This window comes from Lotus japonicus, chromosome 1, assembly GCF_012489685.1.
Source record: "Lotus japonicus ecotype B-129 chromosome 1, LjGifu_v1.2".
Classification (NCBI taxonomy): Eukaryota; Viridiplantae; Streptophyta; class Magnoliopsida; order Fabales; family Fabaceae; genus Lotus; species Lotus japonicus.
The window spans coordinates 1,442,554-1,514,642 of NC_080041.1; the positions used below are offsets into that span (position 1 = coordinate 1,442,554).

Genomic DNA, 72,089 nt, shown 5'->3' on the forward strand with positions numbered 1-72,089 from the left:
TACCAGTAAGAATGATGTCATCCACATACACAAGAAGATAAAACGTAGTATGGCCTTTGTAGAAAAAGAACAAGGATGGATCAGCCCGACTACACGAAAAACCATTACGCAGCAGAAAAGAGCTTAAGCGCTGAAACCAAGCACGAGGCGCCTGTTTGAGGCCGTAGAGAGCCTTGTTCAACCGACACACATGAGTCGGGAAACGAGGATCAACAAAGCCAGGAGGCTGTTCCATATAAACAGTTTCAGTAAGATGACCATGAAGGAAAGCATTTTTGACATCCAACTGATGAAGTTGCCAATCATTAAGCACGACAAGAGATAAAATGAGGCGTACAGTAGTAGCTTTGACAACAGGACTGAAAGTAAGAGAGTAATCAAACCCTGGAATCTGCGTGAAACCCTGAGCCACCAAACGCGCTTTTAAGCGCTCAACAGTGCCGTCACTGTGGAATTTAGTGCGAAAGACCCATTTACTCCCAACAACATTTGTAGTGGAAGGGCGAGGAACCAAAGTCCAAGTACAATTGTTATGAAGGGCAGAAAGTTCATCCTCCATGGCTGCCAACCACTGAGGATGCTTCATGGCTGATTTGAATCCCTTAGGCTCAGTAACAGCATGCAAAGCAGTGAGAAGACCAGTAGGCTGAGCATGAACCAAGGCATATCGCGGATTCGGCTTAAAAATACCATTTTGAGAACGAGTCCGCGGACGAGCAGCAAGAGAAGCAAGTGGAACCTGAGCCACAACAGGGGAAGTAGCCGGCGGTGAAGCAGGCGAAGCCGGAGGCCCAACAGGAGGGGTGTTCGGCTGTACTGGGGAAGTAGGAGCCGGCGAAGGTGGTTCATCATCAAGAGGAACCGGCAGAGCAGGTAGGGCATCTGAGTCATCACAAGATGGACAAGACAGAGAACCAGCAGGCGGTGAACTCTCCGAAACGACAGGAGGAACAAGTGGTGAAGATGGAGGAGAACCTGCAGTCGGTTCATAAAACGTAGAGACCACCAAATCATGAGGTGAAGAGTGAGAACCTGCAAAAGGGAAGCAAAATTCATCAAATTGAGCATGACGAGACACATAAGTCCGAGAAATGGCCGGATCGAAGCATTTAAATCCCTTGTGGTGACTGCTATATCCCAAAAATATGCAAGGAGTACTCCGAGGGCTAAATTTATTTTTCATGTATGGACGCAAGCACGGGAACACCCGACATCCAAAAGGATGAAAATTAGCATACGTAGGCGCAACATGAAACAGAAGCTGAAATGGAATCTGATTAGCGAGCACCTTAGAAGGGACACGGTTAATAATATATACCGCAGTACTGAAAGCATCAACCCAATAGATAGTAGGGACATGAGAGTGATACAACATAGCAAGACCAAGCTCAAGAACATGTCTGTGTTTACGTTCGACCCGCCCATTCTGTGCCTGAGTATGAGGACATGAAAACCGATGAAGCACACCTGAGGAAACAAATAAAGTCTGAACTTTGTTATTAGTGAACTCGGTGCCATTATCACTTTGAAAAACTTTGATCGATCGGGAGAATTGATTTTCCACAAACGCTTTGAAGCGAACAAGAACGTCATAAAAATCAGACTTGCGCTTCAATGGATAAAACCAAGTAAACCGGGAAAAATCATCCACAAAAATAACAAAGTACAAAAAATCATCAGCAGAAGCAACAGGAGATGGTCCCCACAAATCACAATGGATAAGGTCTAAAACTGCAGAAGCTCTTTTATTATTATCATGAAAGACGAGACGTTTACTTTTAGCCATCTGACAAGAAGTACAACAAATAGGCTTAGGCAAAATGGAGGAAACATTGAAACAACCAAGTTTATGCAAATGTTGAATAATATCAAAATTAACATGTCCTAATCGTGAGTGCCACAATTCAAAAGAGGCACGAGGTAATGGAGAACTGGTAGTAAGCAGCGCCTGTGATCCTTGGTCAAGCACATAAAGTCCTTTATCACATCGGCCCTTTCCCAGAACGGCGCCTGTCTGTCGGTTCTGAATAACAAAAGAATCATCCAGAAAAATAGCTTTAGCATTATGGTGACGAGTCAATTTGCTAACAGAGACAAGGTTTTTAGTTAACTGGGGCACAACCAAAACATTAGATAAAGGAACAGAGTGTGAAACATAACGAGAACCAATATGAGTAATATGTAAACCAGCACCATTACCAACAAGAACACGATCATTACCAGAGTAGTCCTGGGAGTCCGTCAGCTGAGATAGAGAAGGAGTCATATGAGAAGTGGCACCTGTATCCATGTACCAGTCGGAACGGTTGGAGTTGTCCAATGAACAACCCGCAGCAAATGATTGTGCCAAATGAGCAGACTCAGAAGAACGATCCCAACGAACCGGACACTTATCAACATAGTGACCCTGCTCACGACAAATTTGACATCGAGGAGTGTAAGAGCCACGGCGACCAGAGCCACCATTATTGCGACGCTGCCGAGATCCACCATTATAATTTCCACGATTTCCACCACGAGAACCGCCACCGGAATTTCCACGGTTGCCACTAGTGGAAGACTGAGTACCAGAAGAGCGGGGCTGAGTGCTCGCATGGAAAACAGCAGGCGGAGGGGTCACTGATTCTTCAAGAGAAGCCTGAAAAATAGCATGGCTCTCGACCTTACAAAGAATGTCAGTAAAGAGAGGTAGGGGTACCTGATCAAGCTGATCCGTGGAAAAATTTGCATATGAGGAGCCAAGATCACGAAGGAACCAATGAACTTTATCATCATTAGGCACAGGTGCACCAATAGCAGCCAGCTGATCACAGATAGTGCGAAATTTGCGGCCGTACTCAGAAACAGATAGAGAACCACGACGCATGAGTTGAAGTTCATCACGGAGACGTAGTTCACGTGCCTTGCTGCGTGAGGCATAAGCAGAGTGTAAAGCAACCCAAACATCACGAGCAGTGGTTGCACTTAGAGTCTCAGATAAGGCCTCCTCAGTGAGGGAGGAAAGAAGCAAGCTGTTGACATTTCGATCTCTAACCTGCCACTGAGCATAAAGGGGGTTTGGAGAAAGAGCACCGTTACGTAACGGTTGAGTGACAGTTTGTGCAAAGGTCTGTTGAATAAATTCGGCAGGAGGATCAACCGTAGGGTCAACAATATCATACAGGTTCTGATTCTGGAGAAGAGCAGTAACCTGTTTACGCCATAGTAGAAAATTGTCTGGTTTAAGTTTCACTGTAAGCATATGCACCAAAGTATTCATGGAAAAAGTCGAAGGAGTAGCATCGGAAGCCATTTGGAAATTCTGAAAAAAGAACAAAGCAACCGCAGAAGCTGACGGCGGCTGGACAGGAATGATTGTTGCTGTCGGTGCGGGGCACAAGACTGGCGCGTGGAAGAATGAGCTGGCTCCTCGGCGGCGCGAAGCACAAGACGTGTGCACGTGGAAAAGCAGCTGACTAGAACAGAAGATGCTGTCGGCTGCAGCAAGGGGAACAACACGGAGCACAAGGTATCTGGCACGTGGAATCCCAAGGCAGGTGCGGCTGGACAAGACGCGGCACGTGGATGACGTCAGCGGCGCGGAAAGCTGCGAAGAGGATGACGTCAGCGGCGCGGAAAGCTGTGCAGAGACGACGTCAGCGGCGTAAAAAGGATGGTAGGGAAAAAGAAAAGGAAAAAGAAAGGAGACTATGGTAGGTGGCGGCACAGGGAGAGTTTGGAGGCTAGGGTTTCAACCTAAACCTGATACCATGTAAGATTGGATACTCTCACCACAAATTGTGTGTGAGGTAGACAATGTTATTTATAATAGAAAATTACAGAATATGCTAAGGAATATTCTGAGGCATATTACAAAATAGAACAAATAATAACAGAGGAATATCCTGTAGGATATTATGGCTATTTATCGCTAACAAATACATTATGAGCTTATCCATTGTTTGGTGCTCACATTGTATTGTATAAGCTTATACATCAATCTCCTCTTATACATCAAAATGATGGATTATTTAATCCACCCTATAGATGATGGATAAGGCATGATAAGAGTGCAATGTATAAACTACTTCAATAAATTTAATCAACTGCCACCACAATCACCATCCACCACCACCGCCTCCACCCACCACCATCGCCACCACCACCACCGCCACCATCGTCGCCGCCACCACAACCACCCTCCACCATCATCGTTATCGCTACTGCCACCACCCTCCACCATCACCGCGGCCACTACTGCCACCACTACCACCACCACTGCCGCCGCTGCCACCACCATGCTTCACCACTGCCACCATCGTTTATACCTTCATACCACCACTGTCCCCGCCCCCACCCTCCACCGCCACCAACACCACCATCCACCACCACTGTCACTGCCACTACCGGCGCCCCACCACCATCCACCACCACTACCCCATCATCACCTTCTAATACCACCACTACCACACCACCCGTGTTACCATCAAATTATATTGTGTATGACCAAACGCTGTATAGTATTAACATTTTATCAGGCCTCATCCTATCAGACCTAATACAATCAGCCCTTATACTATCAGGCCTTATACTATACATCGTACCAAACGGGCCCTTAGGCAATTAGTTGATGGTTCAATCTTTTGGAAGTATATATGAAGAATGATTTGTAATTAGAAGAGTCTTATAAATTTAATGTGATCTCTAAGTTTCAAGAAAATTTGATCTGATCATGATTGTCGGTCATAGAATACTTTGACAATAAAATAATATATATTTTTGAAATATTCCATTCAAGTTCTTAAATAAAAATTATTAAGTGAGCTTCATTTTTTTCATGAGTTAAACTGCTAAAAATAAAACATGATTAAGAAGAGATTTAGATCCCGTTTGGAAGAGCTTATTTTAGCTTATCTGATAGCATAAACACTTATGCCAGTGTTTGGGAGAGCTTATGCAAACAGTTTATGGTCTGTCATAAGCAGTTTAGAGCTTATTTTCATAAGCTATTAATGATAACTTATGAAAATGAGCTTATGCTTATATATAGCTTATTTTCAATTTATTTCAATAAAAACTTTAAAATAACTTATGTATAAGCGCTTGTGTCATAAGCGCTTATGATCATAAGCGCTTAGTTAAGTTGTGTTTCCAAACGGGGCCTTAATAAGTTGATGATGACAATTCCATACACATTTAAATGATATGAACATTACAACTATCAGTATTGTATATTATTTAACATTCAATATAAGTATTATAAAATAAAGATCTTAAGAGAAGATCATCTTCACATACTATATCCTAGAGTTGATTAGAGTTAGAGTTAATTAGTTGTCCAACTCAATCTCCCTATCAATCATCTTCACATACTATAACATGTGAATTATGATATAATTTTTTTAAAGGTAGAATTTTAGAAAACGAATACTATTTTTCAAGCATATTTTCATGTAGTACATTAGTTACGGGCGGAGCCAGGAATTTGACACTGGGGTGGCTAAATATCAAACAAAAAATTAATTTTACTTTCTTTTATCTAAGCAATGTTTATTTCTTAAACTTATTTTTACGTATAATTTATATACACATTAAACTTTTCTCTTTTATTTTATCAAACTTCATTATATCAAACATAATTTTATCAACCACTAATCCTAATGATTCGATATGTAAATCCTTTAAAAATAAAATGTGTGAATCAATTGATATAATTGATACCAATTATGATATTAGGTTATTATAAATATATAAAATTGTCAAAACTGTTAATAAAGTTCTTCTAGTATAGTGGTAAACATATGAATTCGTTTTTATCCTAGAAGGAGGAGGTTAGATTCCTATTCTCAGCAATTATCCGTTTTTATAGTCTTTTTTGTCTAAAAATGAAAATAAATGGGGCCAAATGAATTCGTTTTTATCCTAGGAGGAGGTTAGATTCATATTCTCAGCAATTATCCGTTTTTATAGTCTTTTTTGTCTAAAAATGAAAATAAATGGGGCTAAAAGGATTTGAACCCAAGACCAGGAGAGATTAGATTCATGAGCAGACCACTGAGCTACTGATTGTTATATGATCTGTGTTCCTTTGTAATATATATATTAATTATCACGGGTGCTAGAAAAGTAATATACCTAGTATTACTATGAATATTGAAAATATTCGGGGGCGCGGAGCACCGGTAAGCCACCCCGGTGGCTCCGCCCCAATAATAATAAATCATGGAACAATAATTTGATTCATATGTTGTCGGTTTTTTATATAAGTAGCGCATTGAAAAAGTTGACAAAAAAAGAAAAATTGCTTTCTTATCCTCTTTTTCATAAAAAGGTATCTTAAAATCTTTGCATTAATGGCGTTCCTTATAAGCAAAACAAAACAAACGTTACAATCACCCTTTCCTTCTCTGCTTCTTCTTTTCCAATTCTACACTTCTCTCTCTCTTTTAAATTCTGCATTATCTTCCCAATTTTCCACCACCCTGAAAAATCACTGCAGAAAGATTGAAACATCACCGATCATTGGTGAGAGATGTGTTGTGGGGGCAGAGTGTGCATGTTCTGCACGTGCCTGATTCTGGTGGTGATCGCGATCGGGTTGGTGTTCGGGTTCGGAGTGTTCAAGCATGGGTTTCACAAGCTGAAAGACGCCGTTGATCTCTGCGATTCATGCGGCGGTGCCGGTGGAAGAAGGCCATTCTTGGGGTATGCTCCGCCGCCATTGTATTAGTTCTTCATGGTACTCTGTTCTTGGGATTAGTTTGTTTTTGTAAATTAACAGCTTCTTGGGATTCATGTTTATTTTCTAATCAAATGTCTTTTCTAGTAATTTATTGTTTATATTTTTATTATACCTCCATCATCTTCTGTTGATTATCGTTTTGTTTTTCCACCTTTTTCGAGGATCATCCTTATCTTAATCCAACTTCATTTTGGCAAATAAATTTATAGAATATAGATGTCCGATTGAATTCCAGAGAATAAATTTGTTTAGGGGTAGTTTAATAATATAAGTTTTATATAATATATTATTAGTGGTGCCCACTAGGGTGGGTAACCTTTTTTTTTGGTCCACCGGTGCTCCATCATTAATCACCGTTAGATCTTAGCATCTTAGAATATTCTGTAATTGAATGGTCAAGATTTAATGAATGACAAAAGGGTAAAAATGTAAATGACCCAAACTCATCTTTCCCAACCAATCTTACTCTGTCCCTGAATCACCAAGAAGGCAAGAACCCAGAAACCACAGGTATTGAATTCTAAGGAACCAGAAACCACCACAGCACCACCCTCCAGCCACCGTGACCCTGACCGCAGCACCACCCTCCAGCCACCGTGACCCTGACCGCAGCAGTACCTGAACCATGGCCCAAACCCCACCAACCACCAAACCAGGTTCCCATATACCCCACCATAACCTCACTTCCCAACCTCTGTACCAAAGCCATGTGAATCAGACACTAGAAATCCACATCTCAGCCTCCAACACAACCCACAAGAAACAAGAAACACGGAAGAAGATCGAGACGACGGCGGGTTGAAGTGTGGTGATGGAAAAGAGAAAAGGGGTTGAAGCAAGATATGTGTTAGATCTGGGTTGAAGCAAGACCATGAGAGTATGTTTCCTCTCCTACCGTTGCCGCCGCCGTCGCCCTCCGCCTTCAGCGTTGACAAGATCGCGACCTAACACAATTTACAGACAAACAAAGCAATCTCTCTCTTTCTCTTCTTGCTCTGAAAAATTAAACAAAAGAAAGGAAAAATTCAACATTGCTATTTTAATATTGTAATCTCATGGTCTGAATTTGGTTCACGGGATGGTAGATTCGAGGTGAAGAGGTGTGTTCTGAGTCTACTAATTCACCATGTGGTCACATGGATATTCACGAGACGCATTGGATATTAATTTCATTACTAGACTCTGTTCAATTGGCTGGTTTCAATTGCCACCGGCGAAGAGATGGGAGACAGGGATGGAGGGGCAGAGCTGCAGAGGAGAGTGGGAGAGAGAAGAAGAGGACGGACTAAAGTCTGAAATACCCCTGGTGCAAAGTCAAGAATACCCCTGGTGCACCGGTGGACCAAAAAAAAAGGTTACCCACCCTAGTGGGCACCATTATTAGTCACAATGGCGAGAGTTTGAGATTCCATGTGGAGTCAGATTCACATTAGAGACATATAGACATAGACATGGGATTAGGGTAATGATAATGTGGGTTGACTTGCTAAGAGGGTCTAATTTTAATTTTATGATTTTTGATACGTCATTTGAGCTTGAGACCTTTTTGTTGAATGATTCTTTTGCGGTTCGTTAGTTTTCTTTTGTCATGTTGTTAGTTTAATTTTCGAAGTATAAAAAAAGATTGTGATATATAAAATACTTGAGTTTATTTAATTCACTATCTCAACCACCACCGCCGCCATTGCCACCACTACCACAACCTCCGTTGTCGCCATTGCTACTATGACCAATTGTCGCCATCATCATCACCACCCTACAACACTGTCTCCACCACCACCCTCCACTATCATTATCACCCCTGCCACCACCCACCACCACCATTACCACTACAACAACAACTACCACCTTTGCCATCACCGTTGTCAAACAAGCCCTATTTGTCATCCTATTTTGACTCCTTGCATTTGGGATGGTTAGGTGCTCATTTGGAAACTTAAAAGAGTTTAATGGATATGCGTCGTTGGTCTAAAACAGTTTTAAATTGACAACCAATCACAACATGCCTCGCATGATGAACAACAACTTTCATTTTAAATTTTAATTAAAACAAAATATGTTTTCTGATGTATCGGAATTTAATTAGATGACTATGGTTTACATTGACGTTGCACTCACATTTAATCCAAATTAAAAAAAAGTAAAATGACATTGAATACCAGGGTGACCTGCATTTGTAGAGCATGAAAAATTTATTTTTCAAGTGAATATAATTGATTTTTGGTGTAGGATTTAAAAAAAAATCTTCATATTCACAAGTCACCACCATTTAATTGAAATCAATTAGAAATAAATAGTTTTAACTTTTAACCCGTTCTTTTTAAATCAATTTTATCGAAGGCTAAAAAGTTCTCCAACAAAATGACCACAACACCAAAGCCACATAAATTAAGAGGTTATTCTCTTTCTATACTCTCTGTGGTAAAATGAGTTTGGCTTAAGATGGTTTCCTCATATAATTTCTTAATGCCACATTTACATGTTTTTCTATAAGCAAATGATTTATTATTATGAAAAATATCATATTTATAACCTGCAGAGATGTATATATAATACATTAATCACTTATTTAACTTGATGGCTCTCCTGCTCCAGCCGCTAGGACATGAAATCAGTTATTATTCAAAATCACTTATTTACTTGAGCTTCACCACAATAGCACTTCTAACTTTGTGCTTTGCATCTGACCACCACAACTCCCCAAACACATAATCTGTTTTTGCAGCTTCTTCCTCAATAACACCCATCATGGCTTTCAAAACAACCTTGAATGTCTTCTTCTCACCAACTTCCTTAAAGGTCAATGAACTTGGCTCAACCATAACTGAAACCCCTCTAGGTGCCTTGGCTTGCACCTTATATGTACTTGGAGGCCCAACATTTGTTACAGTTCTGCTAACATTCACAATGTGGTGCTCCCCAAGATCAAGAAGCACTGTGATTGCAGGGTAGTTGAAATCCACCACATTGTAGGACTCTGGACAAATGAAAGGCTTGTTATGAATTGCCTCAACTTGTTCATGGCTTTGATTGTAAGCACATATTAGGTTCAAGTAATCAATGAGGTTGAGATCATAAATTAGTCCAGGGTCTATCGCAAGATCAGGTTGAATGTGACCAGAGCCATATGCAAATGGAGTTGCTTCTGCATGGAAACGATCCTTGATTGGTCTTTTGCTGTTATCCATTGTGCTTGCTGTGATAGTTTTGAGAAACAAAAAGAAAGCTTATAATGAGATATTAATTGTTCAGATTTTGTGACAAATTACTAACATACTGGTGAAGATATTGATGAGAATTTGTGACATATTACTGAGATATTGTTGCATCTGTGATCTTATCGGATATTATGGCCCCGTTTGGAAGAGATATTATAGCATTACCTATAAGTTGTTTTGAACTTGTTTTCATAAGTTGTTCAAATTAACTCATGAATAAGCACTTATGCCTACCTATAACAAATTTTCAGTTTATTTCAATTAGCTTCTCAAATAATCTTATGAATAACACTTAATTAAGCTATCTACCTAAGGGCATCTTATATGTTATGCTGAATCTAATAATGTCGCATCAATATCTTCGCCAGTGTCTCAGTAATTTATCACATAATCTCATTAGCTTAGCAAAAAGGATGTAGCAAATTGTCAAGAAAACTAATTTTGAAACATGTTGGGAGATTCTTTGATTGTACCGGTGGTCATAATTGCTGACTTGATAGCTGCTGGACTCCATTCTGGATGAAGTGTTTTGAGAAGGCCTACAATGCCAGATACATGGGGGCATGCCATGGAAGTTCCAGTCAATGAATTGAAAGGAACCCTTCTATCATCTGATAGTAATCCAGATACACTTGTGGCTTCTGAGTAAGCAGCAATTATGTTCACCCCAGGTGCAGTTATGTCAGGCTGAAAAACAAAACCAATTGTAACAAAATTATCTACACATGATATGAAAGGAACAAATGAGGTGCTTATGTTTGCATATCCGTTGGGACCGGTGCAAACAATTGTTAGCATGCACTTTAAGATAAAAAGTGAACCGAGCATTTCTTATGTATTAAGATGAAAGTTTATTTCACATTGCACTTAAGTAGTATCCAAACAGAGTTATTGGAATTAAATGTGAGCATAGTAAAGTTAAAAGTGAAACTTAAAGGTAAACCTTTAGAATTGATGGTTGGATGGTGTTAGGTCCTCTAGATGAGAATGAAGCAACCACTGGAGCTGGAATTGTTGGAAATTTTGTCTTTGGTTTAGTCATGTAAGCCACAGGGTTCCTGCAATATATATGTATATATAGAGCCATTGATTGCTATAAGTGAGTCCATTTTAAGAGCTTGACATAAGAAAACAAAAGATTGATTACATGAAAGAAAATTACTTTTTATGTTTGATGTAGGAATAAATGTATTCACCATCCGTGTAGTTGACATGTGAAGCTGGTAAAACATGAGGGTCTGCCATGAAATCATATAAGTTTTGGCCATCATTGGCCAAAATCATTCCAACGGCGCCTGCAGAAGCAGCTTCTGAGCCTTGTAGAACTGCAGAAAACTTATCTTCAAGACAGACCACGATTTTTCCCTTCACCTTTTCAGCATCAAGAGTTCCCTCACGGCAGAGTTTGCTGCAAGAGTTCATGATTTACGTCATGAAAACAATCTTTCTAACATAAAAAAAAATCATAGCAACTGCTCTTAGAGCATTTAAACTCACGCTTCTTGAGGCAGTGCATTTGCTTTATTCGCGTTCTCAGCACTAATCAAAGGATAGAACTTCTTTGATGGCAAGCCCATAGAAGAAAGACTAGGACCCTGACAATGCAAAATGAACCAAATTCAAGCCCATCCAACAAATTAACATTTTGGGGTAGTTTGTTCTTGAGTGTAATGCATTGACTTGAAATAGAAAAAAGGCAATACCTTAAGCTTCTTCTTGTCACCAAGCTTAACATAACTGGTGAAGTCTCTATCTGTTGTGCTAGCAGCAACAGTGAACAACCAGGGTGCCACATTAGAAATAGTCCCAGGATAAGGTCCCCTATTCCCAGCAGAGCTAACAACAACTATACCATTTGAAACTGCATGGAAGGAACCTATAGATATTGGGTCAGAAAACAGCTCTTCGGGCTGCCTCCCACCAAGAGAAACTGAAATCACATCTACACCATCGCTTATGGCGGCCTCAAAACCGGCTAAGATATCTGCAAAGTAGCAGCTACCTGTGTTCATTATCGGCCAACACACCTTGTATGCTGCAACATGTGCCTTTGGAGATCCTCCTTTGGCAGTGCCATTACCATTACCAAATACATTTACTCCTTCAACAAAGTTACCCCCAGCAGTTGACAGAGTATGTGAACCATGGCCAGAAGTGTCACGTGCAGAAGAAAATAATAATGCATTAGAACCTTGGGAGAAAAATCTTACTCCAACTAGCTTCCTGCATGTGGAACAATAATAGCATGTTTGGATCAGAATCAATGCTGAAACACAAAAACTACTCAGAGAAGCTTCTTCCCCATATTTAATTCTGGATTTAGAATCAATTGTAGAAGGGTTTTGAAAAATGCACTTAAGTGTTACATTGTTCATAAGAAAAAAAAAGTAATGATAGAGAAGAATGTTATGAACTAAGAGGATGGACCTGTTGCATAATTTGTTATCTGGGCTATCAAAGTTGACCATTTGACAGATCCCCTTCCACTTGGATGGAATTGGCCCCATTCCTTGGTCGCTAAAACTCTTGGATTCTGGCCATACACCTATTCAAGAAGAGGAATTTGTCAACAATTGTGTTTGAAAATCATAGGAACTGAGTTGAAGGATGAAAATCTTTTGTCGCCAAATATTGTTTTATTTCTGTCTCACTCATGAAATTTTGTCATGTCTAATGTACAAATGTAATTTGTAATCGCCTCACCCATGTACACTGGGTGTTATTTTTTATTTGACATGGTAAAATTTCATTAGTGAGATAGGAAAATGTGACGCAAAACGAGACATATGATTTGTATCCTTAATGAACATATTTTTAGTTTTGACTATAAGAGTATGAAACTTACCTGAATCAAGGTTACCAATGATTGTGCCTTCACCATATCTTGCCCTCTCCCAAGTAGAGTCCTTAGGAACTGTTCCATTTCTTTCGAGTCCAAGAAATTCCCATGACCGGGTAGTGTGCAGTTGATACATTTTGTTCAAGAATACAGACACTACATTTGGATTTTCTGCACACACCAATTTGCAGGTTGAACATGATGTGACTTACTTTCGATTACTCACATTATATTGAAACAGATTTTGAAAACACTATATGGAAGGAGTTCAATACACTAGTAGCACTTGCTAGTAATTTTCTTACTCTTTAGTGCTTCTGCTTCTTCCTCTTCTAGCAGTGCAGCAAAACCGTTGATGTGCCTATTATAGGAGTAGAATATTGCATCCTTGGCTTTCTCATGGCTGTGAATATTTATATATATGTGGAGTTATCATTTTCTTCTATTCAATGTCAGAAATTAATAGGAGTTTATGAAAAATTGTGTACCTCCCCAGGACAGAGCCTAGTAAACTATAATGGGACTTTGTTGCAGAGTCAAGATCAGCAAATGAAGGATTTGGGCCATGAGAGTGTGCTCCTAAGTATACAACATAGGACTGCAAAAGAAAATGCAATTAAAAGACACAAACAGTTTTAGTAGAGTTTAAAGAAGAATAACAATAAGTAATACTCCCTCCGTCCCTAATTATAAGCTAACATTGAGACTTTTTTTGTGTCACTAAATATAAGCTAACCTTGCAAAAGTTAATATTTCTTTCCATATTCACCCTTGCATTTATTGGTAGTGGAGCACCACCATTAGTAGTACAATGATGAAAAAGTGTTATCATAAATAGGGGTAAACATAGAAAGTTGTACATTTTTTTTGAAAACCAATGCATCAATTAAGGCTTTCTTAATAAGTGTGATTTTTACAACTTTAGCTTATAATTAGGGACGGAGGGAGTAACATTAATCAGGAAGTCAAGAATATTACTACTAGCATGTTTGGTTCCATAGTGAAATGCTCTAGAATCATGTCCGGTTAGAAGCTATAAGTCTAACTTTTGATTAAATTTGTTTTGAATTTTGTGCAAATAATGAAAACAAACATGCCATCATTTTCTCATTTTTCAGTTTGAAACAGGTGCACTAGCAATCAAATGAAAAAGAGAAGCAAAATATGCTTGCCTTTTCGATGGAATAGGATGGTTGCACTTGCATAAAGAAAAAGAAAACAAAAAATGCTGAAACAAGAAGCTGAAAAGTGGAAGAAGACATCATTTTTCTTTTGATTGGTGTGATAAGGTGGTGAGTTTTTCCGCTTATATATATAGCTAAGTTAGGCCTTCTTTTGGATTTTATTCTTATGACTCATTCCATGCCTAATTCCAAAACAAACATTTTCAACAAGTTTGCCTTATATAAGTCACTTGGCTTAACATGAGTTATTAGTTACATGTTATGTTGTTACTTTTTTATCATTCACTCTTTTCCTCCACTCATTTTCTTGCTAATTCTCTTAAGCACAATGGTTCAAGGAGCAATTTAAAAATCACCAAACTAAAGCCACATGTTGGTATATAAAATTGTTTCAATCACATTGACAATTCCACATGCACTGTGTGTAATTTGCCACTTTGATCATGAAAAGTATTGAATAGATTTGGCATAGAGTCATTCTGAATGGCGCCCTTTGATCAAAATGGAATAAATTTACTGTAAGGCTGGAATAGTACAAGAGACTTTTATCCTCCAAAACATGTCACGAGGAGATCATTTATGTTTTCTGTACTAACTTCATGTAGAATTCATGCAATTTTTTTTTTTTTTAACTTAAACTCCACAATCTCAAAATTAAGCTTAAACTCCACAATCTCAAAATTAAACTTAAACTCCATATAAAAGAACAAACCCTATATAATAGGTGCAAAATCAAATACAAGTAAAAAAAACCTTATTAAAATCAAAATCAAATACAAATACTTTTTATTTTATTTTAACTCTTACAATCTAATTCTAAAAATAATTAAAACCAAAAGGTCTTTAAAAAAAAATTCAAAAAAAAAGGTGTTCTTTATATTTTTAAAATTTTAATATCTAATCTTTTAATTAAAATTTTGATAAGATAAATATTATAATTTTTAACTTGATATTCTCAGCATAAAAATGTAATATTTTCAATTTTAAATCAAGAAAGAATCAATTTTAATTATTTTCTTTTGCGATCTAATTCCAAAAATTAAATTTTGAAATTCACATAAAAAATGACTTATTTTTTATATTTATGGTATTATCATAAAATTACAAAATTAAATTAGTTGTCCTTAAAACAAATGACTTCCCGAGATAAAGAACTTGCGCTCTTGCCCAGTTCAAACCTTAAACCTATAGCTAAGACCAGCTATTATTTGGTTGTGAATTGTGATGCTTTAAACCCTGAATATAAGCGCTATCATTTGTTGATGGGAGGCATTGCAGTTGTTTTGCTGAATATATGTTACAGTGAAGCCCTTTTAGTTTAGTGCCTGAACTTTTCCTGAATACTTCAATGCAGAAAAGTACCAACGGTATTACAACTCACTTGCTTAGAGGTTTATGTTGTTAAGAAGATTGTAAAATTCAGAGTTTAATTCCTATGATGGTAGATTTCTTTTAGTACTTTTAGGCCATTTTATGGTTTAGTTTTTATTGATAACAGTTGAAACTAATAGAATTTAAATAGATGATGAGGAGAAGAGTGTACAAACTTGAATAAAATTTAGTATTTATATATGATGTGTAACCATATATATGTGCATTGAAATCAAGAAAAAAATTGTAAGAAGAAAAATAGCCTGAAATCAAGAGTGCCGCATATATATGTACACTGAAATCAAGAAAAATTCCTTCTAAGAAATAAACAAAAATTTAAATTCATCAAAATAAATCCTGCACAACTTTGAAACTAAACAACCTACTTTGAGCATATGTTCAAATAATATCTTGCCTTCCTGTCCTAATTTGAAACTGGAAGATATTCACAATCCTTTCAACTCATTCAAAACTTCAGAAATCAGATCTTTATCTGCACCTTTGCATGAAGGCTTTGAAATCATCATGAATGTCAAATATTATACCAAACTTGACAAGATATTTTATGCAGCTCCTTTTCAGATTTGGAAGTTGATGTAGAGATGCACATTGGAGTATCTCAAGCACATTAGTAGTATCAATATCTTCCATAAGACTCTCATGACATGCCTTTCTGAAGTCACTAATGTCATAAAAATCAGCTGCACGAAGTAGTGCAAGCCTATGAGTCAGAAACTCATCATCTTTGATGATTCCATAAAGATAGTTTACAAGTGCCTGACAAGCTTCAAATGACATGTCTGTGATGTTTATGATGGAAAAATCATTCTCCTTGAGATTGTGTGAGAACATGGCACGGAAGACGGGTGATCTGGCGTGGAAGACTTGGAAAAGACAAGCAAACAGTTTTAATTGTAACCTTATGAGCCAAAATTTAGAGCTTAATTCCTGTGATGGTATATTTATTTTAGTGCTTTTAGGACATTTTATGGTTTAAATTTTTGTTGATAACAATTGAAACTATCAGAACTTAAATAAATGATGAGGAGAATAGTGAACAAACTTTGAATAGAATTTAGTATTTATATATGATGTGTATGTTCATTGAAATCAAGAAATAAGAATTAGAATAGCCTGAAATCAATAGTGCTACATACATATGTACATTGAAATCAAGAAAAAATCCATCTAAGAAATAAATAGAAAATTCATCAAAACAAATCCTGCATAACCCTGAAACTAAACAGCTTACTTTTGAGCATATGTTCAAATACTATCTTTCCTTCCTGTCCTAATTTGAAATTAGAAGATTTTCACAATCCTTTCAACTCATTCAGAACTTCATGGAAGACTTCAGAAATCAGATCTCTGTCTGCACTTTGCAAGAAGGCTTTGAAATCATCATGAATGTCAAATATTTTACCAAATTTCACAAGGTATTGCATGCAGCTATTCTTCAGATTTTGCAATTGATATAGAGATGCAAATTGGAGCCTTTCAAGCACATTGGAAGCATCAATATCTTCCATAAGACTCTCATGACATGCCTCTCTCAAGTCACTTATGTCATACTTGTCCGCTGCGCGGAGTAGTGCAAGCCTGTGAGTCAGAAACTCACAATCTTTGATGGTTCCATAAAGATAATTTACAAGTGCATTGCAATCTGCAAATGACATGTCTGATATGTTTATGATGGAAAGATCACTCTCCTTAAGGTTGTGTGAGAACATGCCATGGAAGACAGGTGACCTTGCAGCAAGGACAGCTCTGTGGGCTCTTATTCTTTCTTGAAATGAATTGGCATAGATTGTGATGTCTGTGTGGATGTTTTCTGTTAGCATTCGACCGAGACACTCGTTGGCTGTTGTGTTCGATCTTTGCTGCAAGAATCTAGGCCAGATCGAGCAAAGTGCTCCATCCTGTATTCAAATGAAAGTATATATATATCAATACTATGATTGTGCTTAAAGATATCAGTGATTTTCCTTCAAGTTTTAATAAAATGATTAATAGTGATGGTGACTATGATTACATATATCATTAAGTACCCTCATGTAGCAAATGCCAAAAAGGCAGCAAAACTAAAATGGTACCTTTGGGCATGTAGTCTTCAAATCCTGGAACTCAATGTCAATAATGAATTTTTTTGGCAGTGGAACCTCAATCATCCAAACATAGCCTTCGCTATTGCTAAGAAGCTTGTCTTTTATTTCTGCATTGATCATATTGAAGAAAATACAAGGAAATCAGATAATTGAATGATTAAAATTTCAAAATACTGAACTTTATAAACAGCAGATTAAGGAGGAATTCTGATGATGCAAGAAAGAATTCCATAAACACTTTAGCTATCTTCTGTTTTCCATTGTTAAAAACTTCATACTAAGTGGAAATTAATCAAATTAGAATCATATTCAATCAAATCTTCTATTTAATTATATGGTATCAACAAGTTAAATGCACAAAACTTTAATCACCTGAATGTACCAAGGCCTTGCTATTTCCAACAGAGCTAAGAACCCGAACGATGAAAGATGCAACCAGAGGATTATCTTTGGACAATTCCGGGTACAATTTAACATAGGAAACCCGGTTATTCTCCACTGATAAATGCCTTCATTTCAGAACAAAAATATAAACTTAGTAACAACAACTACAAAATAAAATGTCTTCAAACTAGAGAAAAACAATCTGAAGTTCTAAATTTTCTTTGCCCCCATTAAATTATCAAACATTTCTCAATGATTAAGGGATACCCCACTTCTTTTTGTGATTTTTAACAAGATTTTTCAGTGAAAGCTCACCCTCCCTCCCCTGCATCATGTGTTTGTGTTTTAGGAAAAAGCATGAACTGTTATTTGGTTTTGGTGGAAGAGATAGAAAGAGATCGAGTTACTTACCAGTTCCACATGGCTATCTTGAAAGGATCGGATTTGCGGTAAGTATTGGAGGCAAAGTTGTGGACTCTCCATTGTGCTAGACGACATGTTGTTTCCACCTTATATGCAGAAGAAGAAGAAGAAGAAGAAGAAGAAGAATCGTTGTTCATCATCCTCTCAGCAAAAGTTTAAGTGTTGCAGAGTGGTTTCAATTTCATGGATGCAATCCAACAAGAACAAATTCTCTGAGCTTTCTCACCTTTCAGTTCTTCTTGGTATATGGTTTTTGCTCTTCACATGAACATGCTCTCTGTTCTTGACTCTGTTTTTTTCTCTCTCTCTCTCTTAGTCTCACCTACCCTTTAATTCAAGTGACTCAACTAGATCTATTAAATAATCATCAAATATGCAAGGATATTACCAAAGTAAATTTAAGTCATTTGCAAGCTTTAAAGCTAAGATACGGATATATATGCACACTTAAGCTTTTCATATGCATCTTTTGATGATGCACCAATTTTAATCCCAATTAATGTTTGCAGGAGTTAAAAACCGTCTGAAATATGTATGTAGTTAGATGTATGCTAAAAACTATATATTCACATATTATTACTTATATAGTAATATAGTGTTAAAATTACTATAAAATACATTAAAAGATTTATGTGCGAAACACACCACTCATCACTCTGTTATGTATATATACACATCATTTTATTTAGGGATGGTGTCATGGTGATGATATGTGTATTGGCTGTTTTTAACGGTCTTAGGGTAACTGCCCATATAACTGGTGGATGTGGGAGATATATATACATGTTGACATGTTGTGTTGACACAATGACACTAAAGAAGGGAAGAGGATAGAAGGTACAGTTTTCTGTTGAGTCTGGTTTAAAGTTTGTAGTTTAAGGTTGTGGCACAAACGGTAAGAAATCAATTATTGATAGTATAATTTGACTAGATTGCCCTTATTTAATTTTACTAGTATGATGTGCAACTATTAAATTATACTTAGATAGAGAAAAATGTAATTAATAGATAAGAGTTATGGTTGGTTAATATGAAATGTGATAAGTGAGAGAAAATGTATTAAATGAGGGTATAGGTGGAAAAAAATGGGGAAAAATACATTAACATCCTAAAACAACAAATTATTTAGGATATTGAAATCATACTCAAAACTGCAAACTTTCTGGAAGAGAGGGAGTATAATATTTTACAGTCAAAAGTGTGCTTGGTCCTGACTTTTCTGTTGATCAGGTTGCTTGCTGGCATGAAAATGATAGAAAAAGAAAATTTGATAGTTTGTGGTTTGAAGCAAAGTATCAACATTCAACACACACAAGACTTGCCAAATCTGATTCATCTCCCTCTTATTTCATTTCTTGATTGAATGTCGACATCCTCTAGTGGGTCTTAAATTGCAATGGATTTAAACAGTCACAAATTGAAGAATGTATTAAAAAAAAAAATCTGCAGTGTGTACCGATTTAAACAGTCACAAATTGTCGCATATGTTTTGATGCCTATGAATCAGTGCTCAGGTCTTATACATTGAACATGACATGATCAGTATCCTAAGTTTTTTAAAAAACAAGAAAAAGGAAGAAACTACGTTGTTGTAGCAGTGATTCATTGAAATACGGAAAACGGGACAAGGCAAAGTGAATGGATTATGTGGCTGGGAAGGAAGGAATCAATAATCAAATTCCATCATTTCTTTTACTAATAAGGGACATTTATTTCGTTGACGGCCATGTGACAAGTTGCAAAAAGGGTTTTGCAAGTAGCATGAACAAGATAATGTTGTGAGTTTTTCCTTATATATATAATAAAAATGGATTAATATTTGATAGGTCAATTTATATTAGAATCAGAATGAGACTGAATTTTTTTATTTTTGTTCCAAAGAGAGACAATTCAATCAAGTTCAACAAATCAATCTGATCCTATGAATGTCTCTACCCTGATCAGTCATGAAAGGAAAATATATATATAATAACTGCTAGCTGATCCCCACTACACAGATTGATACAACAATAGAATTAAGTTGTAGTAGTATGATCTAGTGAGCAAATGATAATGTCGCTGAAGACCATTGGTGGATGCACGCCTCTAGTATATAGTAACATCTCATGCAATCACGCCTCTAGTTGGTGTTGGTAGGGCTAATAAAAAAATATACTCCAATGGAAATTAATCATACCAAAATTGTATATTTGGTTGGAGTATTAATACTACTTTATGACAATCAGGAAATACTTGATTCGTATCATTCACCGAAATTTGAATTCCTTCGTTCCTTCTCCAACTACAAGAGTTATAAATTACAATAATCTAAATATGGGAATTGAAGAGCTCGTTAGAAGTTATGATTCAAAATTCAATTCAAAGCAAATGAATGCTTAGAAAAAGAGAGTAAAATATGTGATGAAAGAAATGGGTTTTTACCAAACTCCCATATCAACTTGGAGGACAAAAAGAAAAGCATATATTGCAAATGTTAGATTTGAATTTGGGAGGCATAATTTAACCTAAAAGCTAACTGAAGAGTTGAAGGTTCCTCTACCATTTATAAATACTATTTATGTCATATCTCCAACCAATGTGAAACTTCTAATACATCCCTCTCATACGTTTTCTAAAATGTGAACAATGTCTTTCGGGAACCATAGCCTACTGCTCTTCCCTGACTCTGTCGGTAATTTTGACTGAACAATTTCTTTACCCATATCTTCCACCAAGTCATGTAATGTTATCTTGCTACCATTAATCCATAATCATTCATCTTTATAAGAGATTTTTCAACCAAAACTCCAATGTGATTTTTCATGCACGCACCATGAGCATGGAGTATATCCTCAACCTCCAGCAATGGATACGATTTGAAGCAACAAGAAATGTCAAGAAAAACACGCTTCTCTTCTCCTCTAAAGAATCAAAGCTTACTTTCAGTATTTTTCTGTCACGTGCCTGAGTATGATAATATGGATTCATGTATTACATATGTTATTTATTTGATGACTTCCGTTATGAGCTAAATATTAAGGATTTACTATGGTATTATATAAGTAAATAACTTTGAGAGCATGATTAATAGATTAGGTATGCATATGAGTTGCTGAAAAATCATTTCCGAAAAAGAGACTACGACATGTTTGGCATTGATGAAGAGCTTATGAGTACTTTCTGTTGCATTTTTTAAACCTCGTGTCTATTTTTGATGATCTGTTCCATGGTCTCATCCTTATTTACTGTCATCTTCAATGTTCTTTTTATGATAACTTATTTTATGTTAGCATGTTATTGAGATTGCTAGCAAGCATTATGCAAGGAAAAGTATCTCACAACTGGACTTTCCTTTACTACATCCCCTTCTAGTGAGTCAAGACATACATCATAAATTATTAGAATTTTATGTCAGAGTTTCTCAAAGGATATGTTACATGAAACTTTTTATAGTGATAAATGCATCATTTTTCTACCTTAGGATTTATTGATCATTCTTCTGAAGTCATCACGGTAAGTGACTTCTGTATATTTCCAGATGCAAAGCCATGGATAATTCAAGTACATGCAGTGTAAAGAATGAAAATATTATATAACTAATAATCTCTATAACTAATGAGTAATAAGTATTCCTTTACTTATTACCCATTAGTTATGAAGACTATGAATTACATAATATTTGTATTCTTTACCTTGCATGTACTTGAATTATCCTTGTATCTCGAAATATAGATCAGATTACAGTGATGACTTTAGATAAATGATCAATAAACCCTAAAGTAGAAAAATGATGCAACTAAAAAAAATTCCATGTAACATATGAAAAACTCGGACATGAAATTCCTATCATTTATAGTGTATTTCTTGACTCCCTAGAAGAGGATGTAGTAAAGGAAAATCCAACTGTCAAATATTTTTCCCTACATAACGCTTGCTAGCATTCTCTATAACATGCTACCATAAAAGAAAATATCAAAAAAAAACATTGAAGATGACAGTAAATCAGGGATGAGACACATGGAACAGATCATAAAAAACAAACATGAGGTTTAAAGAATGGAAAAGAAAGTACCCACAAGTTCTTCATTAATGCTAAATATGTCATACTCTCTTTTCCACAAAGGATTTGTCAGCAACTCATAGCGTATCTAATATGTTAATCATGCTCTCAAAGTTTTTTATTTATACAATACCATAGTAAATCCTTAATATTTAGGTCATAATGGAAGTCACCAAATTAAGTAAATAACATATGTTATACACTAGGCATGTGACAGGGGAAAATACTAAATTAATTAAAATAAGAATACTACTATCCCATTCCTTAGATACATTTTTCTCCTTAATTTGCATTTTGCAACATGTTTGTGAGTTTTAGTATCCAAAAACATTTTAAGATATTATTTTTAAAGGAGTCATATTTCTTGCAATGGTTCAACCTACATGGGTGGAAGGAAACTGCATGGTTTTTAAATATTTACAAACAAGTTGAAGTTAATTAAGATATCGAATTCTGACATTTCATTGACCTGAACTCTCACCAGCCACCACACAACATTATTTTCCAACAAGGACCAAATTTAGGATGCAGATAGAATTCAACGCCTACCAATCAGTAGTCACATCTAACTAGCTAAAATTAATTGGTTAACATAATGATAGGATTAACATGCATGTAATTGAAAAGATCATTTTGTAGACATTACAAAGTTCAAATCAATTCAACATTCTCTGGGTTTAAGCAATGAAGTGTAATTCATTTACAGTAACAGAATGCACTGGTTACCAGTTGATTATCATTCATCATGGTCTTTCCACATAAATCAAATGTTAAAATATTTGTACCTGTTGCGGTTGTTGTTTGGTCGTGATCCACTCTGCTGTAGGCGTGTTTTCTCTCTGTATTGAGATTAATAGCATCCCTTAATGCTATTATATTTAGTTCATTCATTTGGCTGTCCAAAAAAAAAGAAGAAAAAAAAAGTAATTAATTCACCAAAATTAAAAAAAAAATAGAAAGAAAGAAGATGGGAAGGAATAAGAGTCACCGTACGTGGTAATGGCACCGTGGAAGAGAATAAGAGGAAGAGCCATGGTTTTTTTATAGGCGAGGAAGAGCCATGGTGATGGAGTGAGTGAGTGAGTGAAGTGTAAGTGTGTAATTTATAGCTGCTACACGTAACTTCTTCCCATTTTTCAGTCGAAAAAATGGTGCTCCCTCTGAAGTATCCTCCAAATCTTTTGACTCTTTCTCACTGTTTGTTGATGCAGAGTAGCTAAAAGCGTGGAACTGGGTTCGGAAAAAATGCAAGAATTTTCGCTGCTCAACTTATGAATGGTTCAGCGTGGAATTTGATCTGTTGCATGACTGCGTGGAGTAGGAGTGTTTTTAGGATTGTTGTTAGGAACTTGGTTTTGCACTCTGCGTTTTCCTCTCTTCTGTTACAGCTTCGATCTTTCTTTTTTCTTTGTGTTGAGATACCATAGTATCTCACCTTTAATATATACATACATTATTTCCCTTAAAAAAAAAGATCGTAACTGACTAACCATACATCTGGTATAATGACATTTTTTTTGAAATTTGTATAATGACATTATACTAAGGTGACTTATGAAATACTAAAACACAAGAATACAAGGTATCTATCAACCATGCAATGAAACTCATGTGCATAAACAATTAACTATTTTTGCTTCTCCTATGAAAAATTAGGGTCCACCTAATATGCACCACTTTTTAGTGGTGTAATCTTGCACCACTATGTTAATTGTCTATTTTATCCTTGTTCAAAAAATTAATCCCATCAAAATCCACCCGGTAATACCAATATTTTTTTCTTTTTATAAAATAATTTTTTTTAACAGGAGTAAAATGGACAATTGGTATAGTGGTGCAAGGTTGCACCACTAAAAAGTGGTGCATATTAGGTGACACCGAAAAATTAACTATAAGAACTTTGACACCTTTTACAGGGAGTTTGGTAGAATGTATCTAAAATCATTTTAGAGAAAGTATGTGTGAGAAACTGATAATGTTGTATTTCCGTTTTTTTTATAAGCCAAGTAATTATATTAATATGGCACAAAGGGTGTCTCCCCTAGTATTACCGTATTTGGTATAGGTTTTGTAAAAATATTCTCAAGCATAATTTATTTCTAGGAAAGATCATTTCATTATACACATTTTATCACATTTAATTTCTATTCCCAAAATAAAAGATGAGAATGAAAGTTACATTTGAAAATAACTTCCAATTTCTACAATTTCATCACATATTTTTCTATTTTTTTTATTTTTAATATTTTGAATTAAACAAAATTTGAAAATATTTTAGGGAATGTAAAAAACCTACCAATTTAACTAAGAGTACATTATACTTAGGAATATAGCACTCCCGGAAATATAATTTCATACTTCTACTAAACGGCCCTTAAAGTTTACACTCACAACTATGAAGAGCAAGTTCAATCTCTTCAAAAGAAACAAGAGATTCGTCGTCTCCATGTGAATCTAACCATCAATAATTGTTAATAAAGAGATTAGATAAAATCATTGTAAACCTTAAGATTTTAGAGAAACCCAAGAAAATAAGTAACTTTGAAATCCTAAATATGGGCTCAAATCCCTCAAAATAATTCTACTCAAGTATAAATTGTGAGCTGAGCATACCTCAATGAAATAAAAAAGAAACTTTAAAAGAGTGCTAATTTCCCCATTCATGGCACTAATCCTAACGCAAAAAATTATAAAATATATCTTTTTTATTGAAATTCTACTCAATTTGATAGTGCGCTAACCAACACAATGGACAAAATGCAAATCGAATTTAAAGATATTTTAATGTTAGTTTAATCATTGTTTTAAAAATTTAAGTAATTATTTGCCAATCAAATAATAGCATTGAATAAGCATAAGTCAGAAACCTTTCTTTATTTTTACATTTGCTTTCTATTCTAGTGCACATTTACAATTTACTGATTCCATAAGCTAGCCCTGGCCACTGAGCGGCCACTAGTGTGCGCTGCGCCGGCCACTAGTGTGCGCTGCGCGGCCTCCTGCTCCTCCAAACCTTCAATTCTCATCAAAACATGCCTTTTTTTTAAAAAAAATCAAACAAATTGTATTATAAGGAAGTACAAGGATTGCTTCAACCCATAATACAACGGGGAACATATATGCAACTAGCGAGTTAATTTTTGTTTTTTTTTACTGGGATTTACTGCATTGCTTCAACAACATAACATAAAAGAATACGAAAATCAAAGTTGCATAGGAATTTGTACGTAGACCTATTCACTTGCAATTCATCCACTTTAATTGGGTAAATACAAAGATATATAAGAAGTGGTTAAAGAGGGGATTAAACGATCTTTAACATTTTCAGTTTAATATTTTGTGATTTTTTTGTAATTCTTTTTATTTTAATTATTAATATTAATTACTGTTTCAATTTTTTATTAATTACACGTGGAATTAAAATTGTAATTAAAAATTACACATGGCATGCCACATAGGCGTTGTTCTGCCACTAAGCAATCCCGCTAGAGCTCCACCCTCCGGCGAGGACTAATACAAAAATGCATGAATTGTTAGAGAGATATCGCTTAATATTTTTCGAGGAGAAACTAATTTCAAAACTCGCTACAAAGATAGACTAATTTGACCCTTAACCCTATATATATAATTCTCAAACAAGCATGACTCATGAACTACTATTACCAAAGGCTCCTCAATAAATGATTCTTTGTAGTTTATTCTACAAAACAAGTTGAGCTACAAGGATCACCTTTTTTTTATAAACTAAAAGACAATATATATGGGGTTACTAGGGGTACCCAGCCCTATACAGAAGAGAGAAAAAAAGAAAAAAAAAGAAACATGGAGGAGAAGGAAAAAACAGAGAAAGAAAACAGGGCAAGTGCAGAGGATGGGAGCACACTGCAGGAAAATTGAGGGAGGGTCAAGCCCAAGGCAAACCGCAAGACCGCTACACTCCCCATACTACAAGTATCACCTCAAATGGATTTATCAGTATAGTTTCCAAGATCTTAAATAGTTCCAGCTGGGTATAGAGAAGGTTTTGGAGGAATAATAATGCTTTCAATTTCTCCTTAGAGCATCTATACTTTGTTCATTGAAGGACGATCAGTAGGCCTGAGTTGTATACACCATAAAACAATAATGAACATCTTTTTCACATTATTCTTTTCCGGAGAGGTAACTACTCCAATTTCCATCTCCCTTTCTTCAATCTATTGATCATAAATCCAAAGGGGGAGAAAAGTTTGGCTTGAGTTATCTGTGTATGGATTCAACTTTCTTCTCCTATTTGCCATTTCCATCAAAAATAACATTCCAAAGCTATAAACATCAGCCTTATAGGACACTCCTCCACATTTTGATAAAACAGTTCTGGAGCCATATAGCCAATCATTACTCTTGCTGCAGTCAAAGTGACAATGCTATTGTCAATTGGATAAAGTCTTGCCAGACCAAAGTCTAAAATCTAAAATTTGCATATCACAACCTTGATGCAAATATGCAATACCTCGAGCAACTCCAAGAGATATTGTGTACATTTGGCTATAAGTTAGAGAAATACCATCTTCTTTTGAGGAAATATATCTATCAAGAGAGCCTTTGGGCATGAATTCATAAACAAGAGCACGTTTGGATGCCTCAACGCAAAACCTAATAAGGTGAACCACGTTACCATGATGTATTCTTCCTATGGTTGCGACTTCCCTGATGAATTCTTGCCCATTAGCCTTTGGTTTTCAAAGCATCTTTACACCCACAAAAAGTCCACTACGTAGCTTTCCTTTATAAACAAGTCCATAGCCTCCTTCACCGAACTTATCTTTAAATCCTCTAGTCATCTTCTTTATATCTTTGTATGAATACCTTATAGGTATGAGAGAGTTCCCTTGAAAAAAATCTTCAATATTTTCATAAACTGATGTATGTCACCTTCCATATATATGTATCAACTTCCCACTGAAAATTATGAGACCAAATATAAATCTCATTACAATGTATGATGCCACTACATATCCCCAGGGGCGGACCCACAGCCAAGTCAGGGGGCTCAGATGAACCCCCTGAAAAAAAAAATTCTACTTACCCCCTTGTATTGTTTTTTTTTGAACCCCCTGAGATTTTATGTTTGCACCCAGACCCCACTTACTCCTCCCTCTATCTCTCACACTCACAGACTCAGGCTCACACCCTCTCACTCACGATTCACGCTCTCACCCTCTCGCACTCTCACTAGGTCTGGCCGTCATCACGACACGGCGCACCACCATCACGCCACGCCACGCCACCACCGTCCACCAGTCCAGCCGCCCCTCTGCGGCTCTACCCTAGGTCTGGTTGATTTCCCGAAACTTAAATCTAAGTGTTTTTGTTATCTCGCCCAACGTACCCGTCGCGCCGTTCGCCGCGCCTCTCAGGACTCATCGCTGTGCCGCGCCTCCGAGGCTCCACCGCGCCATGCCAGACTTCCAGGACCCATCGCTGTGCCGCGTCTTTCCGCGCCTCCTAACACCCACCGCCTTGTATCGCGCCTTCTGACACCCACCGCCTTGTTGCGCCACTCTCCTCTTTTCACTCAGGTAACGCTCTTCTCTCGCTCACCCGTCCTCTGCTTTCCACGTTTGGCATTGAGAATTGTTTAGTATTCAATTTTCAAAACTCTCAGCTAGTAATCATGGAAGCCCCATTATGAACAAGTGGTTGCTGTTTCAAAATCCCTTACGATTTAAGTTTCGCAATTTATGATCCAATTTTTAATTGTTCTGTTCACAATTTCTGATTTGATTTTTCTTGTTTAATTATCATGCATCTCATACAGTTTTTGCTGCTTTTCAGACATCATTTGGTGAAGAAACTTTAACATTTGGTGAAGAGCCATTTTCCTGTTATTGAAATGAACTTTGTTTCAATTTTGATGTTGTTATAAAAAAATTCTGGGTACTTTCAATATGACGAGCGAATTGTAAAATGGTTGTTGCTTAATTTTACAAGTTAATTTTAGTTTTGTGTACAGCCAATGAATTCTTTCAATGCACTGCTTTGCTTATCTATTGAATTTTTTTGGAGACAAGATACTAATTCTGCCAATACCTGTGATTAAACTTCGCTGTTGAACTCTTTGGTTAGCATTGAAATTTATTGATGTTGAATCTGAAACTATAATATTTGCTATATACAGTCCATCATTCAGGAACTATAAGTGACATTCTTGTGGAAGATGGAAAACCTCAGCCCCCATTTGTGATTGAACCATAGAGATTTGAAGTTGAGCTTCCACTTTGTAATCTGATTGAGTTGTATAATTTTTGTTTTACTTACTCATATCCTTCAGTATTTTGAACTTTCGGTGTTTTACTTTCATGTAAAAGATCCCATAAAACTTGATCATTATATAGTTCCATTGATGCTTTGTATTCCACTATTCATCCCGAGAAAGAGTGTATGTTAGTTCCATTGATGCTTAGTGTTCCTCCTATGTAAAGTGTGTTTGTTAGTTACTTACATTGAAAGTGATGTATTCAATAACATTGACTCTGAGCTTGTTGTTCAACGATTTCAGAATATGAAATCGCGTATAGGACAACTATGATTTGTATAATTTATGATGTATAAACATATTACAGTTGTTTTTAATTATATTTTTATTGATGTGCTTCTTTGAAAAATTTGAACCCCTGACCTCGGGGTCCTGGATCCGCCACTGCATATCCCATGACTCTTCCTGTCTCAAAACCGGGTTGACCATCCTCAATACCACTAGATTGTATATAGTCGTGCCAAGAAAGTACATGATTCAAAATTAGGAGAAAAAACCCAAAAAAGTTAAACGTAGACTTTTACCTATTTTTGACACATTTAATAACAAGCATAGCAAATTAAAAAGATATTAGTAGTGTCCAAATGATATTGTGAAAACTTGAATGAAGTAAAATATTACCTCTGGCAATCCCGAGTATAATATCTGCAAATAAAAATAATTTACATAGTCAACAAATAGAAGCTATAACATACAGAAGACTACAATTTTACGCCAGAAATTAAGAATAAGTAGTAACCATTGCTTATGTTTTTTTTTTGAACTTACCATTGCTTATGTTGATCACATGAAAATAAATTTATATTATTTTAAATTTAGATGTTTAAGTTTATATGATAATATTGGAAGTTTGGAACACAATATTTATATATGAACTAATGAAACAGAAAGTCATATTTATACATATACATGAATATTTACCAAAAGATATATATACATGAATATTTTTATATCAGGGTTGTCTGAATGGTCCATGATAAAGTTTGGGTTAAATAACCCATCATCCAATCACATTGAAGATAAGTGAGTTGGAATTTCTATATTTTATTTATTAATTTATTTCCAACTCACTTATCTTCAATGTGATTGGATGATGGGTTATTTAACCCAAACTTTGTCATGTGTCACAATATTACTTTTGACTTTTGAGTGCCGCCAAACCATCCAAGCGGTCGTTTTGACAAGCACCGCTGCCGTTGCTGACATTCTCTCTCAACCAGATCGCCAACTTCCTCTTCACCTTCGCAACTTTTCTTTGCTTCTGACCAATGTCGCATCAACGTCCTCTTCAACCGATATGAGCCGCCGCCGCCGAAACCAGTGGCCAAGGCAGACTTTTAAGTTGACAGGGGCCAAAATTAAATAAAAAATATACATATTTGTAAAGTCACGTATACACTTTATCTTTAAAACATTGACAAACTATTAATTGTCATATAAAGTATTTATCTCTTTCCTCTTTCTATCCCACTTTAATAGTCTACCATCATCAAGCATACACAAATTTTTATTGTTTATATATTGAGATTTAAGTAAAGAAAATTTCTATATTGAGAAAATGCGCGCAAAGAAAATATGGCACCATCATTTGTATACCCGTGTTCAATCACTTAATTTAGAGATGTAATAAATTGTTCATTTTTAATTGTTTTTTAAGAGAGTTACAAAATTATGGGGGTGGCCTAGGCATCTGTATGCCACCCCTGGCCGAAACAACCGCCTCCGACATCAACCATAAGCCAAGACTACTGTCCTCTTTAAACTTGCTTTCAATTTTAATCTGTGTTTCCTTTGTTATTTATATTGAAAATTTAAATCTCATTGGAGTTTCTTTATTTCTTGTTATCGTGATTGGTTTACGGTGGTAGCGTTTGCAGCGGAGAATTAGTTCAACCGACGGTAGTTTCTGGGAGCTGTTACCGTTCTGTGTCATGAATAGATGGGGAGGATGGATGCAGTAAAGTCTCTTGGTTAATGGAGGATGGATGTAAGTCATTTGAAGATGGGGTCCGTGGTGCTAAGGATCATATTTCCAGGTTTTTTATTGGGAGACAAAGAGGTCGGCCTAATAAAGTCACTAAAAGGGAAGAAAAAAATAACGGTCTTCGGTTGTTGATTCTGATGTTGTAAACCTATTGGTTAGATTTTAGGTTTTATGTTTTATTGTATTGGTTATTGCATAGAGGGTTTCAAAAGCACTTCTAGGGGATGCTGTATTATCCCAATGGATTTTTTCTAGGAAATTTTAATGAGGCACGTTCACTAGGTGTGGTCTTCAGGATGGTTTTGTTTGGTTGGGTTTCACTTATTTGTCCTATTTGTGAGAGGGTTGTTCTCATGAAATTTCCTTATCTAATAATATATATCTTTTGTTTTTTAAAAATTACTTTATTTACACATCAAAATATATATATATATATATTATTTATATTAATTTTAAAATGATTTTAATTTTAAATATTTTAATTTATTTCAATCGGTTTATCACAAAAAAATAATTTTTTTATTTTTTTAATTTTTCATGTTCTTATGACGACAACGTGTTAATAAAAAGTAACATTATAATATAATTAATAAATAACTTTATGTTTATTAAATTAATAAAATTTGTCTGGCCGGTGTAGTGATGACAACTTCATAGGAGTTTAGTTTCTTAGTAATATATCTTATTTTTTATTTTTTATATTTTTTAAATATAAAACGACATTGATGAATATAAGGATAAAATTAAAAGGAAAATAAATTCAATAACTATTTACCAGAATTTTTTTTAAATGGAATGTATATTATTAATATAAGAAGCTTGAGCCAATAACAACTCAAGGCAAGAACCAGGTACAATGTGATCTGAACTTGAACAAGGAGACCAAAGAACAACCTGATCTGAACAAAATAAACCCACCACCATCCCACAGAATGACATTAAACGAAATCCTAAGAAGGAGTCGCATTAAAACCTTGATAGGTAAAACCCAGTGGGAAAAAAGCCAAGCAAGAAAAAAGAGTACCACGATCTTGAGATAGCCATTATGAACCTGAATACAATGATATAACATCCCTTGACTTAGTATAAAAACTCAAAACCTCCGGCATACAATAAAACCTCAAAACATGGACGTCCTCCAGCAGCAAAAACACCAACAGAGTTATCTCTAGCAATCACGTCAGCAAACACATAGCAGCAACATTTCTGCATAACAACAAAAACAGCAGCCAACATCAACAACAGCAGCCAACATCAACAACATCAACCCCGCTTCAGCTACAGTAAAATTCCCACAACAGCAAATAGCAGCAACAATAAACGACAATGAAATGCAGTAGTCGCCAACAACTTTCAACACGACCACAACATTTTAAATGGCAACATCTGCTACATACAACAAACATAAAAGCAACACAAAAAAATTGCAATTACAAAAGTACTCAAACCAAAGAGCGACCCTCATAAGTCCACACCGGTTCTGAAACAAAGCATCCTTGCTTTGCCTCAAAGCATACCCTCCGTTCCACCACTGTGTGAGGACCATAAACAGTTCCCACCAGATTCATGTGTAAGCTCAGCGTCCAAGAAGAGACTGTACGCTAACGCTGATCATTCAATTTGGTGTCCTGAAGCAACAAAATTTCTGGCCTCAGCTAAAAACTGCTATTCTCACTGCTTCTCTTTTCGTAGGTCATCCTAACCCTCGAACATTCCATGTGAACCAAGGACCTGACATATCAAGTGAGATGGGGATGGTTCTGTCGAATTTGGGCCTCTAAACCTCGAAGCATCAACGCTTCCGAACCTCGAGGTTTCAATCCCAGTTGCTTACCAATCAACCAAGTTCTCTGCGCCCGTGTTGTCAACCAACTATTTACCAGATTGACAAAGTCTTCGAAAATATTTGTAGCACATATGAGAAAAAAAAAAAGGAAAAAAGACAAAATCCTCCTTACATTCAAGAAATATGCGCCCCTTTGACAGAGTTCCTAATTTATACGAACAACAATGATATATACACACCTCATATGTTATACACTTCATTTTCACCTATTTTTATTTCTATCTCTCTCCTCTTATCATCTATCATATCTTATACTTTTTTTCTCTTGTTTTTTCTTTTCTTCCTATCTCTCTCATCCTCCACCTCTTTCCACCTCAAAGATGAGGTGTGGACAAATAATTATCCTTATACGAACGTTTCGCTGTCACAAAGAAAGAATGATAATAAATTAATAAGTGATTGAAAAATTAGTTATATATTGAAATAGAAGGTGAAATTTTCATTTTCTATGAATACATAAAGGGGTTGTATAAATTATCCAAGAAAAGATTGGGTTAAATAACTCAATATCCAATCACATTGAAGATAAGTGAGTTGAAATTTCTATATTTTATTTATTAATTTATTTCCAACTCATTTATGTCCAATGTGAAGCACCAAATTAATTAATTAGTTGGATAATTGTCAAAAAAACTTATTAAACAAATTAATTAAAATATTATCATGATTATGGAGTCACAAATATCTAATAAAAGAGTTATCGTTATACCTTATATTCTACTTTATTTGTCTTATTGTCAATTAAGGTTTGTAACTTATATCCTACTCTATTTGCCTCATGGTTTATACCTGACCCAATTACTTATTTTTTTTAAAAAAATTTAATTTCTTCTTCATTTATGAGGTTCATTTTGACAATTAAAATCATTCAAATATTCAGACCGTAATGAAGAAATTACTCTACTTAATATTCATATGTTTTTTCGTTGATTCCAAATACCCTCATTAGGACACCATATTGTTTGAGCTAGGAACATATATCATGGTGAGTTTAGGGAAAAAAAAATATGTTAAAACTATGAGGATCATCACATCATCACATTACGGTAAAGAGCAAACACAAGCGTGTTGAACACCACATCTTTCACCCCAAACCTTAAAATATTAAGTGTATGAATCACTTACTTATAAATAGCTCAAAATTGTCATTTTCTTTCTATGTGAGACTTACTCACACTTGATAGTGTCTTTCATAATTATTTGAATGAACTTACTAAAATTAACACAATTGGTTTCTTTGAGGTTGAAGTGGAGATCGGCAACCAAGTGGCGTTGAATTCATGCAAGAGCACTAGGAAGAATGTTTCTTATTAAGCTGAAGTTATAGCCGATGCTTTTAGAATTTCTCAGTCTTTTCGTTTCTTTAAATTAGCTTATGTTCCTAGATCAAGCAATTTGGCGGTAGACTTTTTAGCCAAACTTGCTATAAGTGATTACTATTTTGTTGGGATTGAGGAACACCCTGTCGGTTTAGACGGTGTTCTTTCCTCTGATTTGCTTTCGATTCATTAATTAATGAAAGTTAGCTTTGATCAATCTCTCTCTAAAAAATTTCCCTCACTTACTTTCTCTCCTTCTCTCGCGATCTAGGGTTTGTTGGGGTGGCCGTCACCGCGCCGCCGCCACCCCCACTCGTCTCTTTGGCTTCTTATTCTACTTTCCTTTTGTGCTTTTCATAAAGAACGGTGCATCATGCCTCTCTGCTGCCTTTGGCCTTTACCCTTTTGTTGTCTCTGCCAGCCGCCTGCCTCTTCTCTCCGTCCTTGGCTCTTGCGCCGTCCTTCCCCGTCCGTTGTTGTCTTCCTCGACGAGGTTTGTTCGCGTGTTTCGCGTTATTGCTCAGTTCATTTCAGATCTGAGACGGTTTGGTGTTTGGGTTTCGTTTCTTCTGGGTTTTCTCCCAGGGTCGTTGTTGTCCGAAGGGGCTAGTGGTGGTGACAGGTTTGGTTGCGTCCTTGATGGGTGAGGGGGTTTGTGCCGCGGGCTCGCAGCAAGGAGTTCTGTTCTCCTCCTTTACAGGTCTCTGCAATCGCAAAACCCCACGGCGCACGGCTGGGGACATTGTGTTCCTCAGGCGTTGATTTTTGTTTGAAGGAGCTGAAGGTATTTTGGAAAGTAGTGTCAGTTTGGTTTTACTTTCATCTTCAAAGACGTTACGGCGACCCACCTCTCTCCCACTTGTGTTGGCGACATTCTCGGCTTTCAGATCTATAGTGGGGAGCCTTTGGCGCACCGCCACGGTGGATGTCTCGTGGTTTTTGGCTGGTGGTGTTGTTGCTGCTGTTGTTTCGTCTGTCGCTTTGGGTGTTTGCTTCTGGTGTGCTGTGTTTGTGTTTCTGCAGGTTTGAGTCTGGCTATGCTTGAGCTTAGTGAAGGTCTAGAAGCAGTGTTGGAATTGATGTATGCACATGTTCGTGTCGTAGTCTTTATCGTTTTATTTTCTCTGTATTTGGGTCTTTGCTTTTGGGTCTCAGCTCTATGGCGTGCGATGGGTCTTGTGTTGCGATCGACATAGGTGGTTCCCTCTTGCAAGTGTCGTGCGACGCTTATAAATGATCTGAATGCTATCGATTGGATTATGAAGGAAGTTGCTTGCGTGGGAGTGACTCATACACTTAGAGAAGCAAATGGTGAGGCCGATGAATTAGCAAAGTCAGGGTGCGATAGAATTGAACCAATCTGGGAGAAGCTGAACTGAATTTTCTTTACTCTATGACTATATATATTTTACTGCATGTTTTCGTTTCAGCTCCTCTGCCAATGGTAGTGTTTCCCTGCACTGGTATTTGCTCATTATGCTGTGATCATGAAGCTGTGTTATTTGCTAGTTCCTACTGTTTGGTATCCTAGCTGATTGGTCTACTGAAGCTTGGCTCATGGCTTTCTATAATGGAGGGGAATTGTTTGAAGGCTGCACTCTCTTGAATGCTTTGCCCCCATTATTATTCTCAATTTCTACCCCTTGTAATGCTTTCTGTTATGCATCTTCGCAATTTTTCTTTTTGCTGTCTATGTGGTCCTTTGTGTGGAACTTTGGTGCTGCATCTTGTACTGTTTCTTTGAGCTACCTTCTTGCTCTTGGTTACCTCTCCATAACAATAAAGTTTTGCTTTCAAAAAAAAAGTTGTTGTCGACTTTATTCGGGACCATTCTCAGTGCTTAATTGCTTTATTCGATCGGGTAGTTTTTTTGTGGGTTTCTTACAGGTTGTTAGGGGTTTTTGCTGTAGTGGCTGAGTTTATGCCGGCTTTTGTTGGCTTGATGTTTGTACCCATGTTGAGAGGATTTTTTCTCAACTTTATCCTTATTTATATATCATTTAACTTTCAAAAAAAAAAAATTAATGAAAGTTCATTTCCCATAAAAAAAAAGTTGCAACATAAAATTGTTGGAACCACTATCATATTATACACTATTACCGGTGGTTTCTAAAGTGAAGAGTAAAACAAAAGTTTAGCGGGGTTTAAAATCACTGCAAGAAAAAGTGTAGTTTTGTGGCTATTTGTACAGCTTTCAGAGATTTTCCTACCATTTTTTATATACTTTACATTTTGTGGCGGTAAAAAAGGACACAATCTGTATATCAGTATATGATGATGATTGGCGTTGTATGTATGTACACACATGTACGTCACAAATCATTAATTGTTGTGATCACTACAAAAATAATTTTTAGTGTCGGCTCTATACACTTAGTGATCATCTTTAATACCTACTAATTGTCCTTTGGCAGTCACCATTCCCGCCACCTTCCCATCATCCCATGTGCCACATAATTGTTTGTGGCGGTTTCTCTCTAATCGCTGGTTTTGAATTCCAGAAGCAGGATCATTGAAAACTGACTTAGCATGAATACCAATAGTTTATGATTTCAGATCATTGAATGAATTAAATGAATCATAACAAATGTCTTTCCTGTTCACATGCTTTTAGCACTGCCATATATTAAGACTAGGCTTAATTGCACTTTTGGTCCATGATGTTTGACCTTTGTGGAATTTGAATTCCCTTTGTTTAAAATGAGCGATTTTGATCCACTAGAGATTAATTTGTGACAATTGAGTCCTTCTGTTAGTTGTCATCCAATTCCAAACGGAATATTCTTATTTTGATTCATTTTTACTAATTACATCCCATGTATTAAGACACATCAGTAAATAAATAAAATAAAAAAGAAAATAAATAATAATAATAATATAAATTAACTGAAAAAGAGATTAAACCCATCATCAACCCCTTTCCCTTCACTTTGCAAACCTCGTAAAAAAACCATATGGCAGCACCCTCCATTTTCATCCTTTCATAAACACCCAGTAACCAGCCAAGCCAAAATCAATCTCTGCCGTAACCCATAAAGCGTACCCGAACCAAGATCTATGTCGTAATCAATCCCGATCGCGGAAGTGACCTCGCCGGAGACGTCATCCACTGTGCCGGAGGCGTCGAATCCCTTCGAAGCTCTAACCGGATCTACCATATCTGCCACTCTGCCCACCACAGCAAGTCGCACCTGCACCGCCGTCCCGCGACTTCACAACCATCGAATAACGCCTGGTTGCCGCCGCATTCTCTGTCAAGCTCCTCACCGCTGTCACCACAACAATCTCTTCATAACAAGTCTCATTTCCACGAATGTTACCTCATGTCCAGAAAATACCCAAGCCAAAACTCAGATTGGAAAGTAAGAGGATGAGGGTGGTGAAGCGTTTCACCTAATTTCCAGAAGATCCATTGATTGCACCTGGGTTTTGATTGAACGGAAAAAGGGTGAGAAACTGGGTTCTATTGCAAGGGAAAAGGGTTTCGATTGCATGGTTCGACCCTGTGTTGTCGCGCGTGTTCCCTTCGACAAGGATCTGTTACTTCAACATCGGGGTTATGGTGATGGATTTTGTGAAGTAGAGGAAAGGGGACTACAAGAGGAGGATCAAGAACTGAATGGAGTTGCAGAGGGAGAAGAGGATCTATGATTTGGGTTCTCTCCCACCTTTTTTTGCTTGTTTTTTGCTGGGAATGTTGAGGTTATTAATAATAGGTGGAAGATGAAGACTTTAGTTTTGTGGGTTTGGGTTTTCTTGTGTGGTTTTAATTTTCTGGGTTAGAGTTATGATTTTTTGGGTTTTGTTTATGCAGATGAAGATAAGCATAAGGATGAAGATGAAGATTCAATCTGTTGCCTTCCCTTTCTTTGTTACATTTTTTTTTGATAAAAAAAATGTTTTAATTTTTTTTATCTACATGGCATCTAAGTGGTAAAATATGTCAGGCCATGTCATTAATGAGTGCCACGTGTGTAAATTCTGTTTGAAATTAGACGGCAACTAACAGAAGGATTCAATTGTCACAAATTAATCTCTGGTGGATCAAAATTGCTCCTTTCAAACAAAGAGGATTCAAATTGCACAAAGGTCAAACATTAGGGGCCAAAAACGCAATTAAGCCTTAATACTACTTTATTGCAATCAGAAAATACTTGTTTCGTATCACTCATCGGAATTTGAATTGCTGTGGTACAAGGTTGGGAAATACATTTCCGAGAATGTAGAGGTAGGGAATCATATTCCCGTGTTTGTTATAAGGTTGGAAACTGAATGTCCAGACATAAAACATTCCCGGGAATGACATAACTTCCATAACTTCCGTCATTTGATTCCCATGAAATGGGTTGGGAATCTTGCATTCCCATGGGAAAGTGAATGTAACTTTCCACTACTCACAAATTTCATCATATTGTTTTTTATCATTTTAAATTTTTGAATTTTTAAATTAAAAAAAATTTAAAAAAATATTCTTGCGAATCCTAAATCCTAACCAAACACACATAAGTTTTACCCGGGGGCGGACCTATGTTGTGGTGAGGGGGTTCATCTGAACCCCCTGAACCAAAAAAATTGCACTTAATTTCTTATATAATTTTTTTTTAACCCCCTGAAAATTTTAAATTATAGTAGTAGACTAAGTTTTGCACCTATTTGCACCAAAGACCCACCTATTTGCACAACTATGACTTGTATAATTTCTCATGTATAAACATATTAAAATTGTTTTTAATTATATTTTTACCGATGTATTTCATTTGAAAAATTTGAACCCCCTGACCCCGGGGTCCTGGATCCGCTACTGGTTTTACCCATGAATGATAACAATCAGACTCCCAGGAATATTATGCCCGGGAATGTATTTTCCAACCTTCTACCAAACGCCTGGGAAGAGCTCGTTAGAAGTTATGGTTCAAAAATTAAATATAAAACAAATGAAAGCTTAGAAAAAGAGGGCAAAATATGCAATGAAAGAAATGGGTTTTTATCAAACTCCCAAATCAACTTCTGATGCAGGACAACAAGAAAAGTAGATTGCAAATGTTATAATTGAATTTGGGAGACATAATTCAACCTAAAAACTAACTCAAGAGTTGAGGGTTCATCTACCATTTATAAAGGCTATCTATGTCATATCTGAAGTCCAGTTAAACTTGCAAGAAGAAAAACAATATTTTATATATCAGAAAGCTCTCATATGAACTATAATAAATTTAAAAATGTTTGTAACATTACACTATTTTATTTTTCTTCTTTTACTTGAAAGATAGTGTAATTAGTGATTATTTAAAGAAAATCTTACCTTAAAAAATCTCATTGTATGAGTGGAGAAATGGCTTGGGGTTCCTCTGCCTACTGAGAGCCAAAAGAAGAGGGCTTTTGCAGTTTATTGTGTTATGCTTGGAATGAAACAAAGAAATAAAAAAAATTCAACAAAGGAAATAAAATAATTAATGTGAATGAAACAAAATTATGCTATATTAGGCAAAGGGTGCAACAGGCACCAAACTAAGGCAGAAAAGCTCATTTCATGAATGAGCAAAGCAACGGTATCTCGATCAGCCTGAGTAGAGGACTACTAAAGCTTCTCAATCTCAGCGAAATTAGAAAATCAAAATTCAACGCATAAATATAGAGAATTTGTACCCATCTTCGACTGCTCATATCTAAGGTAGATATCCTCAATAGTAGCAACTTCATATAGAAAGTTAGGCAACGATGTTATCGATTAAACACATAATGTAGAATTTTAGGCACTTCTAACTTTGACAGTACTAAAAGCTTTAAACCAAGTTTTGTTCACATGAAAATAAAATATAAATATTGTAATTACATATCAAGATTCTTGCAAGTGAGCCAACAATCCCATCCAATATGCATTTGACTTAATTTCAGTTTCATGACTCATAAGAAGGTGCAGATAATAGAAGGTAAGGGTCACGAAAGCCAGTCCAGGGCAATCACCTTCAGGCATCCACATTCAGTTTAAACCTGGATCTTCTCCTAAAGCAAAAATTCTGCATCCACAATCGAGTATTCTTATAGTTTCACCTGATTGACATTGAAGAGATAAAAACTAGTTATAGACATAAACTACACATGCTTATATGATTTAGTGATTGAGATCAATAGTTAATACTTGATATAAGACCATCAAGTCAACAGTAAGTTGAACCGGAGTAAGATGGTTGTCATCCAATGCCGTCACTCTCTCCGCCGTGATAACCAGTTAAACACTGTGGGTGTAGGCGAATCAGAAGGGGGCATACAAAATAGAAGCATACAATGTTGACGTGAAGGAAGCGAAACATACCCTTCTCCCTCCGCAGGCGACTCCAATGACGGCGATACAACCCCTTCTTCCTTCGCTTCCCCTCCTGTCATCCGAGATTCGTGAACCAAGTCTATTTTGTTGTTGTTTTGCGATTTTGTCTCCGCATGAACCCAACATCTTGTCTTCTTCTTCTTCTTCTACTTATTTCCTGATTATGCTTCTGGTACTACCTCCATTTCTTATTATAAGAACCAAATTAGAGATGTTTGTTGGTCAATTACATATATTTTCGGGTACATGTTATGAAAATTATGTTGAAGACAAGACAAAATGACATACTTCACGCATTCAGAATATTAAATAATTGTATCACATCCAGGCATAAGAGGGGCAAGTATGACATTTGGTATTGTGCTATTGCAGTAGGATGACCAAGCATGACACTATAGTTGGCCGTCATACCGGAATAGCAAAATACCAAATAATTGAATCGCATCCAGCACAAGAGGGGAAACGAGCCCTCTTATGCTGGATGTGATACAATTATTTAGTATTGCCCTATTCCAATATGACGGCCAACTATATTGCCATATTTGGCCGTCTTACTGCAATAGCGCAATATTAAAATACCAAATGTCATACTTGCCCCTATCATGCTGGATGTGATACAATTGTTTTGTATTCTGAATGCGTGAAGTATGTAATTTTGTCTTGTTTTGAACATAATTTTCATAACATGTTCCACAAAATATATGTAATTATTAGCAATTATCCATATTTTGGTTCCTTATGAAAGTCAAATCACTGTTGCCATTTTTGGTGTATTTGAGTTCTGATTAGGTTTCTAGTATAATAGATATTTGTCAAAGCTCTGAAAGGGGAAAGGGAAGAAACCAGAAATTTTAGCCGACTAATTAGGGCTTAGAAAATTGTTTGGCCTATAAACTTCTGAACTACAGATCATAAGGGCTTGATTTAAAATAAAAAAGACATCATGATGATAGTATACGACTAAGCATCTATTAAGTGGAAAGTAACGTATATGTGCAAATGCTACTTAAAAACTCAACTAATATAGCGTAATTATGAGGGGCCCTTGTATGTTAGTATGAAGTGGATAGCAGTTCATACTTCATAGGATAGGATAGGATAGGCCAAAGACCTTAAAAAGGTTATAAGATCATTGATAAGCATGCTGATAAAATGTCAAAAATTAATTTTTTGTTTAGCTAACACTGCATTGGATAACAATATTAAAATCATTCAGGGACTATATGATTACCATTTAGATTAAACCTCATGCACCGGGTGGATGGAACTATATCAATTTGCAGAACTGCAACCTTGTAAACAATAAGATGAAGAAAAAGAATAATTAATTTCACAAAAAAGAAATAAAAAAAAAAGAAGGAATAAGGAGTACGCACCGTGGTAATGAGAAGAGGGGAGGAATTAAGAATGAGTTGGTAGAGGATGGCACCATCTATCTATATCTATATATATAAGTAAAACACACTTGAACCATTACATTAAATACATTAATAAAGATTGCATGTATTATAATGCATTAAGAAATAACAAATTATCTTTATAATAAATATATTAAATAATAGGATTAAAAACTGAAAAACTAATTGTATTGTCAAAAGCTATTCAACTACCTACATTAAATATTCACAAAAATATATATATATATATATATATATTAAATAATAATAGTTATAATTTTAAAAAATAACTTCTGACAAATATTAAGAATTAAAATTAATTAATTATAAATAATATTTATAATTAATTAATTTAGATAAAACAAATTTAAAATTAAGAAATATTTGTTATTAAATAATTATTGATAGTTAAAATTATCATAGACTAATTTTTCTATTTAACTACTTATATGATGATAAATAAATTAAATATATTTAAAACTAAGTTAATTAAATTAGGAGATATATATTAAATATGATATGCATGTCATGTTAGTTATAAAAAATAATAGAATAATTAAATTAAATTTATTTGTCAAAATTGTTCAATTTTAAAATTTTTGGTCGATAGTAGTTATAATTTTGATTTAAAATATGTTTTCTAATAATATTTAATATGACTTTATAACTTTCTATGAGGTTTATCATTGTTGCACTTATATACAATAGACAAAATGTAGTATGCAATGAAGTATTTAATAAAGTTCCTAAATGAAATCATATTTGATATATCTAAAATATTTCTTCATTGATAAAAAAGAACAATCATTCTTAACCAACTTTCACTTTTGCAGATTATTATGCTACACGAGTTTAAGAATCTTTTTTAACTAAGTCCTTATAATTTATTTGTGTTAACCACATGTATCCTCTACTGAGAGAATCATGTTCTACTCAAGTGTAGTGAAAGTTAAAGGTCTATCATAAAGTGCATTCCTTAAGGACGGAATCTCAAGGATTCAAAGAGTTAATTTTAACCATTGTAATAGACATTCATTAGGTTGAACGATTTGTGTTTTCAAATTGTCTTATGAGGTTCTATAATTTTTACCTTCTATAAAACTATAAAAATTTATCGAATAAGATAAATTATTATCTTAATTCATAATCAAGTTAAAAAATATATGCTCTTACAAACTGCATATTAACTAATTAAATACTCATTATACAATAAATAGTATAAATTTTATATGTGTAACTAAGAATATGCTTCGACATTAAACTTTCATTAGCACGCTTTCCATAAAGTCTCAATTGAAAACACTAATTTCATGGCCAAAACATGAAAGTAAGAGATAAATACTACTTTATAAAAGTCTTTTACTTTTATAGATAGATGATTTTACACAAACACTGTATTCAGCTCTAATTATATATTTTCATCAATTTACTTAATATTGAGAGTGCATTACTATTTAAAAATATAATCACCAAATAAAATGAAAATAATTTTATTAAATAAACATAAAATATAAAATATGTGCTTTAATATACTAAAAAATTAACCCAAGAGGGGTAGCTCAGTTGGCAATGCAGACTGAGTGAGTGTGAAGAGCTCTCGGATTCGATCCTCACACAATACACTCTGGGGGAGGGATGGGGAGTCTTAATTGTGAATAAATCTCGAATCTGTCGGTATATCCAAAGGGTGACCGGTACCAAATGTTTTTACAAATAAAAAACTAAAAAATTAGTGTACAATAATTTTTTTATTGAGCTTCATTAATGTAATTACATTACATATGTTTATCATATTCTTAATTATCTACTATTCAATAATTTTTCATATTAAATAAATTATTTTTACAAATAATAGACACATAACTTAAAAACAAACTCGTGCAACGCACAGGTTTAATTTCTAGTGTAAGTGTATAACGCGAATCAAAAGGTTGGAAGCATAATTTAGCATGCAATTATAATTCAACGCCTGCCAATCAATAGTCTCACCTAACTAGGTAAAATTAATTGGTTAACTTCACAAAGCAAAAGACCTTATCTCAATCTTACATTTGAACCTTTCATGGATAAACAAAGCACCCATCTCCATATATCTTCTCAGGTAGCATTTGCAACAACTTTTTAAAGCAGTTGCAGTTCACAATATCAAGGTTGTTTCTGTAGATCTCTTATTTTAGCAGATTCATTGCTTTAGAACCATAATGATGGCATTAACATATACTTGAAAAGATCATTTTGTAGACATTACAAAGTTCAAATCAATTCAACATTGTCTGGGTTTTAAGCAATGAAGTGTAATTCATTTAATGATCAAAATGGTCTTCTAAGAAAATAAACTAAAAACTAACACGTCGAAAGTTCAACTAGGTTCATAAAAAGCATAAACGTAACCTAGTAAAATGATCTTAATTAGTGTTCTTCTGCCATGTTTAATAGATGACCAATTCACATTACTACATTGCTATTCCTCTTTAAAGACTTCCTTATGAATTATCCAGAAATAATCAAAACATAAATTATATATGAATGACCTTTCTTCTTATGAGGATTCTAGCCATCATACAAGTACAACAATTAATTGATAGATAAGACAGCTCATAAAGAACCTCTCAAAACTAACCTTTATAAATTCGTGAATATGAGAAACTTCCACATTCCAATTCCTGAGAGACCTTGTAAAAAGAGTTATAAGATCATTGATAACCATGCTGATAACATGTCATAAAGGATGCCATGCAAAAGTTTAACACATTCAGAATAAACTATTACTGATCAACAAATTCAATAAACTATATATCATAAGCAAAAATCAGTGTTCTTTATTTGAATTACTTTACTTAAAGAATAGAGCATTCTTGTTACCACCATTAAACTCCTTTACAAGAGATGAATAAGGTAGAAAATATTTTTAAAAAGTTGTAGACAAAATATTCACCTCATACAGCTGAACCACATTTGGATGCTTGATTAATTAACTTCATTGTAGCTAATTCCCGCCTAATCTGCAAAAATACATTAAGAACATTTGATGAGACTTGCCTTCATCATGTCATGTGAGGGTCTAAAACAACTATCAATATGAAACAACAACACAGATCTGAAGTCTAGAACCTCCCCACTTTAAAATATGTTCAACAAAAAGAAGATTTTGTCAACATCTAGAAAGGTTTAGGAAAATGTGAGGAAGCAGTGGTGATGATGTCAAAAAATTGTATGCTTCCTAAGAATTGAACAAAGTGCATGTTTTGAAATTCTTCTACAATTGATTTATTAAGACAGAATCAATTATGAGGAGAAGCTCCTGTGAGTAGCTTGAGTATCAGAATTGATTTTGAAGAAATATAAGCTGACCGAAATATCATGTTATTCAACACTACCTGTTCAGCCATCTTGTGCTTGAGGACCTTCTCTTTGTCAAGAATTTTGAGAGCCACAGCCTCCCCTGTCTCAGAGTTCCTTGCAAATTCCACCTTTGCAAATGTTCCCTCACCAATTGTCCTCCGTCCTCCCAACCTCATATTTACCCACGCAACACTTAATCTTCGGTAACAGAATGCACTGGTTACCAGTTGATTATCATTCATCATGGTCTTTCCACATAAATCAAATGTTAAAATATTTGTACCTGTTGCGGTTGTTGTTTGGTCGTGATCCACTCTGCTGTAGGCGTGTTTTCTCTCTGTATTGAGATTAATAGCATCCCTTAATGCTATTATATTTAGTTCATTCATTTGGCTGTCCAAAAAAAAAAGAAGAAAAAAAAAGTAATTAATTCACCAAAATAAAAAAAAAAATAGAAAGAAAGAAGATGGGAAGGAATAAGAGTCACCGTACGTGGTAATGGCACCGTGGAAGAGAATAAGAGGAAGAGCCATGGTTTTTTTTATAGGCGAGGAAGAGCCATGGTGATGGAGTGAGTGAGTGAGTGAAGTGTAAGTGTGTAATTTATAGCTGCTACACGTAACTTCTTCCCATATTTTTCAGTCGAAAAAATGGTGCTCCCTCTGAATATGTCCTCTCGGAAGTTCCTCCAAATCTTTTGACTCTTTCTAACTGTTGATGCAGAGTGGGTTGTGGAAATAGCAAAGCTAAAAGCGTGGAACTGGCTTCGGAAAAAATGCAAGAATTTTCGCTGCTCCACTTTTGAATGGTTCAGCTTGGAATTTGATTTGGATAGGCGAAGGTGATCTGTTGCATGACTGCATGGAGTAGGAGTGTTTTTAGGATTGTTGTTACTTGTTAGGAACTTGGTTTTGGACTGTGCCATTACCACGTACGGTGACTCCTTAAAGGCCCTCTGACTTTTAAGATAATAAAAAGATTAGACAAGTGCTAACTGCTAAAGATATAAAATTACATCAGTGATTATATATGGAGGTGTGAGATTGTACTAAAAAATATATATGGAGGTGTGATTTTTATTTTGAGTCGTAACAGGATTAATTCCTTCAAATAAATGAATAAAAACGTGAACATTAATGGGAGTAAATAAACATAATAATATCTCCAAATAATAGGAAAAGAGGTAGCGCACTATGGTAAAATTGCTAAGCATCTAATCATTAATGGAAGTAATAAGTATAAATAATGTTTTCTTTACATATAATTTCCGCTTCCGCCTTACATGAATAAGAAGATAAATGAGAAAATTAGTGATATATTCATAATGTGACAGAAAATACCAAAAGAAATAAGAAAGAATATGAGATAAAAGAGAAGTAAGGTGTCTATGAATCATTCCTCAATAAGTATTCACCAAGAATTATGAGGTTGGCCAATGTAATTGTTTTCAATGAATATTTACAACATATAATGGAAATAATATTACTAGCAAAAATCAAGAAGAATCCTTTAATAAATTATCTTCTGTAGTTTCCTCAAGAAAACCCGTTGAGCTAGAAGTATCACCGGAAATGAATTTATCAGAATTGTTTCTAAGATCTTCAATATTTTCAGTTGGGTATAGAGAAGGTTTTGGAGGCATAACAATGCTTTCAACTTCTCCTTCGAGCATCTCTATTACTTTGTTCATTGAAGGACAATCACGTGGCCTCAGTTGTATACACCATAAAGCAACAATGAACATCTTTTTCACATTATTCTTTTCCTTAGTGGTAACTTCTCCAAATTTCTATCTCTCTTTCTTCAATCAATTGATCGTAAATCATTAGAGGGAGGAAAATTTGGCTTGAGTTATCTGCATATGGATTCAAATTTCTTCTCCTATTTGCCATTTCCATCAAAAGCATTCCAAAGTTATAGACATCAGCCTTATAGGACACTCCTCCAACATTTTGATAAAACAATTATGGAGCCATATAGCCAATCGTTCTTCTTGTTGCAGTCAAAGTGACAATGCTATTGTCAATTGGATAAAGTTTTGCCAAACCAAAGTCTGAAACCTTAGGAATAAAGTTCTCATCAAGAAGGATATTGTGAGGCTTGATATCAAAATGTAAAATTTGCATCTCACAACCTTGATGTAAATATGCAATACCTCGAGCAACTCCAAGAGATATTGTGTACATTTGGCTATAAGTTAGAGTGATACCATATTCTTTAGAGGAAATATATCTATCAAGAGAGCCTTTGGGCATAAATTCATAAACAAGAGCATGTTTGGATGCCTCAACGCAAAATCCAATGAGTTGGACCACATTGCCATGATGTATTATTCCTATGGTTGCGACTTCACTAATGAAATCTTGCCCATTAGCCTTAGGTTGTGTTTGGATGAGGAATTATAGAAATTCAAGGGATTTTAAATGTTAGGGAATTCAATTGATTCAATTGAATTCCCTTGAATTTCAAATTTTATTGTTTGGACAAAATCGTGAAATTCCCTCAATTGTAAATTTTTTTGTTTGGTTAATATAATTGAATTTCCTTCATTTAATTTTTTATTAACTTAATATAATCGGCCGAAAACCCGAAAGTCGAGCGAAAACCCTAAAGATCAGCCCAACACTCAAAAATCGACCGAAACTTTAAAAGTCGACACAAAACCCTAAAAAAGTGGCCGAAAAACCCAAAAATTTGCTGAAAACCCTAAAACTCGGCCTGACTCTCAAAAATAGGCCGAAAACCCGAAAGTCGGCCGAAAACCTTAAAAGTCAGACAGACTCTCAAAAATCGACCGAAACCTTAAAAGTCGACACAAAACCCTAAAAAGTGGACGAAATACCGAAAGTCGGCCGAAAACTCAAAAGTCGACACAAAACCCTAAAAAGCGGCCCAAAACCCTAAAATGGCTATAAAACCCTAAAAATATGCCGAAAACGTGAAAGTCGGCTCGAAACTCAAAAATCGGCCCATAACCCTAAAAATCGAGCTGACTCTTAATAATCGGCCGAAAACCCTAAAAATCGGCCCGACTCTAAAAAATCGGCCGAAAACTCAAAAGTCGGTACAAAACCCTAAAAATCAGCCCGACACTCAAAACTTGACCGAAAACCCAAAATCGGCCCATAACCCTAAAAATCGACCTGACTCTAAAAAATAGGCCAAAAACCCAAAAATTGGTCGAAAACCCTAAAAATCGGCCCGGCACTCAAAAATCGGTTGAAAACTCAAATGTTGGCACAAAACACTAAAAATCGGCCCGACACTCAAAAATTGACCAAAAAACCTAAAACCCTTTCGGGTTTTCGACCCATATTTAGGGTTTTAGGTCGATTTTGAGTTTCCAACCGAATTTTGAGTTTTCAACCGAATTTCGAGTTTTCTGCCGATTTTTTAGAGTCGAACCCATTTTTAGGGTTTTGGACCGACTTTCAGGTTTTCAGCCGAGTTTTAGGGTTTTGTGCTGACTTTTGAGTTTTCAGCCGATTTTTGAGTGTCGAGCCGATTTTTAGGGTTTTAGGCAGACTTTCTGGTTTTTGACTGACTTTTTAGTGTCGGGCCGATTTTTAGGGGTTTGGGCCGATTTTTGAGTTTTTGGCCTATTTTAGGGTTTTGGGTCGATTTTTGACTTTCGGGCCAACTTTCACGTTTTCGGCCGATTTTTAGGGTTATCAACCGATTTTTAGGGTTTTGTGTCGACTTTCGAGTTTTCAGCTGATTTTAGGGTTATGGGTTGATTTTTGAGTTTCGGGCCGACTTTCACGTTTTCGCCCAATTTTTAGGATTATCGGCCGATTTTTGAGTTTCGGGTCGATTTTTGAGTTTTCGGCCGATTTTTGAGTTTTCGCTCGATTTTAGGGTTTTGGGTCGATTTTTGTGTTTCGGGCCGACATTCACGTTTTCGCCCAATTTTTAGGATTATCGGCCGATTTTTGAGTTTTCGGGCCGATTTTTTAGAGTCGGGCTGATTTTTAGGGTTTTGGACCAACTTTAAGTTTTTAGGTGATTTTTGAGTGTCGGTCCAATTTTTAGGGTTTTTGGCCGACTTTTTAGTTTTTGGCCGATTTTAGGGTTTTAAGCCGAGATTAATTTTTTTACTTAATTTAGATAGGGTTAAGGGAGAGATGAAGAATTTGAAATTCCTCCTATTTTGAGGTGATTTCAATTACCCTAAATCCTATTGAGTAAAATACCTCATTTAATTACTAGTAATTTGAGAATTCCCCACATTAGATATCCAAACAGGGTATTTTAATTGAAGAGATTTGAAATACCCTCTAAAATTACATTCCCCTCAAATATTCCCCCATCCAAACACAACCTTAGATTTTCCCAACATCTTTACAGCTACAAAAAGTCCGCTACGCAGCTTTCCCTTATAAACAAGTCCATAGCCTCCTTCACCCAACTTGTCTTTAAAACCCCTAGTCATCTTTTTTATATCTTTATATGAATACCTTATTGGCATGAGGGAGCTCTCTTGAAGAAAATCTTCAATATTGTCATTGATGTATGTCTTCTTCTATCTATATGTATCAATTTTCCAAAGAAAATTATGAGACCAAATATAAATCTCACTATTAGAATGTATGATGCCACGACATATCCTGTGAATCTTCCTATCACAAAACCAGGTTGATTATATTCAAATCCATCATATTTATCCTCTATAGTATGTCCACCTGGCTGTAGCACCAGTCCTGTGTAGATATTTCATGTCAAGAAGTAAAATATCGTTGCATATGATTCAAAATTAAGAGTAAAGACCCATACGTTTAACAATAATGTTAATTATTTTTTACATATGTAATAATAAACATGGCAAATTGAAAAGATATTAGCAGTGTCAAAATGACATTGTGAAAGTTGGAGTGAAGTAAAATATTACCTTGTGCAATCCCGAGTATAATACCTGCAAATAAAAATAATTAACATTGTCAACAAATGGAAGCAATAACATACAGAAGACTACAATATTTAGCCTGAAGTTAAGAATAAGTAGTAACCATTGCTTATGTTGTACATGAAAATAAATTTATACCACTTCCTAAATTTAGATGTTTTAGTTTATATGATATTGGAACACAATGTTGAAGAGAAACACAAGTACACAACATAATGAATTTAATCATTTACTTATGGTTAGTATCTTTCACATTATGGATTCAAATCTTTTGTCCCTAAAGCCTGTCTCGCTCTCTGTCTCGTTTGTGTGACAATTCAGAAATCAGAAAAAATCAAAACGTGTAAGTAAGAAGTGAATGAAAATTTTGAAAAACCTTGCAAAGTTTTTGGATAAACAAAAAAAAAAGGATTACACTATTACAGTGTTCTTGGGTTATTTGAGGAAAAATTATGAAATTAAAACTAATTAGCATTTTCCATTTAGTGCAATTAATTTGATGAATAATAAAGAAGCCGTTTTTTTTTATCAGCCAAAATTTTCCTCCTCCAGGGATTTGGCTTTCCCAATTCATATGTCCATCAACTCTTACAACTTAAGTTATCATTTGAGGATAGAAAAGAGTGTTTGTGGAATAAGAAATTCAAATTACAGTTTTGATGAATAATTATTTTTGTAGACCACATGTGTGTTTGGAAGGATTTCTGTATTTTGCCCACGAATAGTACTTTTTTTTTAGGTAAGCAAAAATGGTATAAATAATGAAGTACAATGGGTACTTCAACCAATTACAAGGAATCAGTTAGCAGATTGTTAATTTGCAATATACTACTTACACACAGCTCTTAAAAAGACAACATGCAAAATCGAAATAGAAAATTGGAAAGCTGCCATAAAATAGAGGGTACCAGTGTGTGCACTTTGGCAGCCCCTAACACACATCCTACAATCCACTCTGCCAATTCTGAACTAGCAAAATAAATTACCAAGGTGGTCCACGAGAGTAGCAGTTGCAAAACACAAGGAAAACTTCTCTGATTTAGTCCAGACAAGATGATACCCTCACAGAGATGCAATTGCAATACACGGCTGAGCTTGCCACTCATAAATAGAATAATTAAAGCCCTTTACTTTACCTCTAAGCCAGCTCCATGATTTGAATTGGATCCCATCTATAACCTTATCAATATTCAACGGAACATTATTGAAGATATAGTTATTCCTAGAGTTCCAAATGGCCCAAATGATAGCTAGCCACACTGCCCAAGCTCCCTGCTTTTGTGATTTCGCCCACCACGGTTGAACATGTTGCAGAAAGTGTTCCTTACCGTTGTTAGGAAGCACAGTGGAAAAACCGAACCAGTTATAACAGGCCATCCATATATTCCAAGCTGCTGGACAAGAAAAGAGGAGGTGCATTGAGGTTTCTTCCTGTAGCAAACACATGGGACATCGAACATCCGCAGGTAGGGGAAGGGCATGCCGTTTGCTGAGATTTACTCTTGACTGAATTCTATCATGAAAGACTTTCCAACTGAAAGCCAGCACATTTGAAGGGGCTGGAACACTCCATAAATACTTGAATGTATCTTCAATTAAATCTGGACCATGATCTTGCAAGCTTATGTAAGCTGATTGCACTGGGTATTTACCTTCCGGGTTGGCTAACCAAAGCCAAGAATCTGCAGAATTCAGGGATGGCGCAAACGATTGTAGAATACTCTTCATATGATTTAGCATATCCAATTCCCAGTCTCTTAACACCCTCCGCCAAGTAAAATTCCAAACCCAAGCTCCATTTACCCAGGATCCCATTTCCTTGATACAGCTCCCCCTTTGGGTTGATAACATAAATAATCTTGGGTAATTACACTGTAATTTCAGGTTGTTTAACCACACATCAGACCAAAAAGAGGCTTCATTCCCTTCTCCAACTCGCCTGCATATATTCCTCTCGAACCACAAGTTGTTTCCCTCTTGAGAGCTCAAAATTTTCAGGTCTTGCCACCAAGAAGAGGCTTTAGAGGGATTGGGACAATGGTATTTTGCATACAACACCTTGTACCACAAGCTGTCCCTCTCATGCAAGTATCGCCATCTCCATTTTCCAATAAGTGCTATATTGAATCTTCCCAAATCTTTTATCCCCAAACCCCCCTCCTCCTTTGACTTGCAAATTTTATCCCAACTTAGCCAAGCAATCTTGTTATTGTTATCTGTTCCTCCCCATAGAAATTTTCTCACAATCTTATGACAAGTATTAATGACATTTACCGGAGCCTTGAAAAAAGAAAGATAAAAGAGTGGGATTGAGGAGAGAACACTCTTTACCAAACAAGTTCTTCCTCCAAAAGATAAGACTTTGTTCTTCCAAGAAGCAAGCCTTTTCTTTATCTTAGAAATAACTGGTTCCCAAAAAGATATCCTTCTAGGATTTCCTCCGACCGGAAGTCCAAGATATCTAAAAGGAATCCTCTCAATCAAACAATGCAATGTTGCAGCAAAGCCTCTCAACATCTGATCCTCAACTGCTATCCCTATCAACTTACTTTTGGAGAAGTTTACCTTCAGGCCGGAAGTCATTTCAAAGCATCTCAGCACACACTTTAGAGTCATAACATTCTGTTGTGTTGCCTCGCCAATAAATAAGGTATCATCCGCGAACTGTACCATAGAGACCTCCAAATCTGAATGCATACCCAAGCTGAACCCTTTGAATTTATCAACATGGATCGCCTTTTTCAGGAGTCCATTGAGCCCCTCTGCTACAATCAAGAATAAGAAAGGTGCCAATGGGTCTCCTTGTCTCAGACCTTTCAACATTTTAAATTCCGAGCAGGGACTACCATTCACTAACACAGAGACTGAATTTGACTCCAAGCATCCGCTAATCCACCTTATCCATCTTTCACTAAAGTTCATCCTCCGAAGCATATAGAAAAGAAATTCCCATCTAACCGAGTCGTAGGCCTTCTCATAATCCACCTTGAAGATGAGAGTCGGCTTTTTCTTCTTCTTCGCTTCATCCACAATTTCGTTGACAATCAAGACACTATCAAGCATGTTTCTCCCACCAAGAAAAGCGAATTGATTCGCATCAATCAACTTATTCAGCACCTGTTTTAACCTTTTTGCCAATAATTTAGAAACAATTTTGTAGATGCTTCCCACTAGAGAAATAGGTCTGAACTCATTAAGCCCCATCGGAGAGTCGGTTTTGGGGATCAATGCGATGAAGGAAGCATTGCTTCCTTTTGGCCAAGCACCTCTGAGAAAGAAATCATCCAAAACCTTCTTTATATCCAAACACATCAAATGCCAGAAAGACTTGATGAAATGAAAATTATAGTCGTCGGGTCCAGGGCTTTTGTCACCATCACAATCCCACACCGCTTCCTTAATCTCTTCCAAATCAAATGGTGTCGTAAGAAATGTGTTATCTGCGCTGGATACTTGATTGAAATTGACTCCATCAAGCCTTGGGGCCACGACATCATCTTTGCTGAATTTTCTTTCGAAGAATTCTTTCACTTTTAACTTCACTGTTGTTGGTTCTTCATACCACTCACCATCTACATTTAATCCCACAATAGCATTCTTCCTTCTTTTCCATCTAACAAGAGAATGGAAATACTTGGAGTTGGAATCCCCCTCCTTTACCCACCTTTGTCTAGCCTTTTGGTGGAGAAGAGACTCATTGAGCCTAGCAACTTTCCAAAAATCAGCTTGTGTATTCTTCCTTGTCCTTATCTCTTCCTCTGACAACCCCTCCTCGTCTGCTTTTCTATCCAACTCTTCGAGTTTGCTAGCCAGTAAATTCTTTTGTGTGGTTAAGTTTCCAAATACCTCAGTGTTCCAAGACTTCAATCTTGTTTTAAGAGCTTTTAATTTTTCCTTAAGAATGAATGCCCCCCAACCTTGAAACTGCAAATTATTCCACTCCTTCTCTACATAATCTCTGAACTTAGGATCTTGTAACCAACCATTGATGGTCCGAAAAGGTTTGGGACCCCAATTGTGATTAGACACCTTGAGGATCAACGGACAATGATCGGAAACATCTCTTCTCTGGACATGAAGAAAACAGTTTGGCCAAGCCTCCATCCACTCACTCGACACAAGAGCTCTATCCAATCTGCTCATAGCGTGACCATTCGGTCGGAACCATGTAAATTGTCTCCCAACCAAGGGTAAATCCAGAAGTTCCATATCATTAATGAATCCATTGAATTCATCAGTGTCTCTACGGGAGGAGTCTGGCCCGCTGAAGATACCTATTCTTTCTTCCGGAGAACGGACAGAATTGAAGTCCCCTACAATACACCAAAGGTGAGACAAGAGCCTCGCCTTTAGAGCTGTGAGCTCCCCCCATTGAAGAATCTTTTCCTGGAGAGTACAAGACCCATAAAAATTGACAATAGCGCAGGGTAAATTACCATCCCCCCACACTCCTTGCAAACAGATAAACCCACTGCCCAAGTAACTCCGGATCAGATTGAAGGTGCCACTATGCCACAAACACAACAGACCGCCGCCTCTGTTAACCGCTGGCGTGAAAGTCCATTCAAAAGAATCATCTCCCCATAAGGCTCTACATAGCCGAGTATCAACGAATAGTACTTGTGGTTGAATTGTGGCCGATGAACAATACTTTCAACCTCCATGCCACCAATCCTTGTTGCCACATCCTTCGTCGTGCGATCACCTCCCTTGTTGCTAGATTCCCCCTGCGTTGTGCCAGAGTCACCATGCCTCAAGCCACCGTCATGCCATCGTTACTCTGGGAAGTGGGAGAACGGGGAGGCTAGGTTAATGTTTGGGGGTTGGTAGCAGATGCAGTTTAGTTTTTTATTTTTTTCAAAATATTCTTTTAATTTTATTGATGTTGAACGACAAAGACTAAAATCACACAAACGTTAAAGCAATTTAACGTTTGTGTAACAGACTGTTGACGACAAAGACTAAAATCACACATTTAAGGGTATATAAAAAAACTTATGAGGGTCTAAACCAAAAGTCCTCCAAAATAAGGGGACCTAAATCATATTTAAGCCTAAATAAATTCATGTTTACCAAGTTAATAAAATATGTAAGGCTGGTGTAGCAATGACAACGTCATAGAAGATTATAAGTCTCATATATCATAATTTTTGTTTAGCATATTTTTTAAATATAAAAGGATAGGGAGATGGAACCATTTTTAAATGTAAGATAAATTTTAGAATGAATTCAATAAGAATTTTAAGGTATAAGGTACTTAAGCAATGTTCAAAAAAAAGCTACTTCAAGTAATTTATTACAAAGTTAGTTTAAATTACTAAAATAAGCCAATTCACTAAATATATTAAATAGTTAGGTAAATAAATTTTAAGCTAATCAAATAAACTTTAAAATAGCTAAAATTTTCTGGACAAACAAGGCCATTAACTTTGACAATGCATTCCAAAATATTTGTAGCATATATGAAAAAAGAAAGGGTTGTCTAAATGACCCATGATAAAGTTTGAGTTAAATAACTCATCATCCAATCACATTGGAGATAAATGAGTTGGAAATAAATTAATAAATAAAATATAGAAATTTCAACTCACTTATCTCCAATGTGATTGGATGATGAGTTATTTAACCCAAACTTTATCATGAGTCATTTAGACAACCCAAAAAGGAAAAAGGGAAAAGGTCGTAATTACATTCAAGAAAGATGCGCACCATTGCCAGAGTTCCTAATTTATATGGAAATTTATCTGTCACAAAGAGAAAACGATAATAAGTGATTAAGTAATTAGTGATATGTGAAGAATAAAATGTGAGATAGTAATTAATTAATTGGGCAATTGTAAAAAAGTTAATCAAATGAATAATCTAGAATTTCTAAATCAAGAATGTTTTTAACTAAACCAACAGTAACATGTTATATAGAGAATACAACAATAACTAATTTTATACCCGTGGCTTGCACGGAGGAATTTATTCTCGATTATTGTTATTTTTTAATTTGTTGAACAAACTTTTTAATATTTATTTATTAAATACAGTTATGTTCTTTATTTTTTTGATTTTTTTTTTTTTAAGAATTTTGGGTGTTATTTTGTTAGTTTAGTGTATAGGTTTATTGTACCAAAAAATGGGTAATTGTTCTGTGGTTGCTTCATAGCAATTTGTTTTTGGGTGAATAACACATATATATAATTCTGCACGAAGATTTTCAAACAAACAGCGATTTATTGAAAAATTGACAACCGTGGTAAACATATGAAATATTAAAAATTGTCAAAATGATTCAAATTGACCACCGAGGTCAATATACCCAAAAAGTAGAAATTGTCAATGCGGATAAAGAAATACAAAGCAAAGTTTAGCACAAAAGATATTTATGTGTAAGCAACATTAAGAAAATGGTACTACATCTTCTCCACCTTGATCTTCTTCATCATATGTTCACTTGTAATTTGATTTGAATTTTGAAATTATGTGTGGGTCCATGCAAATTTTCAGGACATTAAATGCTGATTTAAACCACTTTCTGAATCCATCATTCCCTTCGACCTTGAAAAGAAATTCCTTGTGTACTAAATCAACAATTTCTTTTGGTGGGTGTTCCATGCATCCGTTCTAGAATTTATAAATAAAATGAAATAAATTGATATATTATGAATTAAATTTTCAACGTAAAAGTGCTTAATTTGAATTGTATATGTTTACCTTTTCAATTTCATCCAAAATTTCGTTGCTTTTTTTGTTGATCAGATAACAACCATCGCTATCAAAAATTGTCAAAGTTACAGATCCAGTATTATCAGCAACATGCATCAACAACTTGTACCTTAGGTAAACATCAATAATTAAACTAAATGTACTGTTTATTGAACAAAATAATTTATTTATTCAAAATGGAGTTTACCGTATGGTAATAGTGATGTGCTTGTTACACTTTGGACAAAAATATAGTGCTCCATCAGAGTATGTTGCTGTGTGACATTCGCAATCATGATAATACCAATTATCTGTGCTCACAATTTTCTCAATCGCAGCATACACAATGAATATTGTACGCTGTAGTAATTAATACTTGATTTAGAATTTTGTTGTAGTAGCATGTGCTTGTAATATTAATAATGATAATAACATATGTATATTGAATACATTTAAATATACCTACCTAATGACATGTTTTTTTTAAATATGTATGTATTGTAGTAGTATTTGTTGCTATTATTTTGCTAAAATTTTATGTGTAAAAAAAATATTAAATATGTTTACTGATAAACTTTTTTTCACAAAAGTAATGGAATTTTGTACTTAATGTTGTTATCATTTAATAAAAATATCAAGAGTTAAATACGCAATTAACTGTAGCAATTATATTTTTTTTAAAAAGCTAATACATAAGTAAATGTTTTTATAAAATTATTATTAATATATGTATATAAAAACTGTGAAATAGCCGATCTTCATTATTTTTTCTGTTAAATAGGAGACGAATATAGCATTTGTTTAATTGATCAACATTTAATGTATTTAAAAACCAATAAATGTAAAAAAAAACGTTTTTTTTTTAAGAATGACAAATATAAAATACGTTTTGTTCTATACAAAAGGAAACATGCTCTGGTTTTTTTTTTTAATTTATATTTTATAAATACAACTAAAATTATTTAAGGACTTAAGTGAGAAAAACATACCGATCTGCACGCAGCCAAATTTCCAATGTTTGTGCATGGAAATAGTTTTAGAAACTCAGAGAATTTTATTCTGTAAAATGTTCATCCCGTGTAGGCTTTTTACCGTGTAATTTAAAATAAATGATTGTTATATACTAATGTTTTCTAAACCTTGCATAATATAATTTTACTATTATACTTTTTTTAAAGTAACTTTTCTATTATATTTGATAATTGTATATATATTTACTCCTAAAATTATTAAAAATCATAAAAATATTACTTAAATTGTATGAAAATATATTTTAAAATTATCTTTAACCTAAAATTACTTTATGTGATATGTTCCTCCCCATAGGATATTTTTACCCTATAATTTAAACATACTACATATGTATTCTTGTTCTTTACCATAAGTAAGTAGTTTTTTCTGATATTTTTACATTATTATTTAAAAATGTATTTTTAACATGCAAGTTGGACTGGGTGAGCCCCTAGAGGGGCGACGCCCAGGGTTCGGCCCGCCTAAGGGCGAGAGCCTGGCATTAAGTTGGGCCTCAACTTCAGAGGCCCAATTGGCCCAATAGGTAGTGCCCAAGCTCTATAAATAGGAGGTAGATACCAATTGTAAGGGACTTTTGGCTCATTTTATAAAATAGCACATGAAATTCAGCACTCTCTCTCTCATTCTCTTTCTCTCTCTAGCACATTCTTCCACTCTCTAGGTACTATCCCTTCCTTCAATGTTCATTCCCAGAACATTTGGCGCCGTCTGTGGGGAACGATAAACTTTCTATTCCCATTCACGTGGACTGATTGTGCAAGAGGCGATTTCTGGTTACGATTGGCTATTCTAAGGTTTTTCTTGGTTTGATTCTGTGATCGGTGCTTGTTTTCCGATCGAGTTTGTGTCATTCCTGGTTTAGATGGAGACTCGACGCAAGAAGCAGCATCATTCGCCGGTGCGACGGCGAACCTCACCGCCTCGGCGGCCTCAGCGAGTTGTCTTGGATTCTCCAATACGAACAGCGGGAGTACAGGCTACACGCACTTCTTTGCCGCCTTCTCCTCCTCCATCACCACCACCTCCTCCATCGCCTTTGCAGATCGGATCTCCGGAGCGCTCACCGGAGAATTCACCTACTCCGGAGCGACAACCGGCAGTGACGCAGGAGGAATGACGCCGTATGATGCGCAACATTGGCGACATCCAGCAGCGAAATGAGCATTTACAAGCTCAGTTGGATTTCTACCGCCGCGAGCAACAAGATGATGGAGGCAGAGAAGCGGATTCCGTAGCTGAGTTCCGTCCGTTCTCGGAGGACGTTGAGAGTGTGGCGATTCCAGATAATATGAAAACGTTGGTTCTGGATTCTTACAGCGGGGATTCTGATCCGAAGGATCATCTTCTGTATTTCAACACGAAGATGGTGATAATTGCGGCATCAGATGCGGTGAAGTGCAGGATGTTTCCCTTCCCAGCATTGATGGTCTCGTTGATGGTGCCTCGGGCAACGAACTGCTTAGCTTGATGGATGCGTACTCTGGTTATCATCAAATCCACATGCACCCGGCAGACGAGGACAAAACGGCTTTCATGACCGCCAGAGTCAACTATTGCTATCGCACCATGCCGTTTGGAATAAAGAATGCTGGGGCGACCTACCAAAGATTGATGGATAGGGTTTTTGCTGGGCAGGTTGGGAGAAACATGGAAGTTTATGTTGATGATATGATCGTTAAATCAGCGCGTGGCTTGGACCATCATCAAGATCTGGAAGAAGCATTTGGCGAGATAAGGAAGCACAATATGCGCCTCAACCCGGAGAAATGCTCTTTTGGTGTTCAGGGCGGCAAGTTTTTAGGCTTCATGATCACGTCCAGAGGAATAGAGATAAACCCAGACAAATGCAAGGCGATTCAGCAGATGAAATGCCCCTCTAATGTGAAAGAGGTCCAACGTTTAACAGGGCGAATAGCAGCTTTATCTCGATTCCTTCCCAAGTCTGGTGATAGATCCTTCCCTTTTTTCAAGTGTCTTCGAAAAAATGTTGCATTTGAGTGGAGGGCGGAGTGTGAAGAAGCTTTTGTTCGCCTCAAGGAACTCTTGTCATCACCGCCAATCTTGTCAAAACCCATGCAGGGACACCCGCTGCACTTGTATTTTGCTGTGAGTGATGGTGCTCTGAGTTCTGTAATACTGCAAGAAATAGATGGCGAGCAGCGAATTGTTTATTTTGTTAGCCACACACTCCAAGGCGCAGAGATCAGATACCAGAAATTTGAGAAGGCAGCACTGGCGGTCCTTGTCACCGCCCGGCGGTTGAGACCTTATTTTCAGAGCTTTCCAGTGAAGGTGCGGACGGATTTCCCTCTGAGACAAGTGTTACAAAAGCCGGATTTGTCAGGTAGATTGGTCGCTTGGTCGGTTGAATTATCTGAATATGGGTTGCAATATGATAAGCGAGGCACAGTTGGCGCACAGTCACTGGCTGATTTTGTGGTGGAGTTGACCCAAGACCTGGTTGAAAGAGTGGGCACCCAGTGGGCTCTCTTTGTAGATGGATCCTCCAATAGCAGTGGCAGTGGCGCGGGAGTAACGTTGGAAGGACCAGGAGAACTAGTATTGGAGCAATCGCTGAAATTCGAGTTCAAGGCAACAAACAACCAGGCAGAATATGAAGCTCTCATCGCCGGATTGAAGTTGGCGCTTGAAGTAAAGATCGGAAGGTTGTTGATAAGAACGGACTCGCAGTTGGTAGAGAGTCAAGTAAAGGGAACTTTCCAGGTCAAGGACCCCAACCTGATCAAATACCTTGAGCGAGTGCGATATTTGATGACACTTTTTCAAGAAGTTGTGGTAGAGTATGTTCCTCGAGCACAAAATCAGCGGGCGGACGCGTTGGCCAAATTGGCGAGCACACGGAAGCCCGGCAACAACAAAAGTGTGATTCAGGAAACGCTAGCGTGCCCCAGCATCGAAGGCGAGCTCATGGCATGTGTGAACAGAGGGGCGACGTGGATGGGACCCATATTATCTATCTTGGCGGGGGACCCGGCGGAAGTGGAGCAATGCACGAAGGAGCAACGGCGCGAGGCGAGCCACTATACTCTCATTGACGATCATTTGTATCGCCGTGGTTTTTCGACGCCGCTGTTAAAATGTGTACCGCCAGAGAAATATGAGGCGATAATGTTTGAGGTGCATGAAGGAGTATGTGCAAGCCACATCGGGGGGAGGTCTTTGGCCTGCAAGGTGTTAAGGGCGGGCTTCTACTGGCCCACCCTCAGGAAGGATTGTATGGACTTTGTGAAGCGGTGTAAAAAATTTCAAGTGTTTGCGGATATGTCCAAGGCACCGCCAAAGGAGCTGGTAACGATGAGCGCCCCATGGCCTTTCGCCATGTGGGGTGTGGATTTGGTAGGACCATTTCCGACCGCCAGGTCGCAGATGAAGTTTATATTAGTAGCGGTGGACTACTTTACTAAATGGATTGAAGCTGAGCCCCTGGCCAAAATAACCTCTGCAAAAATAGTCAACTTTTACTGGAAGCGTATTGTTTGCAGGTTCGGGATCCCAAGGGCGATCGTATCCGACAACGGGATCCAGTTTTCAAGCAACCACACAAGGGAATTTTGCAAGGAAATGGGCATACAGATGAGGTTCGCCTCTGTGGAGCATCCGCAAACGAACGGTCAAGTGGAATCTGCAAACAGGGTGATTCTGCGCGGATTAAGGCGACGGCTTGAGGAAGCTAAGGGAGCCTGGCTGGATGAACTCCCTGTGGTACTCTGGTCGTACAACACCACTGAGCAATCTACTACAAGAGAAACTCCCTTTAGAATGACCTATGGGGTAGATGCTATGTTGCCAGTGGAAATTGACAATTTCACATGGCGGACTCAGCCGGATTTTGAAGGGGAGAATCAAGCCAATATGGCGATGGAGATGGATCTTTTGTCTGAAACGCGTGACGAGGCGCACATTCGAGAGACGGCGATGAAGCAGCGTGTGGCCGCCAAGTACAATAGCAGGGTTTGCCCCCGGGATATGCAAGTTGGCGATCTGGTCCTCAAGTGGCGATCAGGAACCTCAGGAAACAAGCTGACTCCGAACTGGGAAGGTCCCTACCGCATTGTCAAAGTTTTTGGTACAGGGGCCTATCACTTGGAAGAGCTTGATGGAAGGCGACTACCCAGGTCATTCAACGGGTTGAGCCTGCGCTATTATTACAGTTGATCATGGACGAGAAAGCTGGAAAGGCGAGGAGCTCCAAGGAAGAACTTCTGATGAACAAAGTGAATTCGCCAAAGTTAGATGTCTTCAATTTTTCTAAAAATATCTCCAAACTCTCCAATGTATTGCCATAACAAAAGCGTGCTCTTTTTCTCCGAAAGGAGTTTTTTAACGAGGCGCTCCATCAATAAAACGAAAATTCATGAAATTCATGTCTAAAGATTCCAGGGATTTCCTGACGATCGGAATTGCCGATCGATATAAAGAATTACGACGATCACTAGGTGGGACAAGCTTGATCCCCAAAGGGACTTGCTGGAACCCTGAAGGCGGCGGCGATTCCACAAATGGCCTTTGACGCCTGGGAATCTCCCCCCGAAAATTCTGATGTGATCGCCGGTCCCGTAAACGATGTGCTGGGTAAGCCTCGCCAGAATATGACGAGCGCCATTAACTAGGCCAAAGTCTTGGGACCCCCAAATGGCCATTGGGACCCAAGCATTGTAAGCCCCGAGCGGGCAAAGCCCCGGGCGAAGCCCTCAAGAATGGAGGCCATTTATCCCTTTGTGGAAAATGTTTAAAGTCTTGACGGAGAAATGCCAAGCAACAAGCCCTAGTTAAAATTAATGCACGAAATCGTTAGGCGTAATTCAATCACATGACGCGTGAAAAATAGCGCAAGATATAAGGTCGGCGAATGAATAAGGTGGAAGGCGAGTGCTTGGTCACTCAGGATGTTGAGTATTTTATTACTCCGGTGCGTCGGGGCGTTTAACTATGAAATTCATTCTTAAATTTTTTAACAATAAGAATGCGGCGATTTGCGAAGTGGCGACCAAAAGATTTACAGCGAAAGCAATCATTCAACAAAATTTACAAAGTATTTAAAGGCGATATAAAAACAATGGCGAAAGGTTACTTACAAAGGGCGGTAAAGGCTAGGTAAAAATTGAAATTACACTATTCATTATTTCTTTCTTCTTCTCCTGTTTCTTCTTCTTCTTCAGTTGCGGTCCAGAGGTGTTGGTCAATCAGCGGAGGATCATCAGGACCAACCAGTCCTTCAGCAGTGATTTCTTTCATTATTCCCATGGCGCTAAAGTCAAAGTCAGGGAACAAGTGTTGAGCCTGGTCCTTGGCGAGGTAAAAGCCACGCTCGCGATTGTCATAGGCAATGTCAGCGGCTTGCTCCCTCGCCTCAACGGCTTTGGCTCTCTCCACCGCCAGCTCGCCCTCTAGCTCTTTGATCTTCGCAAGGTGGGAAGTAATTTCGGCATCTTTCGCGGCGAGGGCTGCCCCATGAGCCTTCTCCGCCTTCTTGATCTCTTCAGAAGTAGCTCGCATCATCGCCTCCAGATCCGCCTTCGCCGAAGCCAAAGACTCAGCAGACTTTTCCTCTTGCTCCGCCAACGCCTTTTTCGCTGACTCCAGTTCAGCGCGCAACACTTCGAGCTCTGACTCCTTAGCAGCCAGCGCCTCGCCTCTGGCGGCCAAATCCTTCTCAGCTCGGTCTTTTTCCTTTTTGCAAGCTTGGAGACTTGCATCGAGGCCATCCGCTTCTTCCCTCATCAGCTTCAGATGATCCTCCAGTTCGCCGATTTTAATCCCCGCCGTACCAATCAACTTGTCGGCCTGGACTTTTTCTTTGCCCGCTTGGTCCAACAGTTTATCGAACCGCTTCTTCCAAGCGGCGGCGTCCTCTTGGTGCTTGGCATTCTCAGCCCTCAACCGTTCAGTTTCAGCAGCGACAGCGTTGAAATTGTCAAACGCGTGGGCGAAGATGCACCCAGCGCATAGAAGACAAGCAAGGGTCTCCTCCTTGGTCTCATTAATACCCCGGCTCAAAACTTCTTTTTCTATGGCGTCACGGTTGAGGCCGGTAAGTAAGAACTCTGAAGGTTCAATGGCGTTGGGAAGCATATTGTAGTAGCTAGAAGAGCCGCCCTCGTTGCCAGGAGCTTGCTCGATCCGGGCTGCTTCAAAGGTAGTGGCGGCATCAGGAGAGGGTCTTTCCTCTTGATGAGGCGGGGAAGACATGGAACGCCCATCATTCGTTGGAGGCGGGCTAGGAGGTGCGACTTGGCGAGGGGGAGACTTGGGGGTTTCTTTTTCTTTTTCTCTTTCTTTCTCCCCGGCGGGAGCATTGGAAGACGCGGCACCAGTTGTGGCGTTGATGGAGGCAAGCTTCTCAACAGCTGAGGGTTGAGAAGTGTTGTTGGTTGCGCCAGCAGTTGATGACTGGTCAGCAGTTGCGGTTGTGGCACCTACAGTAGTGGACTTGGCGGCGGCAACGGTGGCTGTATCACCGGTAGCGGAATTGGGAGTTGTGACAGTGGCAGACTCGGTGGCCGTGGCGGCGGAAGCATTGGCGGAGGCTTTGGCAACATTCTTGCCTTTGGACACAGCGGCAGTGGTGGGTTTAGCGCCGGTAGGGATGGCACCCGCGAGGGGCGGGGGCGAGGAGTGCCTCCCCCGTCCCCATCCCCGCGTCTCTTTCATGTCCCCATCCCTACTCCCCATCCCCAATCCCCACCTCCCCACGGGTCCCCGTAGATCCCCATGGGGACCATTAACACAACATTAAAAATAAAATAAAACTAAATTAAATATAAAAATACTTAAATTTCCACGTGGACTACAAATAGTTAAATATGAAAATCACAAATGAGAATGGAACATGTCAAGTTCTATGAAAATATATAATGAAGTTCAAATAACATTTAATTTACTATTAAGGGTATTATTGATTTTTTACCTATGTATACAGGGCGGGGATTCCGCGGGGCGGGGAAGGTGATCCCCACCCCCATCCCCAAATTTATCTCGGGGGAATTTTTGTCCCCATCCCCACAGGGAAAAATTCCCCAAGATCGGGGCCCCAAACGGGGCAGTCCCCACGGGGATCCCCATATGCAGGTAGAAATTGCCATCCCTAAGCGCCGGGGTAGGAGGAGCCGGCGACTGCAGATCCCGGGGCGACAGGGGAGACTTTAACTAATTTCCTCCTCTTGGGGGCTTGGGCGCCATCGGTTTGGTTCTCAGCACCGCCCCGTTTTTTCCCATCGCCCTCAGTGTTGAACTTTGGGGAGAAACGGGCCATTCTCCTCTCGCGGGCTTTCAGGAGCTCGGCGTTGGTGAAGTTCATATCTTCTGCAACAATAAAAAAAAAAAAGGGTCAGTAGCAACATAAGGGGTAAGAAAGAAAATGATGATGAAAAAACGAAAGGGAAATGGCGATGATAAAAACAAACTATAAGTGACCTAAGTATTTGGGTGTCCTTGAGAGGCGAGCGCCCTCAAGGACTGTTGCGTAGTCGAGAATAGGAAGCGAGGCGAGGAGATTCAAAAAGGCTTTGTCGTTAACAGACAAAAATTCTTCTGAAGGGTCGGTGATCCCATTGGGCTTCTCCGTCCAGTAGAGGGGAAAAAGGGCAGTCCCGCCCCTAAGGGTAAAGGCCTCAGGATAGGCGGGGTGAACCGCCACGCGGAAGTATCTCCGGGCGAAGGAGGACTTTGCGTTACTCTTGTGAGGGTTCAAGCACTTACGACCGGCTCGGGCCTTTAAAGAGATCCATCCTTTATTTTTGATGGACTTGGAGTCAACATCGTAAAGGTAGAAGAAGCTGGTGGGAGATGGGGCGGTGCCAACAGCGGCGCACAAGATTTCAAAGCACCGGATGAAGGCCCAGGCGTTGGGGTGGAGTTGACAAGGAGCCACGTTGATATCACGGAGAACGGCTTGAACGAAGGGCGAAAAAGGAAGCCTGACTCCAAGCTCGCCAAACATATACTCATATGCAAAGAAAAAATGGGATCTCTTCACATCGCCGTCGATTCTATGAAGCCAGGGGCGGTCCTCAGCGCTGCAGGGCCAAATCCTGAGTTTGGCGTTTAATTCATCATCGACAGACAAACCGCCAAGGTTACTCACGAATTCCACGATGAGCTCCCTATCCGGGAAAACAGAGGGTTGGTCTATAGCTTCATGGGAGGGTGCTCTCTGGACTGGAAGGGGCAAGGTCGCGAAAGTTCTCAATCGGTAAGGGGGAATCTCCGGGACCTCTAAACGGAGACCGGCGGCGGAGGTAGAGTCAGGGTCACTCTCAGAAGAAGAGGTGTGACTAGGGGAGTTAGGGTTTGAAGCCATCTTTGATAATTAGATGAGGAAAAGAAAAAGACGAGTAGAGATAAGATGTAGAGATAAGGGAACGAGGACTCACCGGGTAAGGATGTGAAGAGTGGGTAGCGGAAGGGGTGAAAGGCGACGGCACCAGAGCGGAAGTTGGAAGAGGGAGCTTGGTAAGCGATAAGAGAAGTAAAGAGAGGTCTCGGAAAGGGATGATTGTAGGGAAGAAGGGTTTTTATAGGCAAAGGGGGGAAGTTGGATGGGTGACGCGTGTCGGACGCGTGTGGAAGGTTGGAAGTCATTATGGCTTTTGGGAAGTGGGACGCGTGTGATGAGGAGTTACTGCGCATGATTGGACAGTTATGAGGAGTGAGGTGACGGTTGCGGAGAAAGGGGAAAACGACGTATCACATGGAGCAGTTAGAGATTTGAAAGGTTTTTGAAACAAGGGAAAGCGCGAAAGGCCTCGCCACCATGAAGACTAAATGCCATCGCCTAATAAATGGTGTCGCCAATGAAGTTTAGCCGCCCGCCAAGGGCATCGCCAGCCAACACTTGGATGATTAGTACATGACTAACATCTGTCACCTAGCTCGCCGACGAAGGACGCTCGCCTACTCCAACTTATCGTCAGTACAAAGCGATCGTTCCCGCCGCCTGTGGACTTGTGGACTTGCCGGTTTGGGTTGCTCGCCAAGACCAGTGGATTGGGCGACTAAAGATGCTTGTTTCCTTTCGCTTACGCCATGTCGGCGACGTAGTTTTCTTCTTTTTTCCTCAAGCCATGTTGGCAGCTTAGATTCCAGCACACCATAGGATGCATGTAAAAGCATTTAAAAGACACACTTAGCTCTCATCCTTCGAGCTCGGTGTCTTGTGGACTAGTGGACTGGGCGAGCCCCTAGAGGGGCGACGCCCAGGGTTCGGCCCGCCCAAGGGCGAGAGCCTGACCTTAAGTTGGGCCTCAACTTCAGAGGCCCAATTGGCCCAATAGGTAGTGCCCAAGCTCTATAAATAGGAGGTAGATACCAATTGTAAGGGACTTTTGGCTCATTTTATAAAATAGCACATGAAATTCAGCACTCTCTCTCTCATTCTCTTTCTCTCTCTAGCACATTCTTCCACTCTCTAGGTATTATCCCTTCCTTCAATGTTCATTCCCAGAACGCAAGTATTTCCATGTTAAATGCTCCTCTCGTGTCCGTGAATAATTGCTCAAGTGTTAAGAGTTAGGAGACATATGGATTGAGTTGGGGAGGTTTAGAGATCAAATCTTGGAGGGTGTAATTTATCTTTCCGATGTACCAAAAAAAAAATTCCTCCCATAGGAGCTTTCAACCCTGTAATTTAAAGATAAATAAATGTATACTATATATGTATTAATGTTTTCTAATCTTCCAAACATATTTCATCCTCAACTACCAAAACATTTTATACTAATATAAGTAAATGTATTAGGAAATGTATTAAATATAAGTAACTTATTTTGGTACATAATTTGATACTTATTGTCACATTTCAAACTGTAATAATAAATGAATTTAAATTTGTAGTAATTGTTTTAGAAAATTTTAGTCTAATATTGTATGTAATTGTGCTAAAATATTTAATTTTATTTCAATTAAATTAAATTAATTTAAATTATGTAATGTATTTTTTGTGGTGAATAAATCAGGAAATGTATGAACATAATCAAGTTATTTTACCACACAACTAATAAATTATGATTGATTTAAATTACTAAATGTATTTAATATAATAAAATATTTTCAAATTTAGATTGTAATAAATATAGTTTAGACGTTCTTAGGCCCTCCTTTCAACCAAAAAATATAATTTAACCAATAGTATGACATATTTATATAAGTGTGATTGTAATAATCAACATTTTTTTTAATTTAGATTCAATTTTATTAAATTTCTGCATGACATAGTTGTAGAAATTTTATTTATTTATAATCATATTTAATTCGAACTTATAAAATAATAGGGACATATGACATCATATTACTAATTTTATGATTATTCTAAAATATATATAATGATCTTGATTTCATTTATACAATAATAGAGATATATAAAATTGTATTACTAATTAAATGAATGATTCAATCACGTCATATTAATTTTTTTAAAATTAATCTAAACATTAAATTTTAATTTATCAAAAAATTTAGTTAAATATAAGTTTTATTGTTTAGACTAATTATAAGAAATTAATATTGCGTAATATGACTAATTAAATTTTAATTTATCAATTTTCCTCCTGTAACCAAAAAACTTTAATTTATCAAATATTCATAGCTATAAAAAATTGTAACTTTCTATTTTCAACTCAAACAATAAATATATATATTTAATAAAAAATATCAAATACATTTAATGGTAGAAATGTCACAATTGGCTTTTGTTAACTATTCTAATATCATTGATAACCATTAAATGTCATATTAATACCGTAGTTATTTTTAAAAATATGTAATTAATGATTATTTAAATTACTGAAAAATCAAAAAATATAAATATGACATCATCTACCTACTAATAATAGTATGAGAGAGAAAAATAGAAAGACAAAGCCTCAGAGGTTGACAGTTGTCGGAGTTGTCACTTTTTTATTTTGAAAATAATATATAGTATAGGATGTTTGAGAGTTGTTTAAAAGAATTGTTGCTAGCACTTCTTTTTATGTTTTAGTGTGTTTTTTTTTGTTTTTTTTTTTTTTGAAGAGAGTGTGTTTTGTTTTTTAGTGTAATGTGTGTAGCTTTAATCATGCATTTCAATAATTTTACAAATAAGTACTAGTTCGGCCAAAAATATCCACTGGATATTTTGTTAAGTCATATTGACTTTTTTTTTCAATAGTCATAATCGCCATTATTGACTTGTGATGTCTCATAATTGCTTTTAATTTCATACAATTTTTTTTTATAAGTACAAGGGGTACTTTTCAATCCCAATAAAAAAAGGACAAGGAAAACAATGAAAATACAAATAAGGAAAAACCTCTTGGAGGCTGGACTATAGGAAAATGCCTCATTAAAATCTTAATAGGAAAAAATCCATTAGAGCCTAAAGAAGGAAAAAAAAAAAATACATTAATCCTAAAGGCATAATAGAACCACCAAGAGGATTTCATACATGACTTCGGCTTCGTTGGCTTTAATTTTTGACTTGATAGGCTATTATTGGATGATAAGCCTATAATTGCTACTTTTGTTTAAGAAAAGGCCAATTGTAGTTGCTATGAAATTAGTCTGAGTCAGTCAACTAAATGCACCAAGACTTCAAACAGATGCTCTGGTTCACACATGAAATAAAATGCTTGGAAAAGTGGCTTTAAATTTTCATTCAATCACGTTCATGCATCGATGATATTTGGAAATTTTCTTTTATATCTATCTAGGAAGGAATGAAATAAAATTGGTTTACACGCACACAAACGAGCACTGACCGCTTAGAAGAGAACACATATTCTTTAGGATGATCTCTCTCCTTTCCCTAAGATGAACCTTGAGTCATCAAAACCTTTTTGACTCGGCCTGGCCCAATCAGTACCTTATGAGACTGACATTGTTTAGTGTTTCTATTATTTGATCACGAGGTTGGAGGACTGGGTGATGTTTCACTCACTCTGAAGGAAGACTGTCATTGAGAGGTACTAGAGTCCAGTTACAAGTCTAGAGTGGAGGGTGCCTGTTAAGCTAAAATTACGAGCACCACAACTCTCGACACCATGGTGCAAAGGTGAGTTCTCGACAACAAGGGTTATGGCGAAACCGGCAACTCAGCATACGGTGTCCCTCAAAGTCAAGTTAGTAAGAGCTATATCTCGACAAACTCAGTAGATGAAGAAATCTCGACCATCTTAATGGAAGAGGCAGTTATCGAGTAACAAGCAACTACAAGCACGTGCATATACCCACGATGCCACGAATAGCAACGGTTGCCCACGACTCAGAACCATCCACGCGGTAATAAAGTCACGTGCGCGAAGACCACCGGCTAAACGTGGGGCATGGCGCCAAAATTCAAAACCCACGAAGCCATCATGCATCCAAGAGAAACCGCCAAGAACGTGGGCAGGAACAGCACTATAAATAGAAGAAGCAGCAACAGAAAGAAAGGTTCCCAACTCAAAACTCTGAAAGTTCACCAAAAGCTCTAAACGTCCGCATCAATGAGACTCAGAGAGCAAAACGTGATGATGGAGGAGTATGTTGCAGAACCAACACTTTAGTTTTCTTGCATTTAAGCTTGTTAATTCCCCAGTTCTTTTATGCATTTCCCTGTCGAGATCCTTATCTCTTGTAGTTTTTATGTTATTTTGATATATGTGATTCCTTTGTAATTGACCCGTGTTTAATGAAATTCAGTTCTGTTTAAACCAACTTGGTGTTGTCGAAAAAGCATTTACACACACAATACTTTGGCAAAGCGTTTTCTCAAAAGGACCCCGAATCTAAACTTCCTTTAGTCGAACTAAGAGGATATTTGTTTACCAAAAAACCACGTAAACAAATTGGCACGCCCAGTGGGACCGTTTTTGTGAAAACTAAGTTTTAGATGATAGTAACCATGAAATGGTTAACATGTTATCTCGACAGATAGGTGAGCTAATCAACCCTGTGCTCCAAAATAATAATGCCAATAACCAGCATTTGGCACGACAGATGGATCGTTTGGCGACAGCCCTGGGGGCACCAGTCGAAATCCAACCGGCACCAGGGATTAACCAAATCCCGTTGCCTAACCATGTCCCTGTCCCTGTGCGCTATCAGGCACCGCAACACCAAGAGATGAGGGCAAACCCTTTGTACGAGGCAGTGCAGCCACCATTGCAAAATGTGTATATGGTAAACAGGGAAGAACACGCTGATGGTGTGCTAGAGAGAATTCGACACTAGAATGCTGGGGGGCAACAAAATGTTGTTGCTGTGGTGGAGCAATTGTTGAACCAACATGGTTTCAACGTGGGTTTCACGAATAGACCCCATTTTGTGTCAGCCTTTACAGAGGCGGTTCTCGAATCAGAACTTCCTCGAGGCTGGAAGGTCCCCAAATTCACTAAGTTCTCGGGGGATTCAGGAGAGTCCACTGTAGAACACATAGCCAGGTACCAAATCGAAGCAGGAGACTTAGCCATCAATGAAAATTTAAAAATGAAGTACTTCCCGAGTTCTTTAACCAAGAATGCATTTACCTGGTTCACCACCCTCGCTCCTAGGTCAGTCCACACATGGGCTCAGTTGGAAAGAATTTTCCATGAACAGTTCTTTAGGGGAGAGTGCAAAGTAAGTCTGAAGGATCTGGCTAGTGTTAAAAGAAAGCCAGCAGAGTCTATTGATGATTACCTAAACAGGTTTAGGATGCTTAAATCTCGATGTTTCACCCATGTCCCCGAGCATGAGCTAGTTGTCTTAGCCGCTGGTGGTCTAGAGTATTCTATTAGAAAGAAAATCGACACTCAGTATATTCGAGATATGTCTCTACTCGCAGACAGAGTGAGGCACATCGAATTACTAAAGGCCGAGAAGTCTGAGGAGAGGGCCAAGACCACTAAGTGGCCAAAGAAGGAAAAAGTGGCATACCTAGATGCTGATCCAGTATGTCAAAGTCCGTGTGTCTATCGAGAAGTCCCTGAAGACGTCGAATTAAACGATGTCAATCTGGCTGAACTTCAGCCAGGTGATCCTTATATTTGTAAAGCATTGAAACCGCGTGAAAACAAACTTGGGGAGGAAAACCCCAAGAACACGATTCCTGCTGTGAAAACTTATACTTTTGATGTGACCAAATGTGATGCAATTTATGATATACTTGTGTCTGATGGTTTGCTTGAGGTCCCTAAAGACCAAAAACTTCCTTCTCCTGAACAAAGGAAGGGGAAGAATTATTGTAAATATCACAACTTTTTTGGTCATTGGACTTCACAATGTGTTCGTTTCAGGGATCTTGTGCAGGGGGCATTGGACTCGGGAAGGCTCAAGTATGACGAAAAAGCCAAAAGCCAAATGAAGATTGACTCCGACCCGCTGCAGGTAGCTGAAGCCAACTACGTGGAACCTTTCTACATTGGCATGGTTGACATTTCTGAGAAGCTGAATCTGGGCCTGACACTCGAGGAAGCAAAGGAGGAAAACATGGCTGTCGAAGAACCAGAAGTCGCGACAGAGGTGAGCCTAGAGGAGGTTTACCCCAAGGCAGGAGAAACTCTTGACGAGTTTTTGTCACGAAGCAAAGATAGCAAGAAGGAGGTCATGCTTTGTCCTCGATGTAGTGCCGTTTTCGACAAGTCAGCAGCTAAAGCCTATCAAGATTCTGAGATGAAGAGGCATTACCAGAGCAAAATGCCTGTGTCTAGAAG

At 37.3% G+C, this 72,089-nt stretch overlaps 3 protein-coding genes, 1 long non-coding RNA gene and 1 pseudogene across 4 annotated transcripts; 1 reads left to right on the plus strand and 4 right to left on the minus strand.

Moving 5' to 3' along the window:
- The first annotated feature begins 6,358 nt into the window (after positions 1–6,358).
- Positions 6,359–6,830, plus strand: LOC130731492 (uncharacterized). Its single transcript, XM_057583804.1, has one exon. The coding sequence runs from the start codon at positions 6,512–6,514 to the stop codon at positions 6,707–6,709; it is 198 nt and encodes a 65-aa protein (XP_057439787.1). The 5' UTR covers positions 6,359–6,511; the 3' UTR covers positions 6,710–6,830.
- A 2,317-nt stretch (positions 6,831–9,147) lies between these two features.
- On the minus strand, positions 9,148–14,053 carry LOC130732946 (subtilisin-like protease SBT5.4). The gene is made up of 11 exons (XM_057584969.1): positions 13,951–14,053; positions 13,267–13,376; positions 13,084–13,181; positions 12,785–12,949; positions 12,367–12,484; positions 11,643–12,162; positions 11,437–11,534; positions 11,102–11,347; positions 10,883–10,997; positions 10,413–10,626; positions 9,148–9,917 (listed from the first exon to the last, which is right to left on the minus strand). Exons 1-11 carry the CDS (start codon positions 14,041–14,043, stop codon positions 9,358–9,360), a joined length of 2,337 nt encoding a protein of 778 aa, XP_057440952.1. The 5' UTR covers positions 14,044–14,053; the 3' UTR covers positions 9,148–9,357.
- A 2,343-nt stretch (positions 14,054–16,396) lies between these two features.
- On the minus strand, positions 16,397–18,629 carry LOC130732947 (BTB/POZ domain-containing protein At1g55760-like). The gene is made up of 4 exons (XM_057584970.1): positions 18,234–18,629; positions 17,811–17,947; positions 17,427–17,545; positions 16,397–17,252 (listed from the first exon to the last, which is right to left on the minus strand). The coding sequence occupies exons 1-4, from the start codon at positions 18,383–18,385 to the stop codon at positions 16,647–16,649; spliced, it is 1,014 nt and encodes a 337-aa protein (XP_057440953.1). The 5' UTR covers positions 18,386–18,629; the 3' UTR covers positions 16,397–16,646.
- A 25,303-nt stretch (positions 18,630–43,932) lies between these two features.
- On the minus strand, positions 43,933–45,434 carry LOC130731493 (uncharacterized). The gene is made up of 5 exons (XR_009016697.1): positions 45,288–45,434; positions 45,079–45,188; positions 44,831–44,993; positions 44,389–44,455; positions 43,933–44,125 (listed from the first exon to the last, which is right to left on the minus strand). It is a non-coding gene; the product is annotated as an uncharacterized LOC130731493 (long non-coding RNA).
- An 856-nt stretch (positions 45,435–46,290) lies between these two features.
- LOC130732487 (rust resistance kinase Lr10-like) lies at positions 46,291–49,242 on the minus strand (annotated as a pseudogene).
- Between the last annotated feature and the right edge of the window lie 22,847 nt (positions 49,243–72,089).

Excerpts from the sequence above, each read along its gene's own strand:
- LOC130731492 (XM_057583804.1), top strand. The coding sequence starts at position 6,512 with ATGTGTTGTGGGGGCAGAGTGTGCATGTTCTGCACGTGCCTGATTCTG.
- LOC130732946 (XM_057584969.1), bottom strand. The coding sequence starts at position 14,043 with ATGATGTCTTCTTCCACTTTTCAGCTTCTTGTTTCAGCATTTTTTGTT. Across the intron at positions 10,998-11,101 it reads TCCTACATCAAACATAAAAA|GAACCCTGTGGCTTACATGA; the intron begins GTAATTTTCTTT and ends TATATATTGCAG. Across the intron at positions 10,627-10,882 it reads TCCAACCATCAATTCTAAAG|CCTGACATAACTGCACCTGG; the intron begins GTTTACCTTTAA and ends TTTGTTTTTCAG.
- LOC130732947 (XM_057584970.1), bottom strand. The coding sequence starts at position 18,385 with ATGATGAACAACGATTCTTCTTCTTCTTCTTCTTCTTCTTCTTCTGCA. Across the intron at positions 17,546-17,810 it reads CAAGGCCTTGGTACATTCAG|AAATAAAAGACAAGCTTCTT; the intron begins GTGATTAAAGTT and ends TGATCAATGCAG. Across the intron at positions 17,253-17,426 it reads TGAAGACTACATGCCCAAAG|GATGGAGCACTTTGCTCGAT; the intron begins GTACCATTTTAG and ends ATTTGAATACAG.